Below are 72,089 nucleotides of genomic sequence, written 5' to 3' on the forward strand. Positions count from 1 at the left end.
AATGCTATTCATTGCTGTTAAGTGATTGTCTTGTGCTCTGTGTGTACAATACGTGAGCTTTACATGGATTTGTCTGTATGGAGTATGTTGAATAAAAGACAGGAGACATTTTATATCTCTGACGCATTCTTATAAAATTCTCCGCCACCTAATGTGACAGAGCGTTAGATGGATTGACACTATTCATTCCCTCCCAAGCTGCTCTATCATTATTTTAGTTACTCTGACAAATCAATAGTCTAAACGCTGACATAGGCTTGTATGGATCTAATACACTGCTAAGCTGTTATAAATACATCATCGAAATAAGATGTTCTTGGTCAGAAGTGGGATTTGTAGCAAGTTGAAAAGCTTGTCGAATGCATAATCATTGATGAACCGTTTAAATTCTTCGTAAAATGTGTTTTAATATGCTTTGATGTAATCACTGATGTGCCAAGGCTTCATTGGTGAAAGTAAAAGGATGGAAACACAGCCTTCACGCATCGTCACATACCGATCGGTTACCTCAAGGAAGGACGTGATGCATTTTGACAACCTTGGAATTGGGCCTAAGCCTTTAATCGGTGCACCATACGTGACGCTAAATGAAAATGTCGCCAAACGTGAAGAAGCCCGTGTCTCATTGTCAGGCATAGCGGGGAACTGTCTTACTGTGATGTGTAGGCATTGTGCCAGTGAGATACTCTACACCCCACTCCCTCCCATCTCTATTGGTATTGTGCAAGTCACACTGTTATCTTTCATACTCTCCATTTCCTCCCTGTTCTACTTTCCCCTCCTTCTTTACCTCCTTTAACTCTTTCCCTTTCATTCCTCTTCCCCCTGTCTGTCTGAACCCCCCCACTCGCCCTTACATTTTCTATTTTCCTCCCTTCCTCTATTCAAAGCCTTCTCTTACAGTTGGAGCGTGGTGGATTGTCAGGTCATATTTTCTCTGTTCCGCCACCAGACCTTGTCCTCCCCCACTGAACAGAGGGTGCTTGACTGTGTCTGATGCCATAGGACAAGCACCAAACAACCACAACGGAGGAAACGTCCTTTCAATCCAACACAAAGCACCAGTTCACTGACCCTCCTGCTAAAGCTGTGTGTACGTGTCTCACAGTGTTGGAATATCTCCAGGATCAACACTATTACTCTGATTGTGGTGTCAGCAACACGTAGCTGAGAAAATGAAATGTGGTGGGGTTTTATTTACCTATCCTATGAGGTTTGTAGAAATGTCCAATTGAAAAAAACGACAATTTAATTGGGTTATTCCTATGTCATCTTTAATTGTGTTGAACCATTGTCCAATTTGTTTGTAGAATCTCCATTGACCATGCTTTTAAGGTCAGGGGTATGCCTGTTCTGTGTCGAGGGGAAACAGGCATCAATGTATAGAGTGGAACAGTACCTTGCTTTGATTAAGTACAATTAGCTCTCCCATAATGCAGCGTGTTCCCCTCTTCCTACTTCATACCCCTACCCTTTCGTGTCCCAGAGGTCCATTAGGCACAAACACACAGACACACACTTCACACCTGCTACATTTAACCTTTATTTAACTAGGCGAGAACATATTGCAGCTCAACTCAGATAAGCCGTCGCTATACATTCACTAACTCAGAGAGAGATGCCAGCAGCTGCCCAATTAGGAGATCAAATCATCCTGCTGTCTAAACTCTCTCTGCGTAGTGGATGGGGGACAGAGCACTGAGCAATGCCTCCACTCAATGCTGTCTGTCATAAAGTAGCGGTTAACTTTTGACCTTCAAGTGCTCCTATGCCTACAGAAAGCTCCTGTCCTGGAACCAGACTGTTTCTGCATTCAGCAACGCTGCATTGTTGCAACGACAAGTTGGCCAAATCAGAAACAGATTGGCACACAGGTTAATGAAGTTCCACATGAAGTGTCCTCACCTCCTCCTGTAAGCACATCCCTCCAGTGCTGTTCAACCTCCACTGGCTCCCAATATGCTAACGCATTGACTTTAAAATCCTGGTTCACATCTACCAAGCTAGCCACAACTCTGGAGCCAGGTACCCGTCTGACCTCATTCTACCCCACACACACCCTTCGCTCCTCCAGGTCCGTCTCCGTTCAGCATCCCCAATGCAGACAAACATTTATGGGTGACAGGGTCTTTCAGTTTTGCGGCTCCTCGACTGTGGAACTTCCAGTCAATATCAGGGCTGTAGAGTCTCTGGCTTCGTTTAAGGCCCAGCTTTATTGTGCTGTTCAGAATAGCTTTCAAATACCTATGTTAATTCTGTTCTCCTGTCCACCAGATCTGACGACACCTGTATATAGCTTATATATATATATACACTGCTCAAAAAAATAAAGGGAACACTTAAACAACACAATGTAACTCCAAGTCAATCACACTTCTGTGAAATCAAACTGTCCACTTAGGAAGCAACACTGATTGACAATAAATTTCACATGCTGTTGTGCAAATGGGATAGACAACAGATGGAAATTATAGGCAATTAGCAAGACACCCCCAATAAAGGAGTGGTTCTGCAGGTGGTGACCACAGACCACTTCTCAGTTCCTATGCTTCCTGGCTGATGTTTTGGTCACTTTTGAATGCTGGCGGTGCTTTCACTCTAGTGGTAGCATGAGACGGAGTCTACAACCCACACAAGTGGCTCAGGTAGTGCAGCTCATCCAGGATGGCACATCAATGCGAGCTGTGGCAAGAAGGTTTGCTGTGTCTGTCAGCGTAGTGTCCAGAGCATGGGGGTGCTACCAGGAGACAGGCCAGTACATCAGGAGACGTGGAGGAGGCCATAGGAGGGCAACAACCCAGCAGCAGGACCGCTACCTCCGCCTTTGTGCAAGGAGGAGCAGGAGGAGCCCTGCAAAATGACCTCCAGCAGGCCACAAATGTGCATGTGTCTGCTCAAACGGTCAGAAACAGACTCCATGAGGGTGGTATGAGGGCCCGACGTCCACAGGCGGGGGTTGTGCTTACAGCCCAACACCGTGTAGGACGTTTGGCATTTGCCAGAGAACACAAAGACTGGCAAATTCGCCACTGGCGCCCTGTGCTCTTCACAGATGAAAGCAGGTTCACACTGAGCACATGTGACAGACGTGACAGAGTCTGGAGACGCCGTGGAGAACGTTCTGCTGCCTGCAACATCCTCCAGCATGACCGGTTTGGCGGTGGGTCAGTCATGGTGTGGGGTGGCATTTCTTTGGGGGGCCGCACAGCCCTCCATGTGCTCGCCAGAGGTAGCCTGACTGCCATTAGGTACCGAGATGAGATCCTCAGACCCCTTGTGAGACCATATGCTGGTGCGGTTGGCCCTGGGTTCCTCCTAATGCAAGACAATGCTAGACCTCATGTGGCTGGAGTGTGTCAGCAGTTCCTGCAAGAGGAAGGCATTGATGCTATGGACTGGCCCGCCCGTTCCCCAGACCTAAATCCAATTGAGCACATCTGGGACATCATGTCTCGCTCCATCCACCAACGCCACGTTGCACCACAGACTGTCCAGGAGTTGGCGGATGCTTTAGTCCAGGTCTGGGAGGAGATCCCTCAGGAGACCATCCACCACCTCATCAGGAGCATGCCCAGGCGTTGTAGGGAGGTCATACAGGCACGTGGAGGCCACACACACTACTGAGCCTCATTTTGACTTGTTTTAAGGACATTACATCAAAGTTGGATCAGCCTGTAGTGTGGTTTTCCACTTTAATTTTGAGTGTGACTCCAAATCCAGACCTCCATGGGTTGATAAATTGGATTTCCATTGATTATTTTTGTATGATTTTGTTGTCAGCACATTCAACTATGCAAAGAAAAAAGTATTTAATAAGATTATTTCATTCATTCAGATCTAGGATGTGTAATTTTAGTGTTCCCTTTATTTTTTTGAGCAGTGTATATCACACACACACACTGAGTATACCAAACATTAGGAACACCTTCCTAATATTAAGTTGCAACTTGCACCCCTCTCTTTAACCATGAGAACAGCCTCATTCGTCGGGGCATGAACTCTACAAGGTATGCTGGCCCATGTTGACTCCAATGCTTCCCACAGTTGTGTCAAGTAGGCTGGATGTCCTTTGGGTGGTGGACCATTCTTTATACACATATAACTGTTGAGTGTGAAAAATCCAGCAGCGTTGCAGTTATTGACACAAACTGGTGCGCCTGGCACCTACTAACATACCCTGTTCAAAGGCACTTAAATCTTTTGTCTTGCCCATTCTCCCTCTGAATGGCACATACACAATTCATGTCTCGAGGATTACAAATCCTTCTTTAACCTGTCTCCTCCCTTCATCTACACTGATTGAAGTGGATTTAACAAGTGACATCAATAAGGGATCATAGCTTTCCCCTGCAGTCATCTGGTCAATCTATGTCATGGAAAGAGTTTGGAAATGTTTATCTCACTGGTCACTCCCAAAGCCAATTCATCATTCGGCCTCCTTTCCTTCCAGTTCTCTGTTGCCAATGACTGGAACGAACTGCAAAAATCACTGAAGCTGGAGACTCATATCTCCCTTACTAGCTTTAAGCACCAGCTGTCAGAGCAGCTCACGAATCACTGCACCTGTACATAGCCAATCCAACTACCTCATCCCCATACTGTATTTATTTATTTATCTTGGTCCTTTGCACCCCAGTATCTCTACTTGCACATTCATCTTCTGCACATCTACCATTCCAGTGTTTAATTGCTATATTGTGATTACTTCGCCACCATGGCCTATTTATTGCCTTAACTCCCTTATCTTACCTCATTTGCACTCAGTGTATATATACTTTTTTTTTTAAATTATACTGTATTATTGACTGTATGTTTTGTTTATTCCATGTGTAACTCTGTGTTGTTGTTGTATATGTCGAACTGCTATGCTTTATCTTGGCCAGGTCGCAGTTGCAAATGAGAACTTGTTCTCAACTAGCCTACCTGGTTAAATAAAGGTGAAATAGAAAATAAATAAAAAAGAGCAGGTGTTAACATTTTGTTATTTTCTTTCTTTTCAAATTAAATGTATTATTATTTAGTTTCATCCATATCATTCTTGACATTGTCAATTCCCCCCTTCGTCAGTCAAGTAGGAACACAGTGATGCACACAGTTGGGGTGTAAGGTAGTTGTTGAATTTAGTTTTTATTACATCTTACACAGTGTTTCTGGTGCCCAGCATGGTGGGGCATGGCATTGTTTACAGTGCAAAAAAAGGTCCATGTAGCACATCAGAGACTGGCACCATCGTTATACACAGGGCAGGTCAGGGGTCACAGGGGTTAGGCTACACAACTCTGAGATATGTGCTTGTCCATTCAGTAGTACCTCCACACAAGGCTAGCCTTCAGCAACTAACATGCACTGCAAAACGATATATAGCTTAAAATGGTCTCACATCACGGAGCTGTTCTTCCGCTATTTTCATTATGTTTTGTTTCCATGCACAACATTACAGAAACATTTTAGTAACGTATTGCTTAGGCTAATGGAGGGATATAATTCTAATAGTATAAGTTATTGTTACTAGTAGTTTGACTACTTGGTGTAGAGATATTAATTAACAATACGGTAAACATTGTTGTCATTGGTCAGTAGGGGACACACCCTCTCTTTCAGCCAATGAGAGGCTACAGTCCTGGAGTATGTAGTATAGAGAGGACAAAGTACAGGGACTTTCAATGGTGGTATCAATCTCATTGTTACAAAAATCTGTACATTTACAAAGAGTATAGAAACAAAAGGTTTGAAAAGTATGTGACACACTATGTCTCTGATAATGTGCCCTAGCTACGCACACACTGTCACTGGCAAATTGACAGATGTCTTGAAAGAAAAGCAAAAACTGAAACAAAAATACACCCTACATCCTTGGAGTTTCAAGCGACAGTATCTTTTAAACACTTCATGAGTGAGGGGAAGGGAGGCGGGTTGGAAGGGGGTGGGGGGGTGTGGTTAGGGGGAAAGGGGAGTGGTTTATAAGGGGGCTGGGTCTGAAATGTCCTCAGCACAGAGCACCAGCGCTAGCTCTGTCCTGTACAGCTTGCCCCCGTCTGATAGCGCCATAATGGCGGTCTTATATGTGGGGATTTTGTTGACTTCCAGCACCTGTCGGAGACAAGAAACAGATGAAGATATCCAACTTGTCATTTTCTTCCCTTGACTTTTACAGATTTGACATTGACCCTACTTTTTCATTTCAAAATCCCCTGCGGCTTTGAGATGGTCGCTGGCCCAAAGCTTAGCTCATAAAGATGACACAAAATATTTGCACTAAAAAAGAGGAGTAGGCTCTACATGCAGGTCACATATGGCTTTGATATATTGACATCCAGAATTTTTTTTTAAAGTCAGCTGCGAGAGTGCGAGAGAGAGAGTGCGAGAGAGAGAAAGAGTCAAAGAGAGCGACAGAGAGAGAGCGAGAGAGAGAGTGAGAGCGCAAGAGAGAGACAGAGAGAGAGAGAGAGAGATGGATATCTGTCCAGTTCTAAGCATGCTCTTATGAGTTTGTTTGAAAAGGTACTGTGATTGTCCTCAGGCCAATCATATCACCACAGGCAACAAACGAGGCCCTCTGTGATATTTGAAGTCTCAAGATTTGTTTGGACTGTTCAGACCTAGATTCAATCAGACCAGCAAAAGCTGACACCTGCATAGCTGGTGTTTTAGCGGTGTGGGTTTATTACTAATTCGACTTGGCGCATCCAGTGGCACTGTCCGTGAGAAGTATAACGCTGGGAGCCGCTTGCTGATTTGATAGTTCCAACGCTATTACACCTCAGACATCGCCTAAATAAAAACAATGAGACTGCTATGCAGTTCTTCTCGATTATTGCGGGTGAAGGCGGAACTGATTGAATCTTGCCCTTAGTCTCCGCTCTTCTCCATCAATTAAACAGAATGGAAACCCACCTTCTTGTTCTTCTCACACAAATCTTTGAGGAGGGCATCCAGCTCATTCTCATCCATATAGCCATTCTCATCCTGAGAGAGAGACAGAGAGAGAGAGAGAGAGAAAAGGACAGAGAGAAAGACAGCAAGAGAGGGAGAAAGACAGAGAGAGACACACAAGAAACACAATGTCACACCATTTAGCCCGCCTGTGGGTTTGGTTTGGTATGCAGTGTGAACATGATGCCACGCTACATCTCAGAAGCCTGATCTCAGTAAACAAACAATACAATAGGCCTAATGAACAGATGTATATATTTGAACAGCCTGTTCATGGGCCCTTCTGATATTTGCTCATATTTTCTATTCATGAATTTGAACTGTTTGTTTTTGGTCATCTGTGTACTTACTGGCTTGTGTGCCCTGAAAGCAATATTATAACCACATCACTGATACCTTTACAAGGATATCCCTATCCACTTTAGGGGAGTTCTCTGTGTGTCCAAATCCATTCAGAGCAATAGAAATACTGTACCACAGAGTCTAGCAATCAATGCTCTGTGTTGGCAACAAGAGCGCCATCATCAGTAACCATTCTAAAATTCTCAATCTTTAAACCAGGTTCTACTGTATGGTCGAAGACTAAAACAAATGTAAAAGCATGATCAGCCAGCCACTCAGATTAATTGTCCTGTAATGCTCTACAGGCAAACTAAATAATGTGTTGTCATTTTCTGCCCCACCTCCCTGCCTCCTTGTCTGTTTGTCTGTCTGCCCGCCTCCCTGTCTGTTTGCCTGTCAGCCTCCCTGCCTGCCAGCCTGCCTGCCCGCCTTCCTGCCTGCCTACGCAACATGAACCTGCCAGTCAATATGGATCGCAGGCGCTGCCACGGGAGAGAAGGAATGGGCCGACCTGCCGACCTACTCCAGGGACAGTCATACATTATAGGGGGAGAGAGGACAGAGGGAGAGGGTGGGGAAAATGGGGATGGGGAAGAGAGACAGTGCGAGAGAGCAAGAGAGGAAGAGTGAGAGAGAGAGAGAGAGAGAGAGAGAGAGGAAGAGTGATGGGGACAGGGGGGGCCATGTACTGTATCCATTGTGCATACAAATAAGGGCAATAGGAAGAGAAATGGGTAGATAGACAGGGAAAGGACGAGAGCAAGAAAGAAAGGAGAAATAGATAAAGAGGATAAGAGATAAAGATTGAGGGAGTGCATCCCTGGAGAGCAGCAATTGCCTAGACTAGCACTGTCTGAAGCACTTTCTGTCCTTGTTCATACTGTGTCTTGAGATGCATTGAAACATTCAGTGATTCTTATTTTTTTGAGAGGGTTCATAATGACAATGTATTATTGGAATGTACCTGATCGTATAACTCAAAGATCTTGTTGAACTCTCTCCTCACCATCTTCACATTCTGTGACAGAAAGACAGGAGAGAGAGGGGGAGGAAAATAGAGGGAGAGGAGACAATTGAGTCAAGGTCAATCTGATTTTCCGATTCCCTCTTGGATTTACTCTGGGAATAACCACCAACCTGAAACTTAAGTAGAAAGTTCTCCTCGTCCGGTAGCAGCCTGTTAAAAAAACACACACATTGGAAGAACTGTGTTCAGGTGATATACAGCACGATGTGTTGACAGATATATCATTCATATCACACAGGACAAAACTTCATTAGCAGACCTCGCCATTTCTGCCAAACACAACTTCCCATCGTGGTTTGAGTCGAATATTTTGAGCTGGAAGAGAAAAAAAAATAAACGAATTAAATCTCTACAAAACAGAAAATGAAGGACTATACTGTACGGAGCTATTTGTTGTAGCCATTTAGCTACACTGTTCTCAAAGTTGTTGCTGAGGCTAGCTGTATAAACTATATTCTTACTGTGGTATGTGTATACTCGTCTAACTTCTTTTCGTCATATGGTTTCTTAGCCTTCTGAAGAAGATCTTTCAAAAAGTTCTGGAAATGAAGCAAAAGCAGCAAGATCAGTTTGACAACAACGCATGCTATAGCAGACACGTTTTAAATGCAATGCTGTCCGGGAGGTACAGTCAGGTCCCAAAATATTGGCACCCTTGATAAAGATGAGCAAAAAAGACTTTATAAAATAAATAATACAAATACTGAGCTACGGTGCCTTCATAAAGTATTCATACCCCTTGACTTATTCCACATTTTGTTGTGTTATAGCCTGAATTCAAAATGGATTAAATTGAGAAACGTTCTCACCCTTCTAAACACAATACCCCATAACGACAAGGTGAAAACGTGTTTTTAGAAAGTTTTGCAAATTTATTGAAAATGAAATACACAAATAACTAATTGACATAAATATTAACAACCTTTTGCTATGTTAATCTAAATTGAGCTCAGGTGCATCCAATTTCCTTTGATCGTCCTTGAGATGTCGCTACAACTTGATTGGAGTACACCCGTGGCCAATTCAGTTGTTTGGACATGATTTAGAAAGAACCACACCTGTCTATATAAGGTCCCACAGTTAACAGTGCATGTCAGAGCAGAAACTATACCATGAAGTCCAAGGAACTGTCTGTAGATCTCTGAGCTATAATTGTGATGAGGCATATATCTGGGGAAGGGTATAAAACAATTTCTAAAGTGTTGAAAGTTTCCAAGAGCACAGTGGTCTCCATCATTGGGAAATTGAAAAAATATGGAACTACCCAGACTCTGCCTAGAGCTGGCCGTCTGACCAAACTGACCAACCGGACAAGAAGTACCTTAGTCAGGGAGATGACCAATAAATCAATGGCCATGACAGAACTACAGAGTTTTTTGGCTGAGATGGGAGAACCTGCCAGAAGGACAACAGTCTCTGCAGCACTTCACCAATCTGGGCTTTATGGTAGAGTGGCCAGACGGAAGCCATTCCTGAGAAAAATACACATGACAACGCTTGGAGTTTGCCAAAAGCCACATGAAAGACTCTGATTGAATCCCATTGAAAATCTGTGGAAAGACTTGAAGATTGCTGTTAGCCCCTTCTAATTTAACAGAGCTTGAGAAAATCTGCAAGGAAGAATGGGAGAAAATCTCCAAATCCAGATGTGCAAAGCTGATACAGACGACTCAAAGCTGTCATCACCGCCAAAGGTGCTTCTACAAAGTATTGACTCGGGGTGTGAATACTTATGTAAATTAGATATTTCTGTATTTAATTTTCAATAAATTTGCAAAAATGGCAAAACATTATCACTTTGTCATTATGGGGTGTTGTGTGTAGATGGGTGAGGGAAAGAAATCTATGTAATACATTTTGAATTCAGGCTGTAACCCCCCCTTTGGCATTTTTCCTATTTTGTTGACTTACAACCTGGAATGAAAATATATTTTTTTAGGGGTTTGTATCATTTGATTTACACAACATGCCTACCACTTTGAAGATGCAACATATTTTTATTGTGAAACAAACAAGGAATAAGAGAAACAGAAAACTTGAGCGTGCATAACTATTCACCCCCAAAGTCAATACTTTGTAGAGCCACCTTTTCAGCAATTTCAGCTGCAAGTCTCTTGGGGTATGTCTCTATAAGCTTGGCACATCTAGCCACTGGGATTTTTGCCCATTCTTTAAGGCAAAACTGCTCCAGCTCCTTCAAGTTGGATGGGTTCCACTGGTGTACAGCAATCTATAAGTCATACCACAGATTCTCAATTGGATTGAGGTCTGGGCTTTGACTAGGCCAATCCAAGACATTTAAATGTTTCCCCTTAAACCACTTCAGTGTTGCTTTAGCAGTATGCTTAGGGTCATTGTTGTGCTGGAAGGTGAACCTCCCAGTCTCAGTCTCAAATCTATGGAAGACTGAAACAGGTTTCCCTCAAGAATTTCCCTGTATTTAGCACCCTCCATCATTCCTTTAATTCTGACCAGTTTCCTAGTCCCTGCCAATGAAAAACATCCCCACAGCATGATGCTGCCATGATGCTGCTGGTGATGAGAGGTGTTGGGTTTGCGCCAGACATAGCGTTTTCCTTGATGGCCAAAAAGCTACATTTTTGTCTCATCTGACCAGAGTACCTTCTTCCATATGTTTGGGGAGTCTCCGTTTGGCGAACACCAAATGTGTTTGCTTATTTCTTTCTTTAAGCAATGGCTTTTTTTCTGGCCACACTTCCGTAAAGCCCAGCTCTGTGGAGTGTATGGCTTAAAGTGGTCCAATGGACAGATTCTCCAGTCTCCACTGTGGAGCTTTGCAGCTCCTTCAGGGTTATCTTTGGTCTTTTTGTTGCCTCTCTGATTAATGCCTGGTCCGTGAGTTTTGGTGGGCAGCCCTCTCTTGGCAGGTTTGTTGTGGTGCCATATTCTTTCCATTTTTGAATAATGGATTTAATGGTGCTCCGTCAGATGTTCAAAGTTACGGATATTTTTTTATAACCCAACCCTGATCTGTACTTCTCCACAACTTTATCCCTGACCTGTTTGGAGAGCTCCTTGACCTTCATGGTGCTGCTTGCTTGGTTGTGCCCCTTGCTTGTTGGTGTTGCAGACTCTGGGGCCTTTCAGAACAGGTGTATATGTACTGAGATCATATGACAGATCATGTGACATTTAGATTGCACACAGGCGGACTTTATTTAACTAATTATGTGACTTCTGAAGGTAATTGGTTGCACCAGATCTTATTTAGGGTCTTCATAGGAAAGGGGGTGAATACATATGCATGCACCATTTTTCCGTTTTTACAATTTTTTTATTTTTTAAACAAGTAATTGTTTTCATTTTACTTCACCAAATTGGACTATTTTGTGTATGTCCATTCCATGAAATCCAAATAAAAATCTATTTCAATTACAGGTTGTATTGCAACAAAATAAGAAAAACGCCAAGGGGGATGAATACTTTTGCAAGGCACTGTATATTGTACGCTCAACATAAACTGAAAAATGTAATTATTTTATACTAATACAGTTGCTCAGAGAGAGATTTTGTTTAACAAGTAATACTTTTTTTCACAAGAAGATACGGGTCAAAATGATTGGCACCCCTGTTTTCAATACCTCACCTTGAGAGGATAATGGTACTGAGCCTTTTTCAAAAATGTTTTATGGATTGGAGAACACATTGGAAAGCATCTTAGACCCTTTCTTCATACAGATCCATGATATCCTTCATCTGTCCGTATGGACCTCTTCAATTCAAACCAAAGGTTTTGAATGGGGTTCAAGTCCGGAGACTGAGACGGCCATTGCAAAATGTACATTTTTGTGGTCAACTAACCATTTCTTTGTGGATTTTGATGTGTGCTTGGGGTTATTGTCTTGCTGGAAGATCCACTTGTGGCCAAGTTTCAGCCTCCTGGCAGACACAACCAGGTTTTTGGCTAAAATGTCCTGCTACTGGGTAAAGTTCATGATGACATTAAGGGTCCCAGGACCAGTGGAAGCAAAATAGCCCAATAACATCAAAGATCCACCTGCATATTTTACAGTAGGTATGGGGATTTTTTGTGCATATTCATATTTTTTGCGACGTCAAACCCACCACTGGCGTGAGTGGCCAAAGAGCTCTATTTTCATGTCATCAGATAAATGTTAACACCTGGAGTTTGCAATTTTTTTTGTTCCAGGTAAAACTCTTTTAGGTTCCATATAGAACCAAAAGGGTTCTACTTGGAACCAAAAAGGGTTATTCAAAGGGTTATCCTATGGAGAGCCAAATAACCCTTTTAGGTTCTAGATAGAGTGTATAGCTCAATATTTGTATTTATTTTATACAGAATATTTTCTCATCTTTATCAAGGATGCCAATAATTTTGGACCTGACTATATGACACAGAGTACAACTAAATTCTTAAATGGTTTGTGTTTTCTAAATCATTCAGTTTCATGCATACTGAAAAAAAACCCTGCTAACTATGATACACTTTCCAAACGACCTCTTAGGTCTTGCAGTAAAGTGCTTGGCTGTTGACAGTGTCATCGTTATCAAAACACTCACGGGCAAAGCTAACCCTGTCTTTTAACTATTAATTTAGGTTATTGAGGTTTGAAGGAGGTTTGTGGTGTGTATCTGTGTGGAAGGGGGTCTTGGTGCCTATGTGTACCTGATGGTTCAAGGTAATGAAAATACATTATAATACATGTGGGTGCGTATTGGCATGCATACTAATGTGAAGACATGATTCAGTTAATAAAGAGTTTGAGCACGACTCGGTGTGAAATATACTCTAGGTTGTCTGATCTCTGACCCCACATTAACCTCGGACCCCTAGAACCTCAAGCATACGTCTGGAATTCTGATCCTCCTTTCTTATCACTCAGAGTGCACATCAATCCAACTTAATTATTCCACAACTTCCTTGACACTACTTTAGGGAAGGTCATAGCCAACGTACAGTACCAGTCAAAAGTTTGGACACACCTACTCATTCCAGGGTTTTTCTTTATTTTTTTACTATGTTCTATATTGTAGAATAATAGTGAAGACATCAAAACTATGAAATAACACATATGGAATGGTGTAGTAACCAAAAAAGTGTTAAACAAATCAAAATATATTTTATATTTGAGATTCTTCAAAGTAGTCACCCTTTGCCTTGATGGCAACGTTGCACACTCTTGGCGTTCTCTCAACAAGCTTCATGAGGTAGTCACCTGGAATGCATTTCAATGAACAGGTGTGCCTTGTTAAAAGTTAATTTGTGGAATTTCTTTCCTTCTTAATGCGTTTGAGCCAATCAGTTGTGTTGTGACATGGTAGGGTTGGTATACAGAAGATAACCAAATTTGGAAAAAGACCAAGTCCATACTATGGCAAGAACAGCTCAAATCAGCAAAGAGTCCATCATTACTTTAAGACATGAATGTCAATCAATCCGGAAAATTTCAAGAACTTTGAAAGTTTCTTCAAGTGCAGTCGCAAAAACCATCAAGCACTATGATGAAAATGTCTCTCATGAGGACAACCACAGGAAAGGAAGACCCAGCGTTACCTCTGCTGCAGAGGATAAGTTCATTAGAGTTACCAGCCTCAGAAATCGGTAATTAACTGCAACTCAGATTGCTTCACAGACTTCAAGTAACAGACACATCTCAACATCAACTGTTCAGAGGAGACTGCGTGAATCAGGCCTTCATGATCAAATTGCTGCAAAGAAACCACTACTAAAGGACACCAATAAGAAGAAGAGACTTGCTTTGGGCCAAGAAACACAAGCAATGGACATTAGACCGGTGGAAATCTGTCCTTTGGTCTGATGTGTCCAAATGTAAGATTTTTGGTTTCAACCGCCATGTCTTTGTGAGATGCGGAGTAGGTGAACGGATGATCTCCACATGTGTGGTTCCCACCGTGAAGCATGGAGGAGGTGGTGGGTGTGATGGTGTGGGGGTGCTTTGCTGGTGACACGGTCAATGATTTATTTAGAATTCAAGGCACACTAAACCAGCATGGCTACCACAGCATTCTGCAGCGATAAGCCATGCCATCTGGTTTGCGCTTAGTGGGACTATCATTTGGTTTTCAAAAGGACAATGAACTAAAACACACAACCAGGCTGTGTAAGGGCTATTTGACCAAGAAGGAGAGTGATGGAGTGCTGCATCAGATAACCTGGCCTCCACAATCACCTGACCTCAACCCAATTGAGATGGTTTGGGATGAGTTGGACCGCAGAGTGAAGGAAAAGCAGCCAACAAGTGCTCAGCATATGTGGGAACTCCTTCAAGACGATTGGAAAAGCATTCCAGGTGACTACCCCATGAAGCTGGTTGAGAAAATGCCAATAGTGTGCAAAGCTATCATCAAGACAAAGAGTGGCTACTTTGAAGAATCTAAAATATATTTAGATTTTTTAAACACTTTTTTGGTTACTACATGATTCCATATGTGTTATTTCATAGTTTTGATGTCTTCACTATTATTCTACAATGTAGAAAATAGTACAAATAAAGAAAAACCCTTGAATGAATAGGTGTGTACAAACTTTTGACTGGTACTGTACCTGAGTGAAACTTTGGTGTACGGTTAAGAAAAACAAAACTCCCCCGGGATTCCTACAAAATGCTCAATTACCAAAATGATTTACAAATAAAAGGGATTTCAAGTTACAGTCCAAATGAGCATTGACCTCAGAGGCTCCTTATGAGCCTATATCCCCATAATGAAATAGAGAGGACAGTGAGACAGTTCATCTGGACACAAATTGGGAGGCACTACACACACCGGCAGGCATTGCTCACCTTCAGCTCATCTGCTTCAATGTAGCCACTATGGTCTGCATCATAACATCTCCAAGCCTGGAATGAGACAATGAGTGAAAGAGGGGTTGTATCATCAATGAGGAGAGAATAATTCAATCAGTTAAAAACGATGTTTATGTCATGAGTCACTTGAAAACATTTAAATAGATAATCTTGGTTATAAGAAAAATACCTGCATAAATTCCGCACAAGACTTCAACTGTTGCCGGAAAAATAACAAGAAGTTCTCCTCTGTGGGCAATATTTGTACTAGCTGTGACACAGAGAAAAGAGGAAAATATATAAGAGATCACACAGTATTGTCCTGAAACATGGTTACATTGGTTGAACATCCCATTTATTTTGAACAGTTGATCAGTGGCAAACAATGACACCCAATGACAGTTTAGCCACCACCCACTGGCCACAGATGTCATTTAAATGTCTAGTTTCGATTTACATTTGGTTGAGTTGTCAACTAACAAGAATTCAACGTGAAATCAACAAAAAAAATTCACTATGTCATTGGATTTAGGTTAATGTTGGGTGAAAAAAAGACTAAATTCTCTTGTTGATTACTTTTTGCAAATCCAATCAGTTTTTCACGTTGATTCAACGCCATCATTGTGGCGTACCGCGGACAAGCCACCAGGGGGAGTCTCGTCGAGGCCTGGTGACAGACAGAGGGGCTGATTGCTCACCAGCCATACTGGGCTCATAAAGCTGCCAGGAGGGCAGCACATGGGAGGGTTGCTACCGGACAGGGCAAGTCTGAGAACGTGGTCAGACCAGAGTTGACGTTTACGCAGTATCAACGGAGGATGACGACATCAAGACCTACCTCTGCACGTTTGAACGGACAACACTCCGGGAAGGTTGGCCCAAGGTGAAGGGGGCGAGTCTGCTGGCCCCGTTCCTGTCCGGAGACGTCCAAAAGGCATATTATGAACTCAACACTGAATAGGCGGCTAACTACGACTGTCTCAAGAGGGAGGTACTCAGCCGCTACGGGTACAGCCTGGCCCGTCGGGCCCAACTAGTACACGACTGGAGGTTTGTGGCCAAAGCTTCCCCCACGAGCACAGATGAGCGACCTACTGTGCATCACCAGGCCCTGCTGAAGGGAATGCAGGCCAAGTCTGTCGGAGGGGACAGAAGGATGACCCCACCACCGTACTCCCCAATCTGACAGTCAGCTGGGCTAAAGGACTGCAGACCTGTGGAGAGACAGCCGGGGGAGAGTCGACCCGCTACTAACACACCCCAGCTGGATGAAGACCAAAGGAGGTGTTTTGAGTGTGGCGCCTCGCATGGAATTGCCCGGGTCAAGAGGAGTCAATGCCATCAGCGGGCCCTGGAGATTAGTCAGGCCATGCGGTAAACTATGTCACCTCATGTTGGGCCCACAGTGAACCACCAGTACCCATGGTACCGGTGAAAGTCAACGGTCACGACACACACGCTCTGTTGGATTCCGGGAGTGTGGTAACACTGTGTCCGTCTCCTGTGTCCACGGCGACACCAAGCGTTATTCGACCAGGCAGGCCACCATCGTGATGCCACAAGGGAGCTGCCAGATGGTGGAGGGTGTCGTACCTGAGTTTCCGGTATCCCTCCTCGTGGGATGAGATTGTTCGCTGTTCGAAGCACTGTGGAGGCACGAGCTGGGAACAAGAGTATGAGCTGGTGACTGATGAGAGAGGGGATGGACCGTCACCTGCGTGGCCCGGAAGCAAGCGGTTGCCAACACTGTGTCTACAGACCCGAAGTTGGGGGTCCGAGGGGGTGCCAGAACCAATCTCACCTGGTGAACAACCGGAGGAGGAGCCCATGCTGCCCCTCTTCAATTTCCAGTGGGAGGATCCGAACTTCAAAGTGCCCCAGGCCTCTACTGGGTTTTCCCCTTTTGAACTCCTCTACGGAGGAGACCAAGCGGCCTACTGGATCTCGCCATGGAGGTGTGGGAAGCCTAGCCGACCCACTTACGCAGTGTGGTGGAACACGTAGAGAAGATGAGGGAGCGGATGACAGGCATATGGCCAGTGGTAAGGGAACATATGGCAACGGCCCAGTGCGCCCAAGCCAAGGTCTAAAATCGGGGTACCCAGCCCCGAGAGTTCAATGTGGGTGAGAAGGTGCTAGTTTTAATCCCTACCGCAGAAAGTAATGTTCCTGACAACATGGCACGGACCGTACGAGGTGACAGAGAAGCTGGGACCTGTAAATTACCGCGTACGGCAGCCAGGGAGACAGAAACACCAACAGATTTACCACATGAACCTATTGAAGAGGTGACACGTGATGACAGCCTTGGCCGTGTTGTGGTCAAAACCCGGGACGTCGACGGGACCAGTGGTGGTCTCGAGCAATGCGGACCTCGAACCTGCCCAGAAGCAAGCACTCCAGGAGCTCATCGATCGGAACACCGCCGTGTTTTCCAAGGGTGGACGAGCTCATCGACCGGTTGGGAAAGGTCTAGTACATCAGCATCCTGGACCTGACCAAGGGATATTGGCAGATACCCTTGGCAGCCTCCTCCTGGGAAAAGACAGCATTCTCGACACCGGACAGCTCATACCAATACCGGGTCCTCTCGTTCGGTCTCCATGGAGCCCCACCCACGTTCCAGCGCCTGGTGGACCGAGTCCTCCGACCCCACCAACAGTACGCAGCGGCCTATTTGGATGACATCATCATCCACAGCCAAGGTTGGGAAGAACACCTGATGCGCCTCTAGGCGATACTGGATGTGCTCATGCAGGCCGGATTGGCAGTGAATCCCAAGAAATGCAAGCTGTGGTTCGAAGAGGTGAAGTACCTGGGATATTTGATCGGACATGGGAACGTCAAACCCAAGGAGAGGAAGGTCCAGGCGGTTTGTGACTGGCCCATTCCCCAAGGCACAGGTCAAGTCCTTCCTGGTGCTGGCGGGATACTATAGCTGGTTAATCCCCAACTTTGCGGCTATAGCCCTTATCAATCTGACCAGCTCCCGCCTTCCAAAAACAGTGAAGTGGTCGGATGAAGCCGAAGCGGCGTTCAGGTGCCTGAAGAAAGCCCTGTGCTCTCATCCGATTCTCGTGACGTGCGATTTCCAGGTACCGATGCTGGTGCAGCCGGATACCTGCGACACGGGACTAGGGGCCGTCCTGTCCCAGGTACATGATGGGGAGGAACACCCCATCATGTACATAACCCGGAAGTTGATACCCTGTGAAAATAAGTACTTGATTGTCGAGAAAGAGTGTCTAGCGGTGAAGTGGGCGCTAGACACTCTTAAGTATTACCTATTGGGCACCCACTTCACCCTGGTCACGGACCATGATCCCCTGGTCTGGATGGCCAGGGGAAAGGACACCAACGATCGAGTCACCAGGTGATTCTTGTGTGGCGTACAGAGGACAAAACCATCAGGGGGAGACTCGTCAAGGCCTGGTGACAGACAGAGTCTACATCACGCGACGGTGGCTCCCTCTGCTAGATGTGCCAGGTCTCAACGGGTCCTCCGGCCAGGACTAATTGGGGCTGATTGAGCCTGGTGCATTTGTGTACAGCTGAATGATCCTGTCTGTCAGCTAAAGCTTCAGAGTATCCATCTATAGCAGAGATATGAATCCCCTTGACCCTGCACGGCTAAATTGACTGTCTTTAAAAATTATATTTGAACACCTTTCATAGAGGGAGAAGCCCCCTCTAAACCTGGCAGTGTTTCAAGATCCGGTGTCCCTGAAAGTGCCAAATTCTAGGTGGGTCTTAACCTACTGCATCATGAGTTTGTGTAGACTCTCACCTCAACAATTCCAATTTTGGCATCTGTATTTTTCTCATATTCCTGTACAAAAGCCTTCATTTGGTCTGTAAGCTCCTATGAGAGAGAGAAAATTACATTGTCAATTAATTGCAGTAGCTTTTGCCTTGAAGAATAACATACACATCTCAACATATAAACATATAATTAGTTAACAACGAAACTAAATAGGGATTCACACATCCTTATAACAAGTAATTATGTTTTATGCAGGGAAGATTTTAGTTGTTTGAAATACAAGCACTGATAACATGAGGGCTCAGTAATCTGCTCAATTATCTAGAAAGGCTATTTAGTAGGTACCTGGTGCCGTGAAAGACCTTGTATACCTTGTGTCCTCACAAACACCATTTAACATGCCAAGCAGACGGCCATGTTATCCAATCTGAATTAGATTAGGAGCGAGTGTTGTAATCTTCACCCATCAGAGCACAATTCTAATAGTTTTGACACAGGTCAGTCCATGTCACTGCACACATACAGATGGCCAAGTGATGCATTGATTATGCATGTACAGAGGGGCCCAACCAGCTCTCAAAGTCTCACGTCAGAATTAGACATTGATCCATGTTTCTCAAATGGCAAATTTCGAAGTTGTTCCAAATGTAAAGTTTCAAAGTGTTTAAGGTTAAGTTTAGGCATTAACTGAATTTTTATGGTTAGGGTTAAGTTCAGGCATTTATTCAAAATTCTTAAGGTTAGGCATCAACTGCATCAACTGAATGGCATCAACTGAATGGTTAAGGTAAGGGTTAAGGTTTGGGATAGGTTTAAAACAAAATATAAAAAATGACATTCTATCGCTAGATTAAAACTTGCAACCTTTCGAATCAGATGCTTACGCCCATCTGCCATTTCCGTTCACAACGCCCTAGCAAAACCGAAACCTACTTGAAGGTAACAGCTCTCACTGTTGCCCCTAGAGGCCGGTTCCACGTCATCTTCCCACGTCCTCAGACAATGGACGTTGAATACTGACTTGTATCACAGTTGACCTGGCTGCACAGCCAGCCAGCTACTGATGTAATGCCTGGTGTGGAGGGATAGAGATCTCCACTGACACATTCAGTGTAACTGATTCGAGTTGACGAGGCACTGATACTGTCAGGTACTTTCATAGAAGCATATGAAGTGCCTCTAGAGAATGCTAAAATAAGTTATAATAGAAGATGCTTAAAGGTCCAATGCAGCCATTTTTATCTCAATATCAAATTATTTATGGGTAACAACTAGCTTACTGTGATTGTTTTCCATTAAAATTGTCAAAAAGAAACAAAAACAGCTTCTTAGCAATTTTCACAGTATTATTACAACCTCACAGTGTGGAAATATATATAAAACATAAGTAAATCACGTTTTTGACTACACACTGGGCCTTTAAAGGCAGCCATTTTAGGTTGTCTATGTTGGGACTGGGAAGTGTTACACGTGACAATGTGATACTATAGATACTGTATGATGTGCAACACTTAAAGGGTAAAACTTATCTGCTACATGGCCTTGCAGTAAGCCTGTTGAAGTGGGCTTTATTGCATGCATAGTTAATTGCGTTCTTGTGTTGCATACTTGTATAAGGTATAAATTAGGCATTAAGCTGCAAATTAAGCATTTCTGTAAAAGATGGACATGGCCTTTACTATGATCACTCACTCCCATTGTGTCGATGGTAAAAGTAAATGAGTTGTAAGATAGGTGTAAAAAAAAAAATAGATTACATTTGATATCCAAGGATAAAATATCAATATTAGTGTATCTTACACCTCGACCACGCCTATACCATCATTGCGCAAAATGGTACGCAGCATCATCTGGATATGTGTTCAACAAAAGTTCAACATTCACCTTCTACTACCATTTCTGTCAAGCCGTCTACGCATACAGTTTAATGCATACGTTCGATAAATCCAACGTATGCACCACACAGAACGCACTGCAACTGCCTCTGCAACGCAATGCTGCAAGGCAAACTCAGTGTTCCATTGGAAATGAATGTACTTCTGCTGTACCAAAATGCAATGACGCTATCGGTGTGATCGATGCGTTAGTACTATATGTTTTTATGAGAACATCAAAGTACCTGACTAATGTCTGTTTTATAGAGCCTTTCTATAATAGGAATATAAACACAGTAGGACTCAGATTTTTACATTTGCATTTCATCTCCAAAACGCAATCAATAAAAGCAATGCATTGCTTCAAGAACAATGTGAACCATATCCTGAGATGCTATAAATAAATATCTGCAAATCCCAGTGTCACACCAGCACTGACCAAATATGTTCCAAATATACGACCATTATCATTTCATAATTTTCCTTTCAGAGAAACTGGCACAAGAGGTTAACTCTAGTGAAGAAGATCACCTTGCATTCTCACTGGAGAACAAGTGTACAGGTAGAAAGTAGGCATTACGTAGCAACATGTAGAAAGTAGGCAATATTCTAACATTGGCCTTGTCTTTCGGGGTAAAATGATTATGTTGCATGAAAGGAAGATGTACTACAAGTGAGCTCTTCTTCTAGTCCATGTGTGTCCACTGTGTAGCTGCATGGCGGCCATCTTTGGAAGCCATCTTTATTGCTGTATGACATAATCAAAATCATGTCCACTATCCAACATCAAGTGACTCTGCAAATGTTAAAGTGCATGTTTGATTGAATTCAATGGAATTTCTAAGTAAGAGGACCCTGAGCCAATCTACACACTGCATGCGCTATGCAGTCAAAACCAATCATTGATCTCTGTATTGATTTCTCTGGTGATGATGCCCATGCAAAATGTGGAAACCATCTTTGGCATCTCTCTGCATAAGGTGGTGTCAGATATGCTAATACCGCCAATCCTACTTCAAATTGCACTTCAATAGTGTTTTCTCACTGGCCATTGATTTGGCAGTTGTAAATGGGCACTTAATTTGATGGTAAATGCTGCGATTTTCCATAATCAACTCCCCAACGTGCTCTATCCCAATAGAGTAAATCAAAAGGTGTTTTCAGTGTCTGGCAAAAGTTGAGCCATTACTCCTTTTTAAAGATCTGGGATTGAGTGCCAAATGACTTGCTCTACAGAGGCTTGGCTAATTGCTTGTACACAGAATGGGAAATAAGTGTTTAACCTTTCCCAAATGCAAAGTAGGAAAGTGCACTGCAGTGCTGTTTGTCACTGAGCAATGGGTGACTCAATCCAATTCAGACCCCAAAACGCTGAGTAGAGACACAAATAAACATAGTGTCAAATAACAAGGTCAGAATGGGAAACAGAATTCAGTTTCCCAAACTGCTTTTTCCCCATCTGGGCTTACAGTTGAGCAAGATGGAATTGTGGGAAATACATCCATCAACCCATCAATCTGACGCAACAGGAATATGGGGTTGTTCCATAAGTCGTTCAGGCATGGAAAGACATATGAAATATTGGTAGACCAGACATGTACTTGACACCTCATAACTAGTCATAACGTATTAATCAATGTCAATTGACCTTTCGCTAAGCTCCGCCCCAGAATTCTGGGCAACTAATCACAGCACTCCAATGGATAGCAACTGTCTCGAGTACTACACCTCAGAGAAGCTCATGTTTGAAACCACATAAAAGTCAGTGAGGGCAGTGAGAAACCCTGAGTTTTCTTTAAAAAAAGACATGTTTCAAATGGCTAAATAATGGAATAGTGCACCAGGGGTACTTCTGATTCCAGAACCTGTTTATGGAGTATTTTTAGAATCCAAAATTATACTTTAGTTACATTGTGTGCTAGTTCATCTGGTTAGCTATTTCTCAGGCTCATTGACCACCAAACGTTGCTAACGCTAGCAAGCCTGCCACTAAATATAACTTGTTTTCTCAAAATGTATGTTAGCTAGCTAAGTTAGCCATGTTATTAATACAACTCCAATCTGCTGTCGACATCAGGAAATAATTTGAGAGCACTAGTTAGCTCCAAAAGAGGTTAGTACGCTTTGACTGAGCCATAGATTCATTGGCTAGCTATAAGGATTAACAGGTTTCAGTGAAGCAATTGTAATGACAGTCCACTACAACATACCAGAGAGTTTCTTGATTAGCAAGGGGTAGTCAGTGTATAATTTCATTGTGTATGAAAAACACAGTTTGAGATCATTGTGAGGGGATTTCGCCAGTGGTTAGAAGGGGGAATTGTGCTTCCAGGGAAAATGTTGTCCAGTTTCACAATATCATGACAGTACTTTAAAATGGAAGCTCAGTGAAGCATTACATGAAATGCACCATTTCCATCTCTTGAGAAAACCCTATGTTCATTGAACCAAAAAGAAATCTAAAATATGCATTTAGTCTCTTCTGTAAATGAAATGTTGTCAATGACATGCCCTGTACTGCATTTTATAATCAAACCTTTTGATTATTCTAGTAAAAAAAACATTAAAGATGACAGATTATTATTACACAGCAAATGGCACTATTATGAGTGATGAGGATGTTGGCAAGACAACATTATGTCACTGCTGAAACAGACACAAAACGTATAGGGTGTGCACATAATACCAACATCAGGGGTAAAACTGCTTGTGCCCGTAATATCTGGTGCACTGAGTTTTCTTTCTCCCCACCCCACTTACCCCAATCTCTCTCTCTCTCTCTCTCTCTCTCTCTCTCTCTCTCTCTCTCACACACACACACACATTCACACACACACGATGTTTTAACTTGAAAGCATCCAACTGTGGCACCACCAGTAGCCTAATAAACCACCCATTTGTTTCATAATGTCTATATGTCTAGCTTACTGTATGACCTACCTGATGAAGGTAATTCGATTGAGGGTCACACCTAATGCATTTAAAAACTAGATACAGTTCAGTTTGAGAAGACAATTCGTTTTCAGGCCGACTCCCAATACATTCAAGTTTTAAAGTTTAAAAAGTTTAAAATAATTCAGTTTACTTACAAGTCCTGCCTGTTTTCGAGCTTGCTGAAGTTCTTTTATAAAACTCTGCAACTCCTTCCCTTCAATATATCCATTACCTGCAAGAAGTAAGCACGAAATCAATCAAAGACATGCGTAAAGTAGCCTACATTAAATTAAAGAACATTACGCACAGGATCAAATCCATCATTTGCCGTTTCATGAAAGCTGTATGACTGAATCATACTTTGACGGGATCATATTTTTAGTGCCTAAACCTATCACAATATTATAATCATATTTTCCAGTCATTTATAGTTTTGTAAATATTGATCATTTCGCTATAAAATGGTGGTTAATGGTTCTAAATCAATTATTTGTCAATCCAATTTGTTTGGATAAAGTTGAGAGAACAAATGACCCGCAAATATCAGTCTTGACAGCTAAATCGATTTTTCAATAAATATAGGCTACTACATATTTTCGAAAACCCGCTAAAAAGCGCAAATGGTCCATGAGGGTCTTTGGCGCAACACTTCCCAAAAATCCTTTTACTTCAGTGCCATCTCCATGAATAATCCACAATCTTAAGGAATAAGTTACCATCGTTATCATAATGGTGAAAAATATCCAGGAACTGTGATGCAGAGATCTCTACTCCTTGCAGGTACGCGTTTGCCATGTCTCGGGTTAGGTTTGGGGACCGGAGCGCGTACCAGATAGCTGCACTGGCCGAGGATCTGCAATGAATTGGACGCTTTGATCAGTCGGTGCCCGGTATTTAAAGGGAGCACTATCACGCTAATCTTTAACTGTCGCCCCTCCCGACGTTGGGAAACTAGCCAAACGCGCAAGTCACCTCCTCTCTTCCCGCCGCAGGAATAGAGCGTGCTCAGCAGCACGTTGACGCGCGCCAGGGGGCACGGGGACGTGAGATCCATTTAAATGAGCACCCGCTCTTCTTGCTTTTCATTTCCCCCTCCAGATCAACGCTCTATCCGACAAAAGTGTAGAAGTTGTTCAACCAAAAACTATCTCAACCCCCCCCCCACCCCCCCCCACACACTCTTCTTTATTCTGGCATTTAAGGGCCATCCAAGGGCTCTATATGAAATAAAACACATAAGTGGATTATGGAGTAGCAAAATACTTATGCAAAGTTACATAATCTTCAAAATTAGAAGAAAGGACAGAAAGGATGCTTTGAAATGTGAATTGCTGGCTTGGACCCTCCATGATAGTTGGGCTGACTCAACTCCCTGTCTTACTATGGAGATTGAGGATTCTGTTTATTACTTTTACATTTCATTTAGATTTTCTCTTACACCATTGGCTGTTGTACTGCGTGGTGCCACTCCTTAGAGAAGACTGGTGACTGCTGCCTCATAATGTGTGTTTACAGGGAAATGGGACACATAGTCCACACAATCAATAACAATTCAGTGCACGAGGTGGCTTTGGGAGATGGGGAAATGGAATAGAATAAAGTGAAGATATTACCTTCAATAAGTTGTTACTTGTGAGTGCGAGTGAGTGTGACTGAGTGAGAGTGAGTGTGAGTGAGCGACAATAGAAAGATTGAACTTCAATATGGATGGCGGTGGTCAATGAATGCTATAGAGTAGCTCAGTTGGTAGAGCATGGTGTTTGCAACGCCAGGGTTGTGGGTTTGATTCCCACGGGGGGCCAGTACAGAAAAATAATGTATTAAATGTATGCATTCACTACTGTAAGTCGCTCTGGATAAGAGCGTCTGCTAAATGACTAAAGTGTAAAATGTAGAGTCATTGTACCCCAGCATATAAATGCAGCACAGGTCTATGACTTGTATGGCTTCATACAGCATTGTATCACAAAGTTACTTCTATATGAATGCATTATGAAGAGCTTTTTGTCTCTTTTTCAGATTGTCCATAGCTTGAATGGGATAGTTGTACACTATAGTACAGTGCCTTCAGAAAGTATTCATATCCCTTGATTTATTCCACTTTTTGTTACAGCTTGAATTTAACATTGATTAAATATACATTTTTCTCACCCATCTACACAAAATACCCCATAATGACAAAGTGAAAACATGTTTTTTTAAATTGTTGCAAATTATATTGAAAATGAAATACAGAACTATCTCATTTACATAAGTATTCACATCCCTGAGTCAATACTTTGTAGAAGCACCCTTGGCAGTGATTACAGCTGTGAGTCTTTCTGGGCAAGACTCTTAGAGCTTTCCACACCTGCATTTTCCCCATTATTCTTTTCAAAATTCTTCAAGCTCTGTCAAATTGGTTGTTGATCATTGCTAGACAACCATTTTCACGTCTTGCCATATATTTTCAAGTAGATTTAAGTCAAACTGTAACTCGGCCACTCAGGAACATTCACTATCTTCTTGGTAAGCAACGCCCGTGTAGATTTGGCCTTGTGTTTCAGGTTATTGTCCTGCTGAAAGGTGAATTCATCTCCCAGTGTCTGGTGGAAAGCAGACTGAACCAGGTTTTCCTCTAGGATTTTGCCTGTGCTTACATCCCATTCCATTCATTTTTTATCCTGAAAACTTCCCAGTCGTTAACGATTAAAAACATTCCCATGACATGATGCAGTCACCACTATGCTTGAAAATATGGAGAGTTGTCACGGTTGTTGTAAGAGACGGACCAAGGCGCAGCGTGATTGGAGTTCCGCATATTTATTTAAAGTGAAACTTCTTTAACCAAAACAATAAACAAGTAACACAACATGACTACGTGGTAACACAAGCACCAAGACAAAACAATATCCCACAAACACAAGTGGGAGAAATGGCTACCTAAATATGATCCCCCAATTAGAGGCAATGATTACCAGCTGCCTCTAATTGGGAACCATACAAAACACCAACATAGAAATATTGAACTAGAACACCCCCTAGTCACGCCCTGACCTACTACACCATAGAGAACCAAGGGCTCTCTATGGTCAGGGCGTGACAAGAGTGGTACTCAGTAATGAGTTATATTGGATTTGCCCCAAACATAACACTTTGTATTCAGGACAAAAAGTGAATTGCTTTGCCACATTTTCTGCAGTATTACTTTAGTGCCTTGTTGCAAACAGGATGCATGTTTTGGAATATTTATATTCTGTACAGGCTTCCTTCTTTTCCCTCTGTCAATTAGGTTAGTATTGTGGAGTAACTACAATGTTATTAATCCATTCTAATTTTTCTCCTATCACAGCCATTAAACTGTAACTGTTTTAAAGTCACCATTGGCCTCATGGGGAAATACCTGAGCGGTTTCATCCTCTCCGGCAACTGAGTTAGGAAGGACACCTGTATCGTTGTAGTGACTGGGTGTATTGATACACCATCCAAAGTGTAATTAATAACTTCACCATGCTCAAATTCAATGTCTGTTAAAGAAAAAAATTATGAAATCAAATTTGATTTATTAGCAGATGTTATTACAGGTGTAGCAAAATGCTTGTGTTCTATCAATAGGTGCCCTTCTTTGCGAGGCATTGGAAAACCTCACTGGTCTTTGTGGTTGAACCTGTGTTTGAAATTCACTTCTCGACTGAGGAACCTTACATATAAATTGTATGTGTGGAGTACAGAGATGAGGTAGTCATTCAAAAATCTTTTTAAACACTATTATTTTACACAGAGTGAGTCCATGCAACTTATTATGTAACTTGTTAAGCACATTTTTACTCCTGAACTTATTTAGGCTTGTCATAACAAAGGGGTTGGATACTTATTGACTCAACACATTTCAGCTTTTAATTTTTAATTAATTTGTAAAAATGTAAAATAAAAAAATAAAAACTAATTCCACTTTGACATTATGGGGTATTGTGTGTAGGTCAGTGACAAAAAAATCGCAATTTAATATATTTTTAATTCAGGATGTAATAGAACAAAATATGGAAGAAGTCAAAGGGTATGAATACTTTCTGCCAGTTGCTTCAAAGTCCTTTCTGTAAATGAGCAAAATGAATAAAAGGTGTTATGATGATGCTTATCATCATTGACATGATTCAGCTTGTTCCTGTTCCCGGGGCCTCCTCTCATCCTCTCTCATCAAACTGTCTCTTTCCTTTCCCATCAGTCACTGAGACAGGATATGACATTGTCAGGCAGCATTATAAACTGGGTGGTTCGAGCCCTGAATGCTGACTGGCTGAAAGCCGTGGTATATCAGACTGTATACCATGGGTATGACAAAACATTTATTATTACTACTTTAATTACGTTGGTAACCAGTTTATAACAGCAATAAGGCACCTCGGTGGTTTGTGATATATGGCCAATATACCACAGCTAAGGGCTGTGTCCAGGCACTCCGCGATGCGTCTTGCATAAGAACAGCCCTTAGCCGGAGTATATTGGCCATGTACCACATCTCCTCGGGCCTTATTGCTTAATTATAACGCCTCTTGTCCATGTGCCTTAACACAGCCTTATGACAGGGACACACTTTTGGGTAGAAAGATTGTAGATACTGTAGTTAGTTCGAACATACAGGCATGCACACACACACACACAAAATGTGCTTCTCCGTTCCCTTGTAAAACGAACTCTTAGCTCTGGCTGCGGTCAGTCTCCAGAGATTGTGGTCCAGTCTAATCACCCTGTGCTGCGGGTTCCCAGTGTGGGGTCGAGAATCCGCAGGCAGCCAAGGTCGGCGTGTAATAGCACTGCATGGGAACTGGCATAGCTTTTTAAGGAGTGCTTTTACAACAACCCCACCACCACCTATCATAAATGGACCCTATAATGGCACCATGCTGGGTTCCCATTCTGAGGCATCATGAGTGGCGTAATGGGAAACAGCTCTCCCCTTGGTTCATGGAACAGAGAGCACAGACATGAAGGATGAGGAGGGAGTTCATGTATCATTTAGGTTTTGTCCCCTCCCCCACCCCCACCATGGCAATGAAAGTAAGTGTATTTTTAACATTTAAGCAGGAGTAGGAACCCTGGCTAGCAACTCATTTGCATTTTAAGAAGGAGGCTTTAGGAATATGAACATTTCAGCCAATTTCATATTGTTTTTAAATGATAAGAATGGATTACATTTTCTTGTAATCTAAATTCCATTACTCCACAAGAGTGTGGAAATGTTCATATCATTTTGCTGTGAAGTTTAGAGCTTGCCTAGGACAACCCATATTTTCTTCGAGCTGTAGTGTACAACCATTTAGAAATATTATGAATTGCTTATACTGTATGTTAATTGTATTGCTTTGATTTGTTGGCATTTTCCCCACATTTACTAATTTGTGGAGACAAAACAATAACAGCATTTCCTTACTCATTATTGATTCAGTGCCAGAGCTTCTGTCTGGTCTGCTCATGGTTCTCACACTGTATTTGTTTTGTGTTGATATTCACTCCTAGCTCCTATCTTGTTATTACAACACATCCCAGCTATTTACTGCTACTTAGTGTAGCCACATGCACTCTGTCACCCGAGAGTGTAATTGTGGTCCATCTGTTTCTGATGACACCTTGTACCAGACAAACAGAGGACCTGGCTTCAGCCCCACCGCGACCTCTCACCCCTACGGCTCTTCCTCGGATGGTCAACCAATGGGTGGCCAACTATTCTGCTTGACAGTCATGATGTCATAGGTTTGGGCTTTGACTTGATTGGAGGGTTTGGATTTGCTTTCCATTTGTAATCTCTCTCTCCTGTAATATTCCTACTGTTGACTTCAATATATTACAACATGGAACTGTTGTTTATGAGACATGGCTCTAGTGGAACATCTGTTTTTTACACTACGAGTTCTAATAGGAATGATGTGTTCACCCTGCCTAATGTAATGCGTCTGTGTGTAGCTGGTGAGATGAGTCAGGCGCAGGACAGCAGATATGAGTAATGAAAGCAATTTTACTCAATAATATAACAATACACGTCGTATAAATACAATGCCACAAATACGGACCGCAATACAACAAACAATTACTCACAAACAAACATGGGGGAACAGAGGGTTAAATAATGAACAAGTAATTGGGGAATTGAAACCAGGTGTGTAAGACAAAGACAAAACTAATGGAAAATGAAAAGTGGATCGGCGATGGCTAGAAGGCCGGTGACGTCGACCGCCGAACGCCGCCCGAACAAGGAGAGGGACCGACTTCGGCGGAAGTCGTGACACCTAAGCTTCTAATTGAACACATGCAATAAAGCACAGCCTTTCTCAGAGAAGGGAGGGAATAGACTTCATGGTGTAGAAATTTGAATTAAAGTATCAAACTGATATTCATGGTAGATTTTCAATTCCCATCATACCACAATGAAAAAAAACGATTTAATTAACATAGGCCTACTACAGCTACCAGTTACTGGTGCTAACCCCATACATTTTCAATGGTCCTACACACTACGTAAAACCTACCACCCATTTTCAAAACCTTTCACAGTTCAGAGCAGTTTGTCACGGGAAATGATTACACGAATGACTCTTTTGTCAAAAATAATGCTATAAAATTATAATAGATCTGCATTGTAACGAGGTTGACATTTAAAGGTAATTTCAGTTTCAGCCAACATATGCTGCGTTTACAATGAATGCTGTCTCCGCGAGAAGGGGGTTGTTGCATCCCAATATGACGACCGTAGTATGGGCGGTGGAAAAGAGTGGGTGTGTCGAAAGGGTGGTGAATTGCGTGTTTTGAAAGTAAAAAATATATACACTATTTTATATTGAAAAAATGTAAGTGTTAATAACAGGAAAATGTTACAGCATGTTGTCACGTTCGTTGGAATGATCGGACCAAGGCGCAGCGTGAGTAGCATTCCACATAATTTATTAGAAAGTGAAACTTATCAATATACAAAAACAATAAAAGAATAAACAAAACGTGACGACAATGCAACTACACATAAACAAACAATATCCCATCACCCACAGGTGGAAAACATGCTACTTAAGTATGATCCCCAATTAGAGACAACGATTACCAGCTGCCTCTAATTGGGAATCCTACCAATCACCCAAACATAGAAAAACTAAACTAGAACCCCACATAGAAAATATAAACTAGATGAACCCCCAGTCACGCCCTGACCTACTCTATCATAGAAAATAAGAGCTTTCTATGGTCAGGACGTGACACATGTTGAGGAGGAGAGGATGGGGGGTTACTGGTGGGTGCGCTGGCAGTATGTATGTGTTGTTTGTGTATATGTGTGTGACCGCAGCACATTGGCAATATGGTACACGCCCGTGGCAGTCTGTCTCGAGCGTCGCCACATTTCACACAGGGTCATCTGTGAGACGACATGTAGCTAGGGCTAATTATGAAGAATGAATAGCCAGTGAAATGTCCCTTGTAAACAAATGATCTACATTAAAGAAGCCCCATGTAGCAAGAACATTAGCCTAGTGATTTATCATTATAAAACGGGGATTTAATGCAAGAATACCCAGAATCATAGCATGATATCCAATGTTTAAATGTTACCCAAATAATATAGTGAAAGTCAATGCTTTCATAAGGTCGTCGCACACTATGCTGCATAAACGTACATGGATAATACATGGAAATTGGTCAAATGGTCTGATTTACCTAAAGTGTGTGCTCTACATAAGCTTGTATACTGACAGAGACCTCACAGATTCTGTGGAGAGTGTCATCTGGTGTTAAGTGCAGTTTGTGCTGATGAGATGCTTTATTCTACAGACCTGCAGTGACACGCCATTACCTCCTCACCCTCACCACAACGTGTTCTGCATTCTAAACAAGCATTTTGCTACACCAGCAATAACATCTGCTAAACACGTGTGTGAGACCAATACAGTTGGATTTGATTTGAATACATTCCTCTGTATAATAACAAATACATCATTCTGTATCAATGTACGCATTTGTAGAGGAAAGCCTTACTTCTAATTACTCTGAAAAATTACTTAACTTGAAATATGCGCTTGTTAACGAATATTTCATTGACTTGATTGGGATGTGTTATAGGGCTGTTTTACAAAAACTATAACTGTCTTTTTATGCTGAGCTCAGAGAACTTTACACAATCTTGAGGCTCATTCATAGACAGCTTCTTTACATCCCAGTACATATCCCAGTCCGCAGTTTATGCAGACAATAAAACACCTGTACTTGTGCCTGCCAACACATTTTGCAGCAGCTGGGGAGTTTGCCAGACTAATCTGTAATTCAACAGTTTTCTAGTTATTATTCAACTCAGAGAGAGACCTAATCTAATGTCTGGATGGAGTGGAGTGCACTGGCTGCCCAGAAATCCTGACTAGCTGTCCACTTTGAGAATTTTATTTTATTTTACGCACGGTATAAATCCTCAAGATGCAAAATGCAGAGACTGCGCTGTAAAGTCGAGGCCGCTGAACAGCATTCAGGGCTGCCTGTGACATTTAATTTCTGTTGGCTCCTCCAGACAATTTGGCACAGACTCCGACCAGAGTAACCAATCCCTCTAAGGGTAATGAAGAAGTGTTGGCAACAAGCACATTAGAGTCTTAGGGTTCGATTCAATCCATATCGCAGAAGATCTGCATTGTAACGTGGTTGACATTTAAAGGTCATTTCCGTTTCAGCCTACATATGCTGCGTTTACCATAAATGCTGTCTCCGCGAAAACAAGGTAACATGATATTGTCACATCCTGACCAGTATAAGGGGTTATTTGTTATTGTAGTTTGGTCAGGACATGGCAGGGGTGTGTTTGTTTAGAGTGTTTCGGGGTTTGTTGGGTTATGTTCTTGTTAGTCTATTTCTATGTTTATTCTAGTATGTCTATTTCTATGTGGTGTTTGTTGGGTTGACCTTCAATTGGAAGCAGCTGCTCCTAGTTGCTTCTAATTGAAGGTCCTATTTAAGAGGGGTGTTTTTCTATGGGATTTTGTGGGTAGTTGTTCCTTGTATAGCTGTAAGCCTTACAGGACTGTTTATCGTCGTTGTATTTGTATACGTGTTTTTTGTTTTTGTTTTCCTTCTTTCTGCCTATTAAAAAGAAGATGAGTATACACACTCCCGCTGCGTTTTGGTCCAACCCTTACGACAACCGTGACAGAACTACCCACCACCAAAGGACCAAGCAGCGAAGGAAGGAGCAACAGGAGAAATTCAAGGAGTCATGGACTTGGGAAGAGATCCTAGCTGGAGAAGGACCATGGAGGAAGACTGGAGAGGACCGGGAATGCTATGCAGGAACACGGGGATTGGAGCACCGGCGAGAAGGATGGACATGGGCGGATAAACAAAGATTTTGAGAGGAAAAACGAAGGGAGCTGGAGGAAACTGAGAGGCAGCCCCCAATTTTTTTTGGGGGGGCACACGGGAAGATTGGTTAGGTCAGGCGTTAGATCTAAGCCAACTCCCCGTGCTTATTATGGGGAGCGTGTGGAGAGGAGAGCGCCGGTGTATGCGGAACTGCGCACGATCTCGCCCATGCGCACGCTCAGTCCGGTGCGAGCAATCCCAGCCCCGCGCAAGTGCCGTGCTAGCGTGGGCATCCAGCCTGGGAGGAGGATGCCTGCTCAGCACATCTGGCCACCAGTGCGCTTCCTAGGCCCAGGCTACCCTACACCTGCTCTACGCACGGCAGCCATCAGGCCTCTGCACAACCCAGTTCGCCCTGTGCCAGCACTCCGCTCGTGCAGGGCTACTATTACCATCCAGCCAGGACGGGTTGTGCAGGAGGTGCGCTCCAGACCTCCAGTGCCTACTCATGGCCCGGTGTATCCAGTTCCTGCTCCTCGCACTAGCCCTGAGGTGTGTGTCTCTAGTCTGGCGCCTCCAAAGCCAGCACCATGCACCAGGCCTCCAGTGCGTCAGCCCAGTCTAGTACGTCCTGTTCCCGCTCCTCGCACTAGCCTTGGGGTGCGTGTCTCCAGTCTGGTACCTCCAGTACCAGCCCCACGCACCAGGCCTCCAGTGCGTCAGCCCAGTCCAGCTCGTCCTGCTCCTGCTCCTCGCACTAGCCCTGTGGTGCGTGTCCCTAGTCTGGCGCTTCCTAAGCCAGCCACATGCATCAGGCCTTCAATGCGCAGTCCCCGTCCAGAGCTTCCGGCAACAGTTCCCCGTCCAGAGTCTCCGGCAACAGTTCCCCGTCCAGAGTGTCCGGCAACAGTTCCCCGTCCAGAGTGTCCGGCAACAGTTCCCCGTCCAGAGTGTCCGGCAACAGTTCCCCGTCCAGAGTGTCCGGCAACAGTTCCCCGTCCAGAGTGTCCGGCAACAGTTCCCCGTCCAGAGTGTCCGGCAACAGTTCCCCGTCCAGAGTGTCCGGCAACAGTTCCCCGTCCAGAGTGTCCGGCAACAGTTCCCCGTCCAGAGTGTCCGGCAACAGTTCCCCGTCCAGAGTGTCCGTCAACAGTTCCCTGTCCAGAGTGTCCGGCAACAGTGCCTCGTTCAGAGCTTCCGGCAACAGTACCCCGTCTAGAGACGGCCCACAGTCCGGAACCGACAGAGACGGCCCACAGTCCGGAACCGACAGAGACGGCCCACAGTCCGGAACCGACAGAGACGGCCCACAGTCCGGAGCTCCCAGAGTCGCCCTCCAGTCCGGAGCTCCCAGAGTCACCCTTCAGCCCGAGGTGTCCAACGACGCACATCAGCCCGAGGTCTCCAGCGACGCGCATCAGCCCGAGGTTTCCAGCGACGCACCTTAGTCCAGAGACTTCAGGAAGGGTAAAATATAATAAACAGTTAGCGGGGGTGGACAGGTTAGGTTGGGGAGTAAGGCCGGAGCCTGAGCCACCTCCGTAGTAGGAGGTTGGGGAGGGGGGGGGGTGTAGCACAAGAACCGTCGGTGACAGTGGCCACCCTCCCTTCCCTCCCTTTAGTTTGGGATTATTTTTGTTTTGGGTTTATTTTTGTGTTTTTGTTTAAGGTGCATCCGGGGTCTGCACCTTTGGGGGGGGGGGGGTACTGTCACGTCCTGACCAGTATAAGGGGTTATTTGTTATTGTAGTTTGGTCAGGACGTGGCAGGGGTGTGTTTGTTTAGAGTGTTTCGGGGTTTGTTGGGTTATGTTCTTGTTAGTCTATTTCTATGTTAGTTCTAGTATGTCTATTTCTATGTGGTGTTTGTTGGGTTGACCTTCAATTGGAAGCAGCTGCTCCTAGTTGCTTCTAATTGAAGGTCCTATTTAAGAGGGGTGTTTTTCTATGGGATTTTGTGGGTAGTTGTTCCTTGTATAGCTGTAAGCCTTACAGGACTGTTTATCGTCGTTGTTTTTGTATACGTGTTTTTTTTTTTTCTTTCTTTCTGCCTATTAAAAAGAAGATGAGTATACACACTCCCGCTGCATTTTGGTCCAATCCTTACGACAACCGTGACAGATATTTTGTTTGGGAGTATTGTGCTCCACTCAGCTGAGGTGCTGTTTACTCCGCTCATACAGGAGTAGAGAAGTCCTAGTTCCCAAATTTAGTTAAAAAATAAATATATATTTTGAATTAAAATTGAGATTTTTCAGCACTCCTAGTTCCCACGGCTATGGTAACATTGCCTTTAAATGTCAATCGAGTTACAAGGCAGATCTTCCACACTACGGATTGAACCAAGCCCTTATTCATCCCTCCATGCACCATCCAGCATTTTTCTATCTCTTAGAGTAAGAGAGGCTTTTTGCTCGACTAAGATTGACTAGCATCAGGACGCCCTTGGCCTTGGGGGTTAAAGGTCATTCAATGGATGGTTTAACCTCGGCCCATAGATTGGGTCATCTGACAGCTCAGAGGAGGTGCGTGAGCCACAGGGAGCTTTGACAAAGTGGCAGCATTTTCCTGCGGAGTCGCACTGGTGAGATGCGTCTTCTCTTTTGCATAAATCTGGTTGGCCCATGCTGTGGCGTCACTTGCTGTATGACACTCAGAGGAAAACTGTGGAAGTTACAGCATCTGACACACTTGTTAATATGGCATCATCATGTAGGTGTTACTTAAGGGAGGGCGCAAACTTCTATTGACATGATAGATGACTGGCCATGCAAGCAATAGGAATCGTTGTCAGCCATATTGCTTTCCATTTAATGAATCATGACTTCTGCATAATCTTTATAGACCATTATAATATATACAGTATATTATATTACAGTATATGCAATTTAGCAGATGCTTTTATCCAAAGCAACTTAGTCATGCGTGCATACGTTTCACATGTGGGTGGTCCTGGGAATCAATCCCACTACCCTGGTGTTACAAGAGCCCTGCTCTACTAACGAAGCTACAAAGGACCATTGAATGAAATGCAGGGATTTAATCTGATCATGGGTTATAGGCATTGTGGCTTTTAAAGGCAATTTTCCCACATTTGCAGGGAACCCATTCACGGTAAACACTGCATATGTCGGTTCAATCGGAAATTGCCTTCTATAACTCGCAATTGTATTGAATCCCTGCCTAAATGGGATGGCTATTGGTTTAAGTTGGCTTTTTAGGCTCTGCCTTCTCTGGAACAAATTAGGAAGAGCCTATTTGATTAATTTTATTGATCTGAATGTATTTTGTTGATGTCTGTAAACAGAAAGTCCCCATTGTGTATTTTTATTTAACTAGGCAAGTCAGTTAATAACAAATTCTTATTTACAATGATGGCCTACCCCAGCCAAACCCTAACCTGGACGAAACTGGGCCAATTGTGCGGCGCCCTATGGGACTCCCAATCACGGCCGGTTGTGATACAGCCTGGAATCAATTCAGGGTCTGTAGTGACTCCTCTAGCACTGAGATGGCGTGCCTTAGACCGCTGCGCCACTCAGGAGCCCCTGTATGATGATGTCTCCTTGTGGAGTCTCCTTTTAACGTTGAACTGGATCATTTCACAACCAATTTGAAATGAGGTTGAACCGAGTGCACACCAAAATAATAACAAGCTTGTGATTAGTCAATGTAATGTATTCTGGGTGAATTTGTTGATGTTTTTTCCCCCCTGTTCAGAGAAATGAGTTGTTGAAGTTTGTTAGGATATGTCCCATCCTACATACTGATATTACCAGGTTTTGACCACTAGATAGTACTGTTCCTGCTGTTAGGAACAGCACCATCCTACTATTAAGAACAGCACCCCCCTAAACAACAAAATACCCTGTAAGCGGTTTATGGACAAGGAATGACAGCAACCCATTCTTTGGTTTTGTTTACCTGGCCACTTTCAAATATTAACTTTTTAGCATTTGTGTCACAAATCCAATGCATGTCAATGGTACCTATATTAAAATTGTTGCGCTTCATATCCAAATCATCTATAAGTAACATCATTGCGTTACACAATCCGTTTCAAGATACCTTGTCCATAGACTGCTTACAGGGTCAGGAAACCAATGTCATTTTGTAATTTGGGTGAACTATTCCTTTAACATTAAATTGGGGAGGGGGGTTCTTAAAAAGAAAATGACCTGGAACAGCACCAGGTCAGAACTGGGTAACATCTGAATGTAGTATGGGATAAACCTACCAACTACTATGAATCATTTCTCTGAACAGGGGGAGAAAAACACCATCACATTCACTGAGAATTCATTACCAAGGTAGAACAAACAATACTCTGAGCTTCAGCTCCCTACTAGTTGTCAGACATAGAGAACTGATACCATATACCTGTTTTGGGGGTGGGATTGGTGTGTGTGTGTGTGTGTGGGGGGGGATTCCACATGTCAAACTCATTGTTAGAAAAAGTTTGGTCAAATATAATATTATATAATATAATATTCAATAAATATTGGACCTATCAATTAAGATGCAAAATTTGTGTGCAATCAATTAGCTTAATTTCTCAGAGATCAAATTATATTTCAACAAAATAAAGATGAAGGAATGCTAATCTTACCTGTTTCTAACAACAGAAACCATTTCAGAACAATCTGAGAATCCTCTTTTTTTGCCCTTTATGAGGTGGATTAACCCTTTAGATACTGGGACGCTACACAGATGTAATCGTTGAAGCCTCCCAAGTTGCACAGCGGTCTAACGCTTCAATCACACCGACAGCATCATTGCATTTTGGTACACCAGAATTACATTGATATCCAATGAAACACAGTGCGTTCGGTGTGGCGCATACGATGGATTTGTCCGAGTTAAGCGAGCGTTGTCAAGTATGGGGTCGTGTTTCGGAGGATGCAGGGCTTTCGACCTTCACCTCTCCCGAGTCCGACTCATTTGTGGCGTTACCAAAATAAAACAAAACATTCCATACAGCCAGAAGAGGACAGGCCTTCCCTTTGAGCCTGGTTCATATTTAGGTTGCTTCATTCTATTGAGTTTTTTTCTAAACAACATGCTACTGCTTTTCTAGGCCATTAATGATTTACAAAATACATTTGATTGATTGACTGAATGATTTTCTAAAGGACTGCATGTGGTAGCATGTCCTGTTGAATATTTTGAAGAAATACTCCTTACATTTTTGTACATTACCAAACTCATTAAGCATCAATACAAGTCAAGCAAGGTAGGGCAATCAACACAGAGAAAGTAGAAAAACACCCAAACATCACCTCTCTCTCTCTGATAAATTGCCACATTAGCCTGTTAATAAATTCACTTGCCCTTTGGGTTTTAAGGTAATAGTTCTGGTGTAATTACAATAATTTGCTAATTATTCATGTTGCCGATTTTAATGGGGTATTTTGTAATACTGGAGAACTTTTGTATTCCTTGGTAATGACTGGAAGGCCAGGAGGAACCTGACGCTATTCATTCTCATGAGAGGATGACAATCGAAAGGGAAGATTTAGATTGAGAGCCTTCTCCCCCCGGCCTTGTTTTGGCCTGCCAGGTTAGCAGGAATGATTTCTGTGGGGAGTTTATAACAGAGTTTCTAAATGAACAGGGTGTGAAAAGCCACTGATATCTTAATGATATCTTAAGGATGACGGGAGATTCATATTATGATTAGTTTACTAATAGTGTATTAGCTATTTTATAGTACACTCAGCTAAGCAGGTCCCAGGACTAAATAGTCAACCATACCGTTCCAATATTGTACAGTATTGCTCTGCATACAACTTTAAATACTCTGAAATAAGGTGGAGATAGGTATTTTAGTTTCTTCTCACAAAAATGATTAGATGTGTTAGTTCAGCCGTATTGTTCAGGCTCAGTATACACAAAGCCGCCTGGCCATATAATCTTGTTTATTGTGATCAAAAAGGCTAAACTGATCCTAGATCACAATCCTACTCTCACACTTTGTGGATACGGGCCCTGGACTGACTGTAACACCAGAATCAGCCACCCTGGTCTTGTCTATTGTATACAATGAGAGATGATTGTCTCTTCAAGTTGAGCACTGTCTCAAGGGAGGGCTACTTTTCTTCTACTGTCTCCTCTATTACTAGCCAATGTACAAGGTCAGAACTCCTGAATATCCAATGTGATTATATCCACGTTTACTTTGAGCCTGACCCTGAGTAGATTGGTTTAACCTTGGTTTACCCCATTTTTACACACAAGTGCACTACCTTTTAGTTATTTAGCAGACACTCTTATTCAGAACAATTTACAGGCGCAATTAGGATTAATTGCCTTGATCAAGGGCACGTCGGCAGATTTTTCACTTTGTCGGCTCGGGTACTCGAACCAGCGGCCTTTCAGTTTCTGGTCCAATGCTCTTATCCCCTAGTCTACCTGCCACCCCACTATTCACACGCATGCACTGACGAACTCACACAGACACAAATAAACACACTAAAAGTCTATGATCTATATATCTACTGTATGTTTATTTATATATGTATCTATATATTTACAATGGGAAAACCTTGAACACAGTGTTCTCCAAGCTTATCGCTACAGTGCAGAAGGTACCACTGCGCCATATTGGCAGAGGAGCCCTGTGAAAGATGGCAGTGTTTTCTTATAGATGAATGCACTTCGATTTACTGTAAGACAAGGCAGTGAACAGAGCGTTTGCTTTGGCAAGATACCAAGTTTTTCTGTACATTTTTTCTGTTGCTGTGTAAATTCTTACAACAAACATATTATTTCTACATGAGCTCTCACTGTTTTTGCAGTCATACTAACTCGCAGCACTGTAATTGTTAAGCATGAAAAGTCATTTTTCATCAACTATGAAAAACAAAAAGCAAGCACTGTATAATTATATTAATCTAGGACGTGGTTTTTTTCGGTCACTAGCTCTGAATAGCAGGAGGAATTAGAAGAGAAAAGAACCGTCATCTGTGTATTAGTTCAGTTGCATATCTTTCTGCCCACTATTTGTCAGTAAATTATATTTTCTGATTGGAGGCTTTTCACATGTATTTTGGGGAGAAAAACATTTAGTGGAATGAATGTATAATCTCTCTCTCTCGGAATATCCTTAGGTAAGGAAAGGGAAAGGGGGATACCTAGGTTGGGTTAAATGCGGAAGACATTCAGGCGTTCAGTTGTACAGCTGGTAGTGGCAGCCCTTCAGCTGATGTTAAAAAGAAGCATTACATATTCTCATGTCAGTGCCCTATCATCAAATAATCATTTACATTTAACAGACTGGTTCTTGTGTAAAAAAAACTACTTTAGGACATTTTATTAAACTAGAAAATTGACTAAATTCTTTCATCATGGGTGGTTGATTTTTGTAAAGATTTACAGTGAATGATATGTGCATGTGTGCACATGTCTGTGTACATTTCTGTGTGTTTGTGTGTGTGTGTGTGTGTGTGAGAGAGAGAGTGTGCTTCAACATTAGAGTATGTCTCTCTATCTGTCTCTATCTCCATCCCCCCTCCTCCTTCAGTTGACGTTGATGCCCTTGTCCAGCTGGTGGGAGGGGGCGATAAGTGTGTTAAGCATCATCTGCAGATGCTCCGCCCTCATCTTGCTGATCTCCAGGACCTCCTCATGGTTCACCTTCTCCTCACAGCTGTAGTCAAGGGAGACCTTCACAATGATAATAAGGATACATTAAGATGCTCCTGTACCTATACTCAATAACTAGTCAACAGATGACAGAATAGATACGCTGAGCTGTTCACAGTGTGTGCAGATAAGGTACATAAAACGATTTATAGCAATAAGAGAAGTCAATCAATACCTTGTTGGTGATGAGTGAGAGACCAAGACCCTCAGGCCACAGTGCTTGGCCACTTACCTCTGGGACCGTACTCATGCCTATGGGGTAGAGGAAAGGGGGTGGGGAGTGCAGACGGGGACACGAGTGGAGGTTGGCAGAGAGAGAAAAAGTAAAATATCCAACGGGGTTGTGGGTGGCACTGGGTCATGGTTGTGTGTATGGAGAGGTGTTTATACTATTCTGCATCATTAATACACCCCCCCCCCCCCCACGTGTACTGCCCCCTGAGCTTTGGTCCCATTCCCAATGTTAGTATTTAATGGGAACATGGGCCAGATCTCACACATCATTAAAACCATGATAAAAAACATGGATACAATTTACACAGGCACATACTGTACGAATACAACGACGAAACATGTTTTACAGGCATAACCAAAAAGCATATGAATTCAAAATACTTATTAAACCAACAGACTCACTAACTCAAACAGAGCCTCCACTAAGCTGAAACTCAAGCAAGGTAAAGAAAAAACACCACATAAAAAATGATGGATTGGTAGACCTGAATTGGACTAAGAACACACTCACAGGAGTAATAACTCAATAGGTCACCAAAACAAGGAACCAAAATGGCTCTTCTTTGTCATCGCTTGGCTACAACAACAAGCTCTTAAGGTAACAAGTCGGCAAAATACATGTTCTTAGGGGGAGTGGATAATGAAAGAGGTCATGTGTTAGTTCTGCCCACTGTACATTGTTACGGACATTTGTTTGTGTTGTATTTTGATCCTGGATCAAATCATCAGACCAATTAGTGTCACAGCATGTAGCAGCCTGTTGGTCTATCTGTTGACCTAATCGCTAAGTTAATTAGCATGAGTCGGCTCTGTTAGCAGAGCTAGCGCCATCATTTATTAACGAGCTCAGCAGGTTTGGTTTTTTTACGAGGGAGGTCCAATTAGAGCAGTGTTAATGAACTAGAAAGGAGAAAAGGAGAGTGAGCAAGCCTGGTCTGTGTTTATATCGTTGTTAAACCATTTTGTGGGCTGGTGGTCAATTGGCTCTGACAAAACATCCCCTTCCTGAGTAGATGCTTGATCTTTATCCAGCATTTTGAACCACAAGTTATATTAAATATCTAGCTGTTGTCCTTTTAAACTTTAATTGAACATTTCCTAACATTAATTGTAGTTTGTTGCTCAAGTCATAGCCAGTTTTGGTGATGAAAAAAAATCGCACCCCAGGACCTGCAACATGCGTGCCTCAGCGATGGTCTCGAAGTTGGGCCCGCTCACCATGCAGTACACCCCTTCCCGCACAAAGTTGGTATAGTCCAGCTCATGACTGATATCCAGAGCTAGCTTCCTCAGGTCCTTACTGTAGGCATCTGACATGCAGGGGAACCCGATCGCAAACCTGGAGCAGAGCACAGCCCAAACAATACTGGCTTATCGATGGGACATATGGAGTGAATACTATTGCAATACATCTCTCCTAATCTACCAATAATCTGCTACTATTAATAATATGAATAATACTGTAATATAATACAGTAATATGATAGTATACAGAGAATACAGGCAACTGCCAACATAAAAGAAACACCAACATAAAGTGTCTTAATAGGGCGTCGGGCCACCACGAGCAGGAACAGCTTCAATGCACCTTGGCATAGATTCTACAAGTATGTGGAACTCTATTGGAGGGATGAGACACCATTCTTCCACGAGAAATTCCATCATTTGGTGTTTTGTTGATGGTGGTGGAAAACGCTGTCTCAGGCACCGCTCCAGAATCTCCCAAAAGTGTTTTATTGGGTTGAGATCTAGTGACTGAGAACGCCATGACATACGGTTTACATCGTTTTCATGCTAATCAAACTATCCAGTGACCGACCACTTGTGCCCTGTGGATGGGGGCCATGTCATCCTATTGGGACAGAGCCATGGTATCCAAAATAATAGCCTGCACAGCATTTTCCTACATGACCCTAAGCATGATTGGATGTTAATTGCTTAATTAACTCAGAAACCACACCTGTGTGGAAGCACCTGCTGTCAATATACTTTGTATTCCTCATTTACTCAAGAGTTTCCATTATTTTGGCAGTTACCTGTAGCTCTCTGAGCACAATGCATGGAAATCACTTTACTAGTCAACATACAGTATATTTGTCATGAATATACAACCTCCGAGCTGTAAAGGAAAAACATGTATTAAAGGTTCCATGTAATATGTGGGGGCAGTAGGTAGCCTGGTGGTTAGAGCGCTGGGCCAGTAACTGACAGCTTGCTAGATCGAATCCCCGAGCTGACAAGGTAAAAATCTGTTGTTCTGCCCCTGAACAAGGCACTGTTCCTTGGTCGTCATTGGAAATAAGAATTTGTTCTTAACTGACTTGCCTAGTTAAATATAAATGTGAGCAAATAGATTACTTGAAGACTATGTATTGCTTCCTCTTCCTGGGATTATTTCAGTTCTCTCACTGACTGCAACCCTCTCTCTTTCCATCTCTCCTCCCACCTTTGTGCTTCAGACTGTACTACATTTTTCACCCTCTCTCCTTGACTGTCCCTTCATCACTTCCACTCACCCCCGCCCATTCCACTCACCCCTCTCTCCGTCCCTCTTCCCTGCCTCTCTCCATCTCTCTGCCTGTATCGTTCATCATTGTAGCTGCACAGTGGGTGGTGTGCCCTCCCACAACCCTCTCCCTCTCTCCTTACTTCCCCTCTCTACCCCTATCTTTCTGTCTCCCTGTCTCTGGTTGTACCGTTCATCATTGGGGCTGCACAGAGGGTGCTGGCCGGCGAAGCCTGGCAGGTTAATGTGGTCCTTAATGAGCATGATGTCGCCCACTTTGAAGTCCGGACACAGGCCCCCTGAGGCGTTAGTCACGCCCAACAGCTTGAAGATCCGCACCGGGAATGTGACCTGGGGGAGAAGAGGAGGGGGATGGAGAGTGAGAGGAGAGAAATATAGGTGGGGAGAGAGTCAGAGAGAGAACGCAAGAGAAAGATATGAGTATACAGGAGGCGAGGAGAAAGGAGTGGACGAGTTAACAGGAAGGGAGTTAGAGAGAAAGGGAGGGAGAGACATAGAGAAGAGAGGAAAGGACGTGAGAGGTGAACAGAATGCTACCAACACTTTATTGTATCATTAAGGGGAAGAGGAGAAATGAGACATGAAATGTTTGTATTGGACCATTCTTGGTCATCTCCAGCACAAGATGTGCATACAGTCTGCCACAAGCATGCAGCCACAACTTGGAACTCTGTCTCACACACACACTTCTCTTTGGGGGGGTTTATGAATTCAGGATCTTGATATAGAAATGCCCAATAAGGTACAGATTTGGATCTTAATTTGATCACTCTGTTGCAGGAGAACTTTCCTGAAATGCAGGAAATGTAAAACTTGTAGTGTATTTGAGTGCGGCATATGTAAACATATGTTCATTTAAGTTTATTCACCAGAGTGCTGTCCTATTTTTGCTCTTTGCATTCATTATAATCCACATAAGAATTCACATTTCCTGTTGCTGCAGATCCTACATCTGTAAGTCAGACCATTGACAGACACACACGGCAACACTAGTGCAACATCCATAAACAGGGTTTGCGTGTGTGAGTGTGTGTGTGAGTGTACAGTGACTCATGAAAATGCAAAGTTTTGTCAGTTTGCAAGCTAGGAGTGTATACATGTTTATCTTAATTAAACATGCATGCCAATAACACTCAGCATGCTCCAATAACAGCCACTATACAATACAGAACTAGCGCCAAGGCTAACTCCAGCTGCATGCTAGCAGTTTGTATGAAAGGCACCACTCACAGAGGGAGAAGAGGTCAGGGAGGGCTAACAAAGCAAGCCAGCTAATTAACCTTGCCATGCATTTCCTACCAACACACTGAGATGAGAGAGATAACAGCTCACACCCTGATTGCAAATCAGGGGGGAGGGAGGGAGAGAGAGCGCTTGTGGGAGTGTGAGTGCAATTCAACAAAACAAAACCATATTGGTTTTCTGCTATGTACCAGGCACTTGATGTCAAAACCCACGGATAAAAGTGTATCATAAAATAAAGTTTTATTGGTAGCAAACTAGTAGCATCACCACGCCTTCTAGATATTGACTGAGTTCTCGCTGCAACATGTCTGTATTTGTTTTGTCTTTACGTAAAGTCTTGTGAGAGTGGTGCGATGTTGGTGTCGGAGGTGTCAGATACAATGACTCATGGATGTGTCCCTGGGCTGATGGAGTGTATGGACACCCTGGTGTCCCTGTCACACATACTGGACTGCTGTCCGATAATGTTGGGAAAGAAAGGGAGCAGAACAGGGAAGACATGGAGAGGTGGGTGGAGATGAGAGGAGAGAGTGTGCGATTGTGTGGTGGTGGTTGTGGTGGGGGGAAGAGAAATTAAGAGAGAGAGAGAGAGAGAGAAAAGAAGGGAGAGAATGAGAGGGCAGATGGCAGGCTGAAACCACAGCTGTATCGGTTGCATGTGCTCTGGTAAATTTAGCAGAAATCGATTTGTCGCCTTGTCTGGTGTACTGAGCCATAGGAAAGCGGTCCAACATCCACTTTAATCACACCTGTTCTTCTCTAACACCTTACACATTTTGCTGCATGCTCAGTCAGCCCGCAAGATAGGAAACCTATCTACCATGAGTAGGGTTGCAAAGCTACCGGTAATTTACCAAAGTTACTGAAATGTTCTATAATTTTGTTAATAATTAACAGAAAATCTATAGCAATCTATTGTAACTTTGGTAATTTATACATGAATAACAAATAACAAAAAAAATGTATTCATATATATTATTCATTTATTATATCTGTGTCGATATTGTTCATGAGTGTCTAGTAGACAGACCATATGGTTCATGAGAAAATAGCTGAATTAATGAAAAAAGCATCTAATCAACAATGGCATTATTTTCAATTAACTCTGCAACTCTTCCAAATATTTACTTTTTTCACAACTGCAGCCAGCTTGATTGCAAAACATTGACAAGTCTTATTGCAACTTACAGTAGTGAGTGGATACATTTTCATACTTTTTCGTACTGGTCCCCCATGGGAATCGAATCCATAACCCATGCTCTACCAACTGAGCCACACGGGACACTAAATTCATGTTTTATAGGATAGTGTTTTACAGATTTGTCAATTTTTTTACAATTGTAAAATCATACGTGATAAGGCCAGGGGTGAAAATCTGATATCAACTTTGGAGGGGACAATTACATAAAATTTTCTCAAGAGGAATTCCCGAGGGGGACACCAAAAGTAGTGCTGTAACACATAGCCTACATTGTAATATGGTAAATGTATATTGAGGAACCAAAGAAATAAGGTGTTTGTCGTACTCCTAACTACCGGTACCCAAAACTACACAACTAATCACAACAGCAATAACATTGGCTTTAACAAATCTTAGTTCAATCACCAGTTTAAGTTGAGAGTGGGGGTATCCATGGCATTTTTCAATTATGTTCCTATTTTACAAGTAAAAAAAATGGAGAACCTTTCATAATGTTGCCAAACAAAGACTTAACAAACTTACCTGAGACTCCCTGTCTCTGCCAGTCTGTCCCTGCATATCTGTCCTCAACTCTGCTGTCTGTGTGCCATCTGTTGCCTGCTCTGCCTAATGACATCATTGTGAAACATTTCCATTAGAATTTCATTTCTTTCTTATGAACATTTTATCAACTAGTCTTTGAGATATTAGGCTACTAGGGTTCTTACTTTGCGTTTTGGTGTACTGAAAAATACTCTGATGTCCGTCTTTTATTTTTCTGCCATTTTTCTACCTGGCTGGCTGGCTGGCTACACACACACACACACAGTGTGTAGGTTATTTACAGTGGGAGATGGGCTTCTATCATCTTATCTTTTATCATTCTATTTGGGCTTCGATCTAAAAGGTAGCTAGCAAATGTGAAACGGATTAAAATGAGAAGAGTTGACAGCTGTATGAGTTCACCATTTACACAACATATGCTGCAACCTTTTGTAATTTTAATAGTTTGTTTCATATTGGCTGGCTTCCAACAATAGCTGAATTTGCAAAGCTAGCGAGCACCACTTCCGTTTCAGTGGTGTTTGCTATAATCTTTGCTACCCGGGTTAAATAAAGGTGAAATAAAATAAATAAATAAAAGTTCCCTTGCGACAATTTAGCTTTTGCAACGAGACCATTAAATATGTTTAAGACAATGGTAGAAGAGAGTGTAGTTCTGTTCAGTTTGGACTTCAGTTTATCGCTAACCTTATCGCAGGGACTTTGAAGCACTAACTTACATCATCTGCATGCTGATCTTGGAATAAATTGACGATAGCAAAGATTCCATCTTTGACGAGGCCACATAAATGGAATAGGTACTAGCTAGCTTAATAGTTAATATTTGCGCGCTAGCTCTGCATATTCAGCTAGTGTGTGTGCGCGATTGACTGTATTAACCTCACTTCAGTTACGTTCATTGAGTGCCTTTCAGACAGTAGATACGACCCCTCTGTTACCTTGCCAACTAAGGAACAGGCAGTGGATCAAAACATTGTGAGGCAAAGGGTGGGGGGTCGCAATCTTTTGAAACTTAAAAACGCGCTATTAAGTGTCTATAATCAGCACAATTGCTTTCATTGCGTATTATTAATATTATTTAAATTACATAGTTATGTTTCAGTGATATATTGGGGGGGACAAATCATATTTTTCCAAGGATGGGGGGGTCGTGTCCCCCCCGTCCCCCCCGGGATTTCCGCCCCTGGATAAGGCCACACAGGGGCCAGATATTGTTACAGACACCTGTGATAATCTTAAGTACCCAAAAGTGCCACTAGATTTCTTGTGACAGATTACATAAAATCCTTAAAAGATACCAAAATTCTGGTAGTTTAATGGTAAACTTCCAAAGTTTCCAATTATATACCGTCCCTTTGCAACCCTAACTGTGACAGTGCTCACCTATGGGCTGCGTCTCAACAGTGTAAAGTTATTTCCTCTCTTTTGGGTCCTCTCCTACATCTACTCTATCTGAACAGAATTGACAGGTGAAAGCAATATTGTGGAGGTCAGAATTGAGAAACAGCCCATAGGTGGTAAGACATTGATCTAGAGGGCATCATTTGGTCTGTTGTTCTTTCTTTCTCCCTATAAACTGTCACCAAAGCCTCTTGCGGTATAAGATACTTCTGTATGTCCAATGGTGAGGCTGCAACCTAAGCCGTCCTCTGTGGTCACATTCAATTGCATTTATGCTGTCTTAACCAAAACAGTGGAAGGAAAGGACTCATTTAACTCTGGAGTGACATACATACGCAGTTTTACAACTGATTCACTGGTTGATTGGGGCTGTAAGTCGTGACCATGCAAAAACCTACATATAGAAAGTTGCTACTTTTAAATACTTTTAAAAACAAATAAGACAAACGTCACAACACAGGTGAACACCTGCTGGTACATACCTCTCATCCACTCAACATTTGGCCCAACATCCTTACAAGTTGTTTGAGAAAATGGCTTCATTCTTAAATTACATTTATTTGTACTAGTTTCTGAAAAATACTACATTTCATTGACATTTTGTTCAATTCACACCGAATGACCCAACAATGACCTCATTGCTGCCAGGGATATTTTTAAGAAACAGGGCCCAGATCAATGGCGACCCTGTCCTAAACTTTGTTAAAATATACAGCCTTCTGCAGAGTCAGCAGTTCCCAGGCTGGTTTCAGCTATCGTCTTCCTGCCTCCCACTTTCCTGATTGTGACAGAAAGTTAATTTGCCAAGGCCGGAGATTCCAGCCCCTCTCTGCTATACAAATTGGAGGAGTGCTCCTTCAGTTAACATAACCTTGTTGAGCCACAATGGAGAGTTTTTAGCATAGCGCTCCAAAAGAAAGGACCCATTTTGTTTCACTCTTTTCCATCTTTATGATGACTAATATAAGCAAAACGCACACACAGGTGATGAATATTTCAAAACATCCGGTGTCGCCGTAGCGGGAATGTGTAAGGGTTACAGATGAGCAGGGACTGGGTTGAATCCATGGAGGCTAGGGATATTGATGGTTAAAATAATCTGACGTTTCCCTGATCTCAAAGGAAAGGGTAGAGCAGCAAGGTAAAGAGTAGAAAGACTAGTAGTGTAAAGCAAATGTCTTAATGTTGGATGTTTAAAACGTAGCCTATATAAAATAATATCGATGGATAACATATGGGGCCTTTTGTAGCTTAGTTTGTAGCTCAGTTGATAGAGCGTGTATCTTGTAATATCAGGGTAGTGGGTTTGATTCCTGGGACCACCCATATATGTAAAATGTATGCTTCCAAGTCACTTTGAATAAAAGTATCTGACAAATGGCATATATTACCTGTTCATTGGTCAGATACTGTACATGGACTTACCTTACAGAGTGAATAGCCCTCGTAGAGATGGAATCTTCCTTCCATGAACACGCGGGACATGCCTTTTAGAATACCAGACACCCTTCATGACCCGGGACTGCGAAGGACACAGAACACAAGCATATTCTGTCACGGGAGGTTAGTGATACAGCATGTCTCATGTAGGGTTAGAAAATACAAATCTGTGAATTGATGTTTGTGTTGTTCATACTCCACGCATGAGAGAGTTCTATAGAAGTCAAATACTACTGCTGTATTGAAATACACTCTGCATGGACCACTGTTGTAATGATGGGGCGGTGAGTTGGAAGCTGGTGAAACATTTTAATAAAACAACATAACTAAGAACACGACACTAACATAAGGCAGTACGCCGATACACAAGAACAATAGCAACTGGTGAGTGAAAATGGGAGAGTGACATATAAAGGGGAGGAAATGATGAAGGTAATGGAGTCCAGGTGTGAATCATAATGATTCACAAGTGCGTGTAATGATGAGTGCCGGGTGTACGTAATGATGAATCCCAGGACCGGTGTTTAGTATTCTGGCGACGTCGTACAGGAGCAGGAGCAGACGTGACAGGTGTACATACATACAATGGGACCTACCCTCCATATGCTGTAGTAGATATTCAAAATGCATGGTTATGGAATATGAATCAGATAAGTATATTTGCATTTGAAAATAAATAATAGAACAGATCCCAAAGCCTATATTTAATCAATAAGGCCAGAGGAAGTGTGGTCTATGACCAATATACCACGGCTAAGGGCTGTTCTAATGCACAACCCAATGCGGAGTGCCTGGAAACAGCCATTTGCCGTTGTATATTGGCCATATACCACACCCCCTCGTGCCTTATTGCTTAAAAATAACACGGCTTTCAGCCAATCAGCATTCATGGCTTGAACCACTCGGTTTATAATCTCACATAGATCACACAGACTATATAAAGTCATTTGGGAAAGTATTCAGACCCCTTGACTTTTTCCACACTTTATTACGTTACAGCCTTATTCTAAAATGTATTAAATGTTTTCTCCCCTCATCAATCAACACACAATACCCCATGATAACAAATCAAAAACATGTTTTGAAATTTTTCCAAATTTAATACAAATAAAAAATTTAAATATCACATTTACGTAAGTAGTCAGACCCTTTACTCAGTACTTTGTTGATGCACCTTTGGCAGCGAATACAGCCTCAAGTCTTCTTGGGTATGACGCTACAAGCTTGGCACACCTATATTTGTGGAGTTTCTCCCATTTATCTCTGCCTATCCTGTCAAGCTCTGTCAGGTTGGATGGGGAGCATCGCTGCACAGCTATTTTCAGATCTCTCCAGAGATGTTCTATCGGGTTAAAGTCCGGGTTCTGGCTGGGCCACTCAAGGACATTCAGACTTGTCCTGAAGCCACTTCTGCGTTGTCTTGGCTGTGTGCGTAGGATTGTTGTCTTGTTGGAAGGTGAAGTTTCACCCTAGTCTGAGGTCCTGAGTGCTCTGGAGCAGGTTTTCATCAAGGATCTTACAGTACTTTGCACCGTTCATCTTTCCCTCAATCTTGACTAGTCACCCAGTGTCACGTCCTGGCCAGCAGAGGGAGCAATTGTATTAGTTTTGGTCAGGATGTGGCAGAGATTTTGTGTTACGTGTGAGTTGGTTGTTGGACTCCCAATTGAAGGCAGGTGTGTTGAGTTGCCTTTGATTGGGAGTCCTATATAGTAGTGTGTGTTTTTCCTTGGGGTTGTGGGTAGTTGTTTTTGCACTGCGTTTTGTGTGCCTGCAAAACTGTTCTTGTCGTGTTTATTGTTTTTTTTCCTGTGGATGCTTTACTTGTGTTTATTAAAAATATGAGTATCCACATTCCGGCTGCGCCTTGGTCCATTCCTGACGACAGACCTTACACCCAGTCCCTGCCGCTGAAAAACATCCCTGCAGCATGATGCTGCCACCACTGTGCTTCACCGTAAGGATGGTGCCAGGTTTCATCCAGACGTGACGCTTGGCATTCAGGACAAAAATTTCAATCTTGGTTTCATCAGACCAGAGAATCTTGTTTCTTATGGTCTGAGAGATCTTTAGGTGCCTCTTGGCAAACTCCAAGCGGGCTGTCATGTGCCTTTTAGTGAGGAGTGGCTTCCGTCTGGCCACTCTACCATAAAAGCCTGATTGGTGGAGTGCTGCAGAGATGGTTGTCCTTCTGGAAGGTTCTCCCATCTCCACAGAGGAACTCTGGAACTCTGTCAGAGTGACCATTGGGTTCTTGGTCACCTCCCTGACCAAGGCCCTTCTCCCCCGATTTCTCAGTTTGGCCAGACGGCCAGCTCTAGGAAGAGTCTTGATGGAGGCCACTGTGTTCTTGGGGATCTTCAATGCTGCAGACAATTTTTGGTACCGATCCCCAGATGGCTTCAACCTCATGGCTTGGTTTTTGCTCTGACATGCACTGTCAACTGTGGGACCTTATATAGACAGATATGTGCCTTTCCAAATCATGTCCAATCAATTGAATGTACCACAGGTGGACTCCAATCAAGTTGAAGAAACATCTCAAGGATGATCAATGGAAACAGGATGCACCTGAGCTCAATTTCGAATCTCATAGTAATCAGTCTGAGTACTTATGTAAATAAGGTATCGGTTTTTTATTTTGAATAAATTAGCAAAAATGTCTAAAAACCTGTTTTCGCTTTGTCATGATGGAGTATTGTGTATAGATTGATGAGAACATTTAATTTAATCAATTTTAGAATAAGGCCTTAACGTAACAAAATGTGGAAAAAGTCAAGGGTTCTGAATGCTACCTGAATGCATTGTAGTACTCAGGAGAGCATGCAGTGTAGGAACAGTATCTGTGTTATTGAAATAAAAGTGTAAGTCATCCGCTGTCAAATGTCAACTGTAATTGTCTGTTTAGTATCCTTCTGTATAGCGGGGATGATGGCTGAGACTACAGCAGAGTTGTGTTCGGTGGTGTGGATATTATGTTCATTTGACCCTGAGTTAAGTCAGAGGCGATTTGTTGAAAAGCGCTGCGTAGGGAGATGGGACCTGAATAATTACAACATTGTTTAGAGAAGTGACTTTCTTCTCCTCCGTCAGAGGTTGACAGATGGCAGAGGGAAGTTTAGAGGGTAGATGGTGTCAGTTATTACTCTGTCCATTGACGTTACTTCAGAATCCATTCCATTGCTGCATTAACTTGTTTTAATGAGCGTAACTGGATGTCATTTTATAAAGATTTGTTGTGAGTGACCAAGCAAATAATATATTTCTAAGGGTGCACTATCAAACTGGTTATGTAAGCCTTTATTTGGATACTGCTATGTATTATGTTGTGTGGATTTGATTAAATCTGACCCTATGTTTTTACAGGTTATTGGATAGGTAATGTTTTTTATTTGTTTGCTGTTACAGGTTCACACAGCATAGCACCTGTTCACAGGCAAACACCAATATTTGTATTGTCTAAAATCACACTCATTTAGAATGTTTGCAAATCATTTTGCTCTCCATTTAATTTACCAAAAAACGAGAAGTCTAGTGCTGCACTGAACATCGATTAGTGTTTTCAATGGGCTTCTTCTCTCTGACAAGCTTCAATTAACTAGAATATAATTGGGAAGACTGCAACACAAACCAAACCTGAAGTGAAGATAATTAAAAAAATGTCAGCTCTGTCTAATGATGATTGTCAAATAATGTTATTTCTAGGCTTCTCATTTGCTTATTTATGATGGTGTTGTTGACCAAAGACACAAAAGCTGGTTACTAGACAGGAGGCTATGGCTTTTCTGCAAAGACCCACCTTACTCTAATAATAATAGGAAACTGAACATTTGAGTGCTTATGAAGACATTTTATATTCACCTCCACATGATGAATATTTAAATATGTCCATGATATCATAATAAGAATTCCATGTGGAAGATATTAGAGCCTATTTTTACTCAAGTTATAATATTTTATTCATGGGGCGTAGTTATTCATTCTTGGTTCATTTTCCCGATAGCTGGTTATGATTTGTTAAGCCATGCAACATTTTGACAAACACACACAAATGCATTTCAGCAAGTAAATAATAAACTACTTAGCTGCAATGGTGTGTCAACGGAATCATTGAGGGACAATGTAAATTCCTCTGCTGTGCAGGCATAATTAAGAGCACTACACAGGTTCACCTGATGTTTGGGAGAATCAATGAACAAGCTAATTGGGGTGAAGTGATGTTTACAGAGAGGCGTTGCCTATTAGATTTGTCAAAGTGGGGGGGGGGGGGGGGGGGATTGACAGTTTATACCGAGCAAACAATTTCTGGTTACTTCTGAATTCCCAGACTGTTAGTAGGTTTTGCCTGGACATTTTAGAAACAGTCATAGGATGTTGTCATGCTAACATTGGATGTAAACCAATATTATCATGACACATTATATGTTTGTGACAGTGATGTCCTCTCACCTGTGCTGACGGGGAAGTTGGGGATATCTGCATAAGGGAAGATCTGTTTGTTGGTAACACCATCAGCGAGCAAGCCCAGGCCGGAGCGATCTTAGGCCTGTGTCTCGTCCGGCTCAGAAGCCATTCGGTCGTCTGATTGTAGTCTTCAGAAGAGCAACAGCTAGGAGAGATGACACTCAGGTAATTCTTTTTAAATAGACTGCCTGACTACAAACCATGTAGAGCAGGGATCGGCAACAGATGGCCCACGGGCCAAAACCGGCCTGCAAATGTGTGTTTTTTGGAGGGATTTAACTTTTTGGTAAAAAAAGAGTGTAAAATCACCAGGAATGCAGCTAAAAATGTGTTTAATTTAGGATATCTGTTCCCAAACATTCCCACAAATAAAGAGACGTGATCGTGTCTCTATGTAATCAAGGCATGAAATGATTGTTATTTTCAAATAAACATTTCTTTTTGGGTTTAGTTGTGGTTAATTTGCAGTGTATAAATTAATATAATTATGTTCTGGCCCCCCAACCATCCACTCCGATAAAAATCGGAGCCACCTGGCTGAATCTGGTTGCCTACCCCTGATGTAGTGTCACGTTCGTCGTAATGAGTGGACCAAGGCGTTTGTATTTCTATGTTGGTGGTTTGTATAGTTCCCAATTAGAGGCAGCTGGTAATCGTTACCACTAATTGGGGATCATATTTAGGTGGCCCTTTTTCCCACCTGCGTTTGGTCTACCTAAATATAAAAGCTCTACCTAAATATGATCCCCAATTAGAGGTAACGATTTCCAGCTGCCTCTAATTGGGAACCATACAAACCACCAACATAGAAATACAAATGCTAGAAACCCCCCTAGTCACGCTCTGACCTAAACGCCATAGAGAACACAGAGGGCTCTCTATGGTTAGGGCGTGACATGTAGAGACACATGCTTAATTCCAAATTAACCCATTGTCCCTACCACTCAATATTTAATGGATATGAAAGGATTAGGTATGAGCAATATGGTAATACTTCCATCTTACCTTCTGATAGGCTATGTGATTTTTTTGTTGTCCTATTGTCTAACACCTTCTATGTCCTTTTCAGAACAAGTCCCTAGGTGGTAGTAACAAGAGATGAAGAAGATACCGAGTGTATCCTTCTAGGAACAATATTCTTTATCATAAAAAATGATGCAAGGAAGACGAGAACATATGTATATAGATCTTTGTTTACAGTGCCTTCAGAAAGTATTCACACCCCTTGACTTATTCCACATTCTGTTGTGTTACAGCCTGAATTCAAAATGGATTCAATAGATTTTTTCTCACCCATCTGCACACAATACCCTTTAATGACATAGTGAAAACATGTATTAAGAAATGTTTGCACATTTATTGAAAATTACATACAGAAAAATCTAATTTACATAAGTATTCACACCCCTGAGTAAAATACTTTATAGAAGCACCGTTGGCAGCAATTACAGCTGTGAGTTTTTCTGAGTAAGTCTCTAAGAGCTTTGAAACCTGGATTGTGCAACATTTACCCATTATTCTTTTCAAAATTCTAATTGGTTGGTGATCATTGCTAGACAACCATTTTCAGGTCTTGCCATAGATTTTCAAGAAGATTTAACTCAAATCTGTAACTCGGCCACTCAGGATCATTCACTGTCTTCTCGGTAAGCAACTCCAGTGTAGATTTGGCTTTGTGTTTTAGGTTATTGTCCTGGTGAAAGGTGAATTCATCTCCCAGTGCCTGGTGGAAAGCAGACTGAACCAGGTTTCCCTCTAGAATTTCGCCTGTGCTTAGCTCCATTCCATTTCTTTTTTTATCCTGAAAACTCCAGTCCTTAACGATTAAAAGCATACCCATAACATGATGCAGTCATCACTATGCTTGAAAATATGGAGAGTGGTACTCAGTAATGTGCTGTATTTGGATTTGCCTCAAACATAACACTTTGTATTCAGGACAATAAGTGAATTGCTTTGCAATATTTTTTGCAGTATTTCTTTAGTGCCTTGTTGCAAACAGGATGCATGTTTTGGAATATTCTTATTATGTACTGGCATCCTTCTTTTCCCTCTGCCAGTTAGGTTAGTATTGTGGAGTAACTACAATGTTGTTGATCCATCCTCAGTTTTCTCAAATCACAGCTATTAAACTTTGGAATTGTTTTAAAGTCACCACTGGCCTCATGGGGAAATCCCTGAGCGGTTTCCTTCCTCTCCGGCAACTTAGGAAGTACGCTTGTATCTTTGTAGTGACTGGGTGTATTGATACAGCATCCAAAGTGCCATTAATAACTTCACCATGCTCAAAGGGATATTTAATGTCTGCTTTTTTTACCCATCTACCAATAGGTGACCTTCTTTGCGAGAAGTCGGAAAACCTTCCTGGTCTTTCTGGTTGAATCTGTGTTTGAAATTCACTGCTTGACTGAGGGACCTTGCAGATAATTGTATGTGTCGGGTACAAAGATGAGGTAGTCTTTCAAAAATCATGTTAAACACTATTATTGCATACAGAGTGAGTCCATGCAACATAGTGACTTGTTAAGCAAATGTTTACTCCAGAACATATTTAGGCATGCCATAACATAGGGGTTGAATACTTATTGACTCAAGACATTTCAGCTTTTCATTTTTAATTAATTTGTAAAAATGTCCAAAAACACTATTCCACATTGACATTATGGGGTATTGTGTGTAGACCAGTGACACAAACTCTCAATTTAATCAATTTTAAATCCAGGCTGTAACACAACAAAATGTGGAAAAGGTCAAGGGGTGTGAATACTTTCTGAAGGCACTGTATATCCAATGTATATACATGTTATATTGTATAAGGCAACTTTAAGGAAGCCTTGGTAAAGATTATATGGTGTTATAAAATATTATCTTTTGACGTGGGACATAACTAAATAAGAGAAAGTACCTATTACGTTTCACACAAACGTTATGGATGCTGAATTTTATATATATCAAATTAGAAGTGCACACCTTATTACGACGCAACAAATCTGTATAGAGAACAGTTTCATTTTCCTTCATTATGATCAAACAGGAATAACCCCAACTAATAAATCCGCCGAGGCACAGGAGGAATAACTGAAATAAGTGAGGAGATCTCACTGCTCTTTTGAAATGGGATGCCTGACCTGAGGAAACATATTCAAAGCAATTGTTCCACAGATTGTCAACCCCTAAGTGGTATTTTAACATACTCGGTTTCCAATTCAAATCCAATTTAGCCTCTTGTATTCACTGAGCGCACAGCATGTGACCTGACTTGTAAGTTGTTCTGATACAGGCCCCCTCTGAATGTATGAACAAAACAGTGTATTTATTGAAAAGCAAGAATGAATACTATAATAACCTGCAGTGTATGGCTCTCTGTGTCTGTGTATTCCTCTCAGATTCACATAAAGCCTTTGTAACTGCTAGTTTGTTTGTTTTAAACAAACATATTGAATGTATGTAACAATTCCATTTTTGTTTCATCATTTATGGGAAACACTCTGATGTGTGAAATATGATGAAGAAAATAACATTTACCATTCTGTACTTCCTTTGGTATGTGTGATCCATAAACAGGTCTGGCAGGTGCAGTCTGGTGGGGAGTTTAGAGTTAATCAAAGCTGGCGACGATAGATAGTGTCACTCAACCTAGTGTGTGGAAACTTTTCATTGGTTGATTTTGAGGTGGGAGATAGTGTGGGGTATATTCTTTGGGATTCCTGGAGAAGAAAAACAGGCCGAGTCACATGGAGATGTCTCCCAGGTCCTCGTGGGATGCAAAGGTCCGATGTGACATGGGTGCATGCAAATAATTACAGGGTTTCCTTTGAAGTCACGTTTTGAAGTCACGTTCATAGTGAAAGTCAATTTGTTTATCAAATCGGAAATTACCTTACTATAATATTCACTAACAAATATTAAGTAAATATCTCTAACTTATTTGATATCAGTTTAAGCAATATCACTAATAGGTTGTTTATTACAGCATAGGATTATTAATTGTTGTTATTTGTGAAATGGGGCAAAACCATATTAATTCAGGTGGCCAAAGGTGGGTTGGTGGGGGCATCTCTGGTTAAATGTCTAGTGTCCGTCACCATATGCCACTATCATCCTACTCAGCTGTTGTCTGTGACCCTTGACCTTTCATTCTGCTAACACTTCCATGTCTTCAGACACATCCGGCTCCCATCCACACATAGCATGGACTTTGCATGAGAGAGAGAGGTGTGCGCATAGCACACAACCATTTTTTGACTAGATAGTGTTGATGCCCTGAGTTCAAGGTAAAACCAGTCAATGAGTAACATTAGCTTACGTAACGTTATTTGACGCACTTTTACATGAGGGATACTAAGGAAGTGTACAAATCTACAGCATTCCAAGGTACAGACACATTTTCAAATGTTAAGATGTTTGATTATTGAGTAGAAAGGTATGGGTTCAGCAAAAACATGTGTATAGTATTTAGTAAATCATTAGTTATAAAGAATGCTAAACAGCTAGTGGCAGGGGTAGGTATTGCAGGGGATTAATATCGATCAGGACGTATCATCTAGAGACTTTGAATTAGACAGTTTGCCTTGCTGGGATATGAAAGGAGTACACTGATATGGTTATTACTGTCATTAACATACCTTTAATTATTTCTCCCTGTAGGTTGAGGTCGACTTTAGTACTGTGCCAGATGTGGTCTATGGAAGGGAATACAGACAGCTGATTATCCTGATGAAAACCCAACAGATGCTGTGTGTATGTGTCCGTATTTACGTACGTGTGTGTGTGTGTGTGTGTGTGCATGCCTTGTTTGTTGTGCGTTGTGTATGATTTTGGATGAGCCGTGGGATAACCCAACTCTACTCTCAAGGACGATTGCGTTGTCACAATGTGTTCTTTACCCAGCTCACTCTCTCTAAGCTTCTCTCTAAAATAGTTTTTGGGGAGGACATTTGTTTCATCTTCATGGAATTTCATACTATGCTTTATTTGAATTAATATTAGATGTGCAGAAATCTGACAAAAGTATTTTTCTTCATCCCTAATCTCAGAACAAAATCTTGTGTAATTGTGTCAGATGCCCTTTGATTGGTCTACATGGACAAGTTCTGGCCTGGTTTAGATCTTATCTGTCGGAAAGATATCAGTTTGTCTTTGTGGATGGTTTGTCCTCTGACAAATCAACTGTAAATTTCGGTGTTCCTCAAAGCTCCGTTTTAGGACCACTATTGTTTTCACTATATATTTTACCTCTTGGTGATGTCATTCGGAAACATAATGTTAACTTTCACTGCTATGCGGATGACACACAGCTGTACATTTCGATGAAACATGGTGAAGCCTCAAAATTGCCCTCCCTAGAAGCCTGTGTTTCAGACATAAGGAAGTGGATGGCTGCAAATGTTCTACTTTTAAACTCGGACAAAACAGAGATGCTTGTTCTAGGTCCCAAGAATCAAAGAGATCTACTGTTGAATCTGACAATTCATCTTGATGGTTGTACAGTCGTCTCAAATAAAACTGTGAGGGACCTCTGTGTTACTCTGGACCCTCATCTCTCTTTTGACAAACATATCAAGACTGTTTCAAGGACAGCTTTTTTCCATCTAAGTAACATTACAAAAATCAGAAGCTTTCTGTCCAAAAATTATGCAGAAAAATTAATCCATGCTTTTGTCACTTCTAGGTTAGACTACTGCAATGCTCTACTTTTCGGCTACCCGGATAAAGCACTAAATAAACTTCAGTTAGTGCTAAACACAGCTGCTAGAATCTTGACTAGAACCAGAAAATGTGATTATATTACTCCAGTGCTAGCCTCTCTACACTAGCTTCCTGTTAAGGAAAGGGCTGATTTCAAGGTTTTACTGCTAACCTACAAAGTATTACATGGGCTTGCTCCTACCTATCTTTCCGAGTTGGTCCTGCCGTACATACCTACATGTATGCTACGGTCACAAGACGCAGGCCTCCTTACTGTCTCTAGAATTTCTAAGCAAACAGCTGGAAGCAGGGCTTTCTCCTATAGAGCTCCATTTTTATGGAATGGTCTGCCTACCCATGTGAGAGACGCAGACTCGGTCTCAACCTTTAAGTCTTTATTGAAGACTCATCTCTTCAGTAGGTCCTATGATTGAGTGTAGTCTGGCCCAGGAGTGTGAAGGTGAACGGAAAGGCACTGGAGCAACGAACCGCCCTTGCTGTCTCTGCCTGGCCGGTTCCCCTCTCTCCACTGGGATTTTCTGCCTCTAACCCTATTACAGGGGCTGAGTCACTGGCTTACTGGTGCTCTTCCATGCCGTCCCTAGGAGGGGTGCGTCACTTGAGTGGGTTGAGTCACTGACGTGATCTTCCTGTCCGGATTGGCGCCCCCCCTTGGGTTGTGCCGTGGCGGAGATCTTTGTGGGCTATACTTGGCCTTGTCTCGGGATGGTAAGTTGGTGGTTGAAGATATCCCTCTAGTGGTGTGGGGGCTGTGCTTTGGCAAAGTGGGTGGGGTTATATCCTGCCTGTTTGGCCCGGGGGTATCGTCGGATTGGGCCACAGTGTCTCCCGACCCCTCCTGTCTCAGCCTCCAGTATTTATGCTGCAGTAGATTGTGTCGGGGGGCTAGGGTCAGTCTGTTATATCTGGAGTATTTCTCCTGTCTTATCTGATGTTCTATGTGAATTTAAGTATTTTCTCTCTCTCTCTCTCTCTCTCTCTCTCTCTCTCTCTCTCTCTGAAAAGCCAACTGACATTTACTCCTGAGGTGCTGACCTGTTGCACCCTCGACAACCTCTGTGATTATTTGACCCTCTGGTCATCTATGAACATTTGAACATCTTGGCCATGTTCTGTTATAATCTCCACCCGGCACAGCCAGAAGAGGACTGGCCACCCCTCATAGCATGGTTCCTCTCTAGGTTTCTTCCTCGGTTCTGGACTTTCTAGGGAGTTTTTCCTAGCCACTGTGCTTCTACACCTGCATTGCTTGCAGTTTGGGGTTTTAGGCTGGATTTCTGTACGGCACTTTGTGACATCAGCTGATGTAAGTATTGCTTTATAAATACATTTGAATGATTGATTGATTGAATGATTTCTTGAAATTCCCACCCCCAATCCCCACCCCCAAATAACTAGTGACCGAAAACCAAAGCACTGGAACTACTGTTGCTCGTTACTCATCCCGTCCTTCCTTTTGACAAATGTTAAGATATCAGTTATGTCACGTAGTCTGTCCACGAGAGATTGCTTCTTCCCTAATTTGTTGAACTATGGAAAATTCTAGGTGAAACCCTGGCATCTCGCCCAGTAAAATATTTTGTGCTCCTAATGATGATCAACCCAAGTTCTCAATTGAAGATTGTTAGGCTGCATTTACACATGCAGACCAATTCTGATCTTTTGCCCATCTAATCTAGTTGGTCAAAATACCAATTTGTGACAAAAATATCAATTGGTCTGCCTGCGTTTACACAGGCAGCTTAATTCTGATCCATTTATCACCAATTGGTCTTTTGACCTATCAGATCAGCTCTGAAAAATATCTGATGTGAAAAGATCTAATGTGATTGGTCAAAAGACCAAATATTGTAAAAAACATATCAGAATTGGGCTGCCTGTGTAAACGCAGCCTATATGCAGATCTAGATGAAAGAGTATATCATGACAAGCAAAAACAAGAGGATTACAGATTCACGTCTTAGGTCATTGTGGACCGATAGGCTACGTTTCTCATTCAATTTGTATTATAACCTATTTTCCACTACTGGTCAACTCAATTGTGCTGATTGCTGATTGTAGTATCCTCTTAATGGGCTATGATGACACAAGTTGATACTGGTGACTGTGGTGGTAATAAAGGGACATAATGTGTCATAAGCTCAGTCAGACTGGCAATGGGTTTAAACTAAAGCCTATGAAACCATAACATTGCACCTGGCAGGACAATGTCCAATCTTGGAGTCACCTTGACCATAATGAATCTATTTGTCTAGACAGGGTCATTCAACGGTATGTATGTGCACACACACACACACACACACACACACACACACACACACACACACACACACACACACACACACACACACACACACACACACACACACACACACACACACACACACACACAAGAATGCATACACACACAGACACGCACACACATGCGCCCTTAGCAAATAGCTCTGCAGACTGATGCACTGAACCTGTCGAAGTTCAGAAAAACAAACTATTATGTAAGAGTATTTTTGCGCTCCTAAACACAAATAAAATATCAAATGCTTATGTACTGCTTATACATGCTCTATGTATGTGTAACAGTTTAGCTTCCGTCCCTCTCCTCGCCCTTACCTGGGCTCGAACCAGGGACCCTCTGCACACATCGACAACAGCCACCCTTGAAGCATCGTTACCCATCGCTCCACAAAAGCCGCGGCCCTTGCAGAGCAAGGGGAACAACTACTTTAAGGTCTCAGAGCGAGTGACGTCACCGATTGAATTGTTATTAACCCGCACCACCGCTAACTAGCTAGCCATTTCACATCGGTTACACTCAACCGCCTTTTGACCTCCTCCTTTTCCGCAGCAACCAGTGATCCGGGTCAACAGTATCAATGTAACAGTTTAGCTTCCGTCCCTCTCCTCGCCCCTACCTGGGCTCGAACCAGGGACCCTCTGCACACATCAACAACAGCCACTCTTGAAGCATCGTTACCCATCGCTCCAGAAAAGCAGCGGCCCTTGCAGAGCAAGGGGAACAACTACTTTAAGGTCTCAGAGCGAGTGACGTCACCGATTGAAACACTATTAGCGCGCACCACCACTAACTAGCTAGCCATTTCACATCAGTTACATATGGGTTATGAATGTGTTAGGAAGTTGCTGAACCCTGCTCGGGAGGATAACTGTATCATATACACATTTGTTTCCTGGCATGGTTGTGTGCAGACAATGGGACCAGAGAGAGCATCTTATTCTGGCTCCAGGCCTTGGCAGCTCATTTGCATCTGCATGTATTTGTCCTCTCCTATGGGGAGAATCAGTGTGAGACAGGAGACCTTACGTAAGCAGCGAACAGACAAAAAATAGCTGTCCTGATCCTAGAGACACCCTGGTTGGGGAGAGGTAGGGGCGTCTCAGGGAACTCCCCCTTAATGGGTGTCATTTTACCAAAACACACATGGCATGTTGGGGATGAGATTGGCGTAGCCTTTAGCCGGAGCAAGGAGTCTGAGTAGCCAGGCAAAGTCGAACCTGGATCTTCAATCAGACAATATTCTTGGCAAAGCCATGAACACAATGATGTTACGTAATACCACCAATGTTCGTAACGCTATACAAACCATAGCTACATAGCAATAATTATTATTGCAACATAACTTTGGAAAAACTTCAAAATATTGTCAGTGCTATGCTTTAAACAGGGTAGATGGAATTCCTTGGTTATTGTGGTTTGGGTAGAGCAGGTAGCCTAGCGGTTAGAGCGTTAGGCTAGTCACTGAAAGGTCACTAGTTTGCATCCCTGAGCCGACAAGGTGAAAAATCTGTCGATGTGGCCTTGAGTAAGGCACTTAACCCTAATTGCTTCAGGGTCGCTGTTGATAATGGCCGACCCTGGCCTTGACCCTACTCTCAGGGGGAGTTGGGATATGCAAAAAACACATTTCCAATACACAATTGTACATCTGTGAAATAGGACAACTATAAGCACCCACCAAATTATTATTCTAGTCAGTCTTTCCAAATCCCACCATCACACAGATAAAATCTAACCTTGCTACTGCCAACAACCCCTCAGTCTTGGACCTTATCTTATCTTTGTATCAGCTTTACTGCCCTGGAGAAGGACATGGACATCCTTATGTCTACAGTACAAAATTAACTCCTGCCAACTTTTATATTGCCACCATTTACAATAGGACTGAAAGTAACTGTCCAGTGAAAATCTCACATTAAAAAGCTCATAATCTGTTAACCCATACCCAAATAATGTTATTGACTTGTCAACAACTGGCCAAAAGCATAAACTAGAGAAAAAACACTTTAAAAAACCCTTCCTCAAACTCTGTTTAAAAAATGCTTGCCATTTCCTCATAGAGGATCATATCATGGTTTTGGCCAAGCCACTCAGTGGCTCATTAGCTGAGCTGGCCAATCATCTGTTTACTTGTCATGAATATTTTATTGACCGGTATATGGTCACTGTCACGCCCTGGCCATAGAGAGGGTTTTGTTCTCTATTTTGGTTAGGCCAGGGTGTGACTAGGGTGGGCATTCTATGTTCCTTTTTCTATGTTTTGGTATTTCTTTGTTTTGGCCGGGTATGGTTCTCAATCAGGGACAGCTGTCTATCGTTGTCTCTGATTGGGAACCATACTTAGGTAGCCTTTTCCCACAGGGTTGGTGTGGGTAGTTGTTTTCTGTTTGGTGTGTTCACCTGACAGAGCTGTTGCGTTTTGTTCCACTTCGTTTTTTTGTTTCAGTGTTCCAGTTAAAATAAACATCATGAACACGTACCACGCTGCGCTTTGGTCTACTCCTTCTTCCACAGACAACCGTTATAGTCACACAATTCTGTTGTTGGGTTATGCCCACATCACACACTGAAAAGCTGCTTTTTAACATACTTAACTATGATTTTTTGGAAGGAATACTATTTCACAAATATTGTAATTAATTATAGATTATATTTCATAGAGATCTGGAAACACTGGACAGCTACTTGAAGAGCCAGTTTATGGCACCAATATCTCTTCTATTTGTTTCTTTAGCCCTCTCCACTCTACAGTAACACCAGTCAGTAGTGACTGAGTGCCCAGTTAAAGCTAATTAGACAAGGAAGATTGATCCTCGCCAGCATGGTGAACTCCTCTCAAACCATAATTAGTGACTTGACCTATGCCATTATGCAGAGGGCAAAGGTTAATGATGCGTTCAAAAGTGGGCGACTCGATGAGGAATCCATACTCTAAGTAAAAGGCCGTACCTGTCGCCACAAGGGTGGCTCGATAGAGATGCAGGTGTGCAAAATGCCACTGACGGAGTACTTTTCTGCACTAATGACAATAGTGAACACTGCCAATTTGGTCACAGATAATGAAATCAATATGTAATCATAGTTGTGAGATAGGGGGTTTTCACAGTAAACTGGTGAGGCAACTGCCTTATCATTTGGACAAAAGCTGCTACAGAAAGAAGCAGAACACCTGAAATGGAGAGTTAGCTGCTTTCTTCAGTTGCTTCTTCTCAATGTCTATATATTATATACTGAACAAAAAAAATAAACATGCAACAATTTAAATGATTTTACTGAGTTACAGTTCATATAAGGAAATCAGTCAATTGAAGTAAATTCATTAGGCCCTAATCTATGGATTTCACATGACTGGGCAGGGGCAGAGCCATGGGTAGGCCTGGGAGGGCATATGCCCACCCACTGGGGAGCCAGGCACAGCCAATCAGAATTACTTTTTCCCCACAAAAAGGCTTTATTGGACGTACAGCCAAATTCTCTTAAACAACTTTGGAGGGGGCTTAAGCTAGAGATATAGTTTACATACACCTTAGCCAAATACATTTTAACTCAGTTTTTCACAATTCCTGACATTTAATCCTAGTAAAAAATCCCTGCTTTGGGTCAGTTCGGATCACCACTTTATTTTAAGAATATGAAATGTCAGAATAATAGCAGAGAAAATGATTTATTTCATCTTTTATTTCTTTCATCACATTCCCAGTGGGTCAGAAGTTTACATGCACTCAATTAGTATTTGGTAGCATTGCCTTTAAATTGTTTAACTTGGGTCAAATGTTTTGGGTAGCCTTCCACAAGCTTCCCACAATAACTTGGGTGAATTTTGGCCCATTCTTCCTAACAGAGCTGGTGTAACTGAGTCAGGTTTGTAGGCCTCCTTTCTTGCACACCCTTTTTCAGTTCTGCCCACAAATTCTCTATAGGATTGAGGTCAGGGCTTTGTGATGGCCACTCCAATACCTTTACTTTGTTGTCCATAAGCCATTTTGCCACAACTTTGGAAGTATGCTTGGGGTCATTGTCGATTTGGAAGACCCATTTGCGACCAAGCTTTAACTTCCTGACTGATGTCTTGAGATGTTGCTTCAATATATCCACATCATTTTCTTTCCTCATGATGCCATCTATTTTGTGAAGTGAAGCAGACCCTCCTGCAGCAAAGCACCTCCACAACATGATGCTGCCACCCCCATGCTTCATGGTTGGGATGGTGTTCTTTGGCTTGCAGGCCTCCCCCTTTTCCTCCAAACATAACCATGGTCATTATGGCCAAACAGTTATATTTTTGTTTCATCAGACCAGAGGACATTTCTCAAAAAAGTACGATCTTTGTCCCCATGTGCAGTTGCAAATCGTAGTCTAGCTTTTTCATGGCAGTTTTGGAGCAGTGGCTTCTTCCTTGCCGAGCGGCCTTTCAGGTTATGTAGATATAAGACTCGTTTTACTGTGGATATAGATACTTTTGTACCTGTTTCCTCCAGCATCTTCACAAGGTCCTTTGCTGTTATTCTGGGATTGATTTGCACTTTTCGCACCAAAGTACATTCATCTCTAGGAGACAGAACACATTACCTTTCTGAGCGATATGACGGCTGCTTGGTCTGATGGTGTTTATACTTGGTAACTATTGTTTGTAGAGATGAACGTGGTACCTTCAGGCATTTAGAAATTGCTCCCAAGGATGAACCAGACTTGTGGAGGGATACATTTTTTTTCTGAGGTCTTGGCTGATTTCTTTTGATTTTCTCATAATGTCAAGCAAAGAGGCACTGAGTTTGAAGGTAGGCCTTGAAATACATCCACAGGTACACCTCCAATTGACTCAAATGATGTAAATTAGCCTCATCAGAAGCGTCTAAGTCCATGACATAATTTTCTGGAATTTTCCAAACTGTTTAAAGGCACAGTCAACTTAGTGTATGTAAACTTCTGACCCACTGGAATTGTGATACAGTGAATTATAAGGGAAATAATCTGTCTGTAAACAATTGTTGGAAAAATTACTTGTGTCATGCACAAAGTAGATGTCCTAACCGACTTGCCAAAACTATAGTTTGTTAACAAGAAATCGTTGGAGTGGTTGAAAAACGAGTTTTAATGACTCCAACCTAAGTGTTTGTGAACTTCCGACTTCAACTGTACATTCAGCATACAATTAATCGATTGGTGTGTGTGTGTGCTGTGGGTTTGAAGCTACAAACCCATAGGCTTGTCTTTCTCATCCCTTCCAAGCTTCTGGGAGGGAGGGTGGACAATGACCCTGTCATAGTCCTAACCGACTTGCCAAAACTATAGTTTGTTAACAAGACATTTGTGGAGTGGTTGAAAAACTAGTTATAATGACTCCAACCTAAGTGTATGTAAACTTCCGACTTCAACTGTATGTTTAGAGGGGGCGTGCAATTGGCATTGCTGATTGCGGGAATGACCCTCCGAGCAGTTGCCAGATAATTTAATGTTAATTTCTCTACCATAAGCCGCCTCCATCGTCTTTTTACAGAACTTGGCAGTACGTTCAAGCGGCCTCACAACCGCAGACCACGTGTAACCATGCCAGCCCAGGACATTTACATCTGGATTTTTCACCTGCGGGAATGTCTGAGACCAGCCACATGGACATCTGATGAAACTGAGGAGTATTTCTGTCCGTAATAAAGCCCTTTTGTGGGGAAAAACGCATTCTGATTGGCTGGTCCTGGCACACCAGTGGGTGGGCCTATGCCTCTCCAGGACCACCCATGCCTGCGCCCCTGCCCATTTATGTGAAATTCATAGATTAGGGCCAAATGAATTTATTTCAATTGACTGATTTCCTTATATGAAGTGTAATTCAGTAAAATATATGAAATTATTGCATGTTGCGTTTATATTTTTGAAACCACTGTGAAAGGGGGAAACTCTTATGAACACGATGGTGTTCTCCATTTTTTCATGAGTCTCACGGGACTCATCTGAAGGTAACCCATACAAATGAATGGAAATATGGAGTAGTTTTGTGCCCCAAAAAATAAGGTTTTAAATACACACTCACGCATCCTTATACTGACACTCCAACACACCCACACCCACACACAAACAAGCATAATGACGCCACACACACACACACACACTTTCACACTTTCCATATACGCTGCTGCTACTCTGTTTATTATCTATCCTGATTGCCTATTCACTTTTATCACTAACTACATTTACATATTACCTCAACTACCTTGTATCCCTGCACATTGACTAGGTACCGGTACTCTTTGTATATAGCATCGCTATTGTTATTTATTGTATTACTATTTAGTATTTTCTATTTTAATTTGGTAATTTTCTTACATTTTAACTCTGTATTGTTCAGAAAGGGCTCGTAAGTAAGCATTTCACGGTAAAGTCTACACCTGTTGTATTCGTCGCATGTGACAAATAAACAGATTTGATTTGGTTCCTCGTCTTATTTCTCTGACAGGTGAGTTGTTTTGGTTGGTATGATTTCTCTGGATGCTCTTCTACAGATTGGATTCATCTGCAATCTACAGGTAGGTTGTGAGTGTTCTGTTCTCTCGTCTCTCCTCGCAGGTATCCTCAGACAGTTTTCAATCTGCTGTGTCAATGCTCTGTGTTGTCGCCCTTTCCATTCCGATCATCATGTTTCTGTTTCTCATCCTTTTCTCTCCGGATGGTGTCTTTGTTGACTGCGATAGAGCAGACTGTGCAGGTAAGTCAACAGGTAGGTTGTTAACCAAGTGGAGCTGGTTCGATGGAAGGTGCAGATCTTCGTGGCACCAGACTCTGGACATACTTTATACACACGGTTGTCACGCAATTGCTCTTTGACAGTGTCGATCGTTTTCTCCCAGTAGTCGGTCATAATACTTTTTCCGGCTTGCTGTTCTCGGATGCTATTCTGTACGTTTCAGTCATTCTCTCAGCCCACTTCTCAGCATAGCCTTTGGGCGATTTTGTCTCCTCTTCAACTGTCAAGCCAAACAGCAGGTCTATTGGCAGCCGTCAATGGTGACCGTAGAGCAGATAGAGGAGTGAGAATCCTGTGATCTCAGGCCTTGTGCAGCTGTAACATGCACCACTTGTGGAAGGTGTTCTTTCCATCTTTCTTTCTCATTCTCTAGATGCGTTCTCAGCATCTGGAGCAAAGTTCTGTTGAATCTCTCCGCTGGGTTGCCCTGAGGGTGGTACGGTGATGCTCTTGAGTAACCCACTCCTTTCAGTTGTGACATGGTTTTGAAGAGCCCGTTCTCAAATTCTTTATCCTGGTCATGGCGTAGCTTCGAGGGGTATCCAAACCTCGGTAGGAAGATTCTTTCACCCCACTCATGCATCAGTTTCCTGGTATGGCCATTCCCTCCTCATCTTTCATCACTGGTTAGGGTTCTGTTAGCTATACCATATTTACGCATGATGCCTTACAATGTCCTGTAATGTTTAAAAAACGATTTATCAAATGACAGAGACCTGCTAAGTCATATTGAGAAGGGTAACAAATGATCTTGTGTCCAGAGAAAGGTGACTCAGACTCATATTAAGCATATCTAGGGTGAAATATCTATAACATTGATTGCCTTGCTGAGGGAGACAGATTGGAAACCCAGATAAAAAGTTATTTACAAGAAGAGAGATTTAGCTGAATATGATGGTCAAGTTTTTCTCTCTTCAAGTTGTAGGCTGTGACAAATGTGCTTGAATGTGTTTGTCACAGCGACTTCACTCTTCAATCAGTAATGCAAGAGTGAAAATAGGATTAATTTCAGTCCAGTATTCTACAGACAAAAAACAATCAGATATGGAATATCTTGTTAATGTCATAGAACAAGAATTGTGAGTGTGTGTGTGTGTGTGTGTGTGTGTGTGTGTGTGTGTGTGTGTGTGTGTGTGTGTGTGTGTGTGTGTGTGTGTGTGTGTGTGTGTGTGTGTGTGTGTGTGTGTGTGTGTGTGTGTGTGTGTGTGTGTGTGTGGGAAATACATTTTTCTTGGAAGTTGTTTAATGGCATAGAATGAGAATTTCCTCCGAAACGGCTTAATGATCCTTGAATAGAATTTTCTGCTGGTATATCATTTTACTTTTTGTCTCAACGAAATGTCTATGTCTCAGGGGAAATTGCCTCCTTATATCAGAAATAAAAGGAATGCTTGAAATGAGAGACTCTCTAACTCAAGATGAGATTATATCATACTCCAGATGGATCTGCAGGGAATCACTTTGGATTGCTTGAGTTTATACTTCTAAACAGGTGTTATAAATGTATTTGTTTTGAACAAGTAATAAATCATTTTTGCAGCTTCACCAACAAATAGTTCTAATGAATGCAACAATACATAACATGCCAAGTTAGACTAAACAAGGAAAGCTGAACCTCAAGGAAGTGTGTTGATTTAGCTGATAATGACATTGTGACGGTCTGTAGTATTCAAGTCTACAATGTCCCTTCAAACATGACACCATCCAATCAACAGGAGCTGATCGGGCAGCAGAAGGGAATTCATCTGGACCACATTCTCACGTGAGAGACGTGTTCTGATGTCACTGATGAGGGTGGTGACACACTGACAAGGGCTCCAAGGACTCCACTTGAAGAGCTAAATACACAAAGAGGGAGCTTGAAAGAGCCATAAAAGAGACAACAATGTGTAGAATTGAAATGGTTAACCAATGGATCACACACTTCCGTAATTGTATCAATAAAGCAAGGTCGTTCAGTAGCACTTTTTGTAATCAATCACTTTTTTCACAACTTTGGAACCATGTGCTCATTTTGGTCATTTATCCATCTTGTGAACAGAAGACAAGACAGTATACGAGGTACAGTATGTTTTACTCTCAACAGAAGGTACATAAGGTACATGTACGATATGTTAACATTAGGTCATGACAACAACGGTATATACCGTTCCTCAGGGTGCACAATTAGTACTGCAAACAGCGGCAGCCCCCAAGCAGGCGGGGTTATTGATCACTACAGTGTCAAGGGGCATTGTTGCTATCGCCCCGGGGCACTCACTTCTGTAATCAAGAAGTGCTTTGAGAGGCTAGTTAAGGATCACACCCTAGACCCACTACAATTTGCCTCAACAGATCCACGGACAACGCAATCGCCATTGCACTGCACACTGCCCTATCCTACCAGGACAAGAGGAATACCTATGTGAGAATGCTGTTCATCAACTACGGCTCAGCCTTCAATACCATAGTGACCTCCAAGCTCATCTCTAAGATCAGGGCCCAGGGTCTGAACCCCTCCCTGTGCAACTGGGTCCTAAACTTACTGACAGACTGACCTCAGGTGGTGAAAATAGGCAACAACACCTCCACCACGCTGATCCTCAATACGGGGGCCTCACAAGGGTTCGTGCTCAGCCCCCTTCTGTACTCTCTGTTCACTCAAGACTGTGTGGCTACGCACATCTCCAGCTCAATCCTCAAGTTGCTGAAGACAACAGTGCTAGGCCTGATTACCAACAATGACGATACAGCCTACAGGGATGAATTGAGTGACCTGGCGGAGTGGTGCCAGGAAAATAACCTTTCCCCCAACGTCATCAACCTTCTACAGATGCACCATTGAGAGTATTCTGTCGTGCTGTATAGCCGCCTGGTACAGCAACTACACCACCCGTAACCACAAAGCTCTCCAAAGGTTGATGCGGTCAGCCCAACATATCACCGGGAGCACACTGCCTGCCCTCCAGGACATCTACAGCACCCGATGTCACAGAAAAGCCAAGAAGATAATCAAGGACCTCAGCCACCCGAGCCACGGCCTTCTCACCTTGCTTCCATCTAGAAGCCTGGGACAGTACTGGTGCATCAAAGCTGGGACTGAGAGACTGATGAACATCTTCCAGGCCATCAGACTAGATGGCCTCCATCCAGTACCTTGCCCTGAACCTTAGATTGTGTCACTAGCCGGCTACCACCCAGTACTCTACCCTGTACCTTAGAGACTGCTGCCCTATGTAAAGTGCATTCGGAAAGACCCATTCCCATGTTCGGCCCTCCTTTTCCTGTTGTCCTCGATCATCTCCTTTGTCTTGCTTACGTTGAGGGAGAGGTTGTCGCCCTGGCAGCACACTGCCAGGTCTCTGACCTCCTCCCTATAGACTGTCTCATCGTTGTCGGTGATCAGGCCTACCACCGTTGTGTAATCAGCAAACTTAATGGTGTTGGAGGCGTGCTTGGCCACTCAGTCATGGGTGAACAGGGATTACAGGAGGGAACTAAGCATGCACCCCTGAGGGGGCCCTGTGTTGAGGATCAGCGTGGCAGATGTGTTGTTTTCTACCCTTACCACCTGGGGGCAGCCTGTCGGGAAGTCCAGGATCCAGTTGCAGAGGAAGGTGTTTAGTCCCAGGGACCTTAGCTTAGTGATGAGCTTTGTGGGCACTGTGGTGTTGAACGTTGAGCTGTAGTTAATGAACAGCATT

The 72,089-nt window shown here is 42.5% G+C and overlaps 1 protein-coding gene and 1 pseudogene across 1 annotated transcript; both read right to left on the reverse strand.

The window, feature by feature from the left end:
* Window positions 1-5,097: 5,097 nt before the first annotated feature.
* Window positions 5,098-24,586, reverse strand: LOC115176603 (calbindin-like). Its single transcript, XM_029736705.1, has 11 exons — window positions 24,378-24,586; window positions 23,817-23,893; window positions 18,878-18,952; window positions 15,281-15,361; window positions 15,088-15,144; window positions 8,764-8,841; window positions 8,562-8,617; window positions 8,413-8,452; window positions 8,240-8,293; window positions 6,895-6,966; window positions 5,098-6,090 (listed from the first exon to the last, which is right to left on the reverse strand). The coding sequence occupies exons 1-11, from the start codon at window positions 24,454-24,456 to the stop codon at window positions 5,959-5,961; spliced, it is 801 nt and encodes a 266-aa protein (XP_029592565.1). The 5' UTR covers window positions 24,457-24,586; the 3' UTR covers window positions 5,098-5,958.
* A 14,862-nt stretch (window positions 24,587-39,448) lies between these two features.
* LOC115176606 (purine nucleoside phosphorylase-like) lies at window positions 39,449-57,264 on the reverse strand (annotated as a pseudogene).
* Between the last annotated feature and the right edge of the window lie 14,825 nt (window positions 57,265-72,089).

Source organism: Salmo trutta, chromosome 37 (assembly GCF_901001165.1).
Source record: "Salmo trutta chromosome 37, fSalTru1.1, whole genome shotgun sequence".
NCBI lineage: Eukaryota > Metazoa > Chordata > Actinopteri > Salmoniformes > Salmonidae > Salmo > Salmo trutta.

Coding starts and splice junctions, on each gene's coding strand:
- LOC115176603 (XM_029736705.1), bottom strand. CDS start 24,456: ATGGCAAACGCGTACCTGCAAGGAGTAGAGATCTCTGCATCACAGTTC. Junction 8,842..15,087: donor TTGAAGCAGATGAGCTGAAG/GTGAGCAATGCC, acceptor CTTCATTTCCAG/AACTTTTTGAAAGATCTTCT. Junction 6,091..6,894: donor TGTGTGAGAAGAACAAGAAG/GTGGGTTTCCAT, acceptor TGTCTCCGACAG/GTGCTGGAAGTCAACAAAAT.